We start from the raw sequence: 71,833 nt of genomic DNA, 5'->3' as shown, positions 1-71,833 counted from the left end.
ATATGCCTTTGAATTGAAGAGGACAGTCCATATGCCTTTGAATTGAAGAGGACAGTCCATATGCCTTTGAATTGAAGAGGACAGTCCATATGCCTTTGAATTGAAGAGGACAGTCCATATGCCTTTGAATTGAAGAGGACAGTCCATATGCCTTTGAATTGAAGAGGACAGTCCATATGCCTTTGAATTGAAGAGGACAGTCCATATGCCTTTGAATTGAAGAGGACAGTCCATATGCCTTTGAATTGAAGAGGACAGTCCATATGCCTTTGAATTGAAGAGGACAGTCCATATGCCTTTGAATTGAAGAGGACAGTCCATATGCCTTTGAATTGAAGAGGACAGTCCATATGCCTTTGAATTGAAGAGGACAGTCCATATGCCTTTGAATTGAAGAGGACAGTCCATATGCCTTTGAATTGAAGAGAGACAGTCCATATGCCTTTGAATTGAAGAGGACAGTCCATATGCCTTTGAATTGAAGAGGACAGTCCATATGCCTTTGAATTGAAGAGGACAGTCCATATGCCTTTGAATTGAAGAGGACAGTCCATATGCCTTTGAATTGAAGAGGACAGTCCATATGCCTTTGAATTGAAGAGGACAGTCCATATGCCTTTGAATTGAAGAGGACAGTCCATATGCCTTTGAATTGAAGAGGACAGTCCATATGCCTTTGAATTGAAGAGGACAGTCCATATGCCTTTGAATTGAAGAGGACAGTCCATATGCCCATTTTTGAATTGAAGAGGACAGTCCATATGCCTTTGAATTGAAGAGGACAGTCCATATGCCTTTGAATTGAAGAGGACAGTCCATATGCCTTTGAATTGAAGAGGACAGTCCATATGCCTTTGAATTGAAGAGGACAGTCCATATGCCTTTGAATTGAAGAGGACAGTCCATATGCCTTTGAATTGAAGAGGACAGTCCATATGCCTTTGAATTGAAGAGGACAGTCCATATGCCTTTGAATTGAAGAGGACAGTCCATATGCCTTTGAATTGAAGAGGACAGTCCATATGCCTTTGAATTGAAGAGGACAGTCCATATGCCTTTGAATTGAAGAGGACAGTCCATATGCCTTTGAATTGAAGAGGACAGTCCATATGCCTTTGAATTGAAGAGGACAGTCCATATGCCTTTGAATTGAAGAGGACAGTCCATATGCCTTTGAATTGAAGAGGACAGTCCATATGCCTTTGAATTGAAGAGGACAGTCCATATGCCTTTGAATTGAAGAGGACAGTCCATATGCCTTTGAATTGAAGAGGACAGTCCATATGCCTTTGAATTGAAGAGGACAGTCCATATGCCTTTGAATTGAAGAGGACAGTCCATATGCCTTTGAATTGAAGAGGACAGTCCATATGCCTTTGAATTGAAGAGGACAGTCCATATGCCTTTGAATTGAAGAGGACAGTCCATATGCCTTTGAATTGAAGAGGACAGTCCATATGCCTTTGAATTGAAGAGGACAGTCCATATGCCTTTGAATTGAAGAGGACAGTCCATATGCCTTTGAATTGAAGAGGACAGTCCATATGCCTTTGAATTGAAGAGGACCGTCCAAATGCCTTTGAATTGAAGAGGACAGTCCATATGCCTTTGAATTGAAGAGGACAGTCCATATGCCTTTGAATTGAAGAGGACAGTCCATATGCCTTTGAATTGAAGAGGACAGTCCAAATGCACAGACAAAGGATATCAGGGATCTGAAAGGGTTCTGACTGGAGGACTGGTCTAAGATCTCTCCCAATGTGTTCTCCAACTCAGAAAACAGTGTTGTTATCCTCGCATAGTGAAGGAAAAAACAGGGGTGTCAATAATTTTGACCCCTACCTTTTTGAGAAGAAAACTATTACTATTAAACATAATATATTTCTCTGAGCAATTGTATTAGTACAAAATAACACAATTTCAGTCCTTTTTGCTATTCTTTGTCAGGGGTGTCAATAATTTCAGACTGTGTGACGGTGTATGTTATCCACCCAAGGTGTAAGATATCAAATCAAATTAAATAGCGTAAGCAGTACGCTATCCAGTGTGTGTGTGTGTGTGTGTGTGTGTAGTGATGCTGTATATGTGTGTGTAGTGATGCTGTATATGTGTGTAGTGATGCTGTATGTGTGTGTGTATTGATGCTGTATATGTGTGTGTAGTGATGCTGTATATGTTTGTGTAGTGATGCTGTATATGTGTGTGTAGTGATGCTGTATATGTGTGTGTAGTGATGCTGTATATGTGTGTGTAGTGATGCTGTATATGTGTGTGTAGTGATGCTGTATGTGTGTGTGTAGTGATGCTGTATATGTGTGTGTAGTGATGCTGTATATGTGTGTGTAGTGATGCTGTATATGTGTGTGTAGTGATGCTGTATATATGTGTGTAGTGATGCTGTATATATGTGTGTAGTGATGCTGTATATGTGTGTAGTGATGCTGTATGTGTGTGTGTATTGATGCTGTATATGTGTGTGTAGTGATGCTGTATATGTGTGTGTAGTGATGCTGTATATGTGTGTGTAGTGATGCTGTATATGTGTGTGTAGTGATGCTGTATGTGTGTGTGTAGTGATGCTGTATGTGTGTGTGTAGTGATGCTGTATATGTGTGTGTAGTGATGCTGTATATGTGTGTGTAGTGATGCTGTATATGTGTGTGTAGTGATGCTGTATATGTGTGTGTAGTGATGCTGTATATGTGTGTGTAGGGATGCTGTATATGTGTGTGTAGTGATGCTGTATATGTGTGTGTAGTGATGCTGTATATGTGTGTGTAGTGATGCTGTATATGTGTGTGTAGTGATGCTGTATATGTGTGTATAGTGATGCTGTATATGTGTGTGTAGTGATGCTGTATATGTGTGTGTAGTGATGCTGTATATGTGTGTGTAGTGATGCTGTATGTGTGTGTGTAGTGATGCTGTATGTGTGTGTGTAGTGATGCTGTATGTGTGTGTGTAGTGATGCTGTATATGTGTGTGTAGTGATGCTGTATATGTGTGTGTAGTGATGCTGTATATGTGTGTGTAGTGATGCTGTATATGTGTGTGTAGTGATGCTGTATATGTGTGTGTAGTGATGCTGTATATGTGTGTGTAGTGATGCTGTATATGTGTGTGTAGTGATGCTGTATGTGTGTGTGTAGTTATGCTGTATGTGTGTGTGTAGTGATGCTGTATGTGTGTGTGTAGTGATGCTGTATATGTGTGTGTAGTGATGCTGTATATGTGTGTGTAGTGATGCTGTATATGTGTGTGTAGTGATGCTGTATATGTGTGTGTAGTGATGCTGTATATATGTGTGTAGTGATGCTGTATATGTGTGTGTAGTGATGCTGTCCTGTATGTGTGTGTAGTGATGCTGTATATGTGTGTGTAGTGATGCTGTATATGTGTGTGTAGTGATGCTGTATATGTGTGTGTAGTGATGCTGTATGTGTGTGTGTAGTGATGCTGTATGTGTGTGTGTAGTGATGCTGTATATGTGTGTGTAGTGATGCTGTATATGTGTGTGTAGTGATGCTGTATATGTGTGTGTAGTGATGCTGTATATGTGTGTGTAGTGATGCTGTATATGTGTGTGTAGTGATGCTGTATATGTGTGTGTAGTGATGCTGTATATGTGTGTGTAGTGATGCTGTATATGTGTGTGTAGTGATGCTGTATATGTGTGTGTGATGACGTGTGTGTTCCTCCCCCAGGTACACGAACGTAAATGCGGCTCGGTGCGCGAGCAGTACGGTATCCAGCGTGTTGAGGCCATGCTGCACACTCTAGACCGTATCAACGCTGACCCCCATATCCTCCCCAACATCAGCCTGGGCTGTGAGATAAGAGACTCCTGCTGGCACTCTGCTGTGGCCCTGGAGCAGAGCATTGAGTTCATACGAGACTCCCTGGTGTCCTCCGACGAGGCCGAGGTGGGGGGAGGCAGTGTGTGGGGGGGAGGCGGGGGAGGAGCCGACGGGAGGGGAGGGCCGAGGTGTGCGGACCATGCTGCAACCCCCATGCGGGGGAAGAAGCCCATCGTCGGGCTGATAGGACCAGGCTCCAGCTCTGTGGCCATCCAGGTCCAGAACCTCCTACAGCTCTTCAACATACCCCAGATCGCCTACTCTGCTACCAGCATGGACCTCAGTGACAAGGTAGGCACACAATTATTTTACATTTACATTTACATTTAAGTCATTTAGCAGACGCTCTTATCCAGAGCGACTTACAAATTGGTGCAAACACCAATTTGACAACCAGTGGAACAGCCACTTGCATCTAAATCTTGTTGGGGGAAAGGGGGGTGAGAAGGATTACTTACCCTTACTTACCCTATCCTAGGTATTCCTTGAAGAGGTGGGGTTTCAGGTGTCTCCGGAAGGTGGTGATTGACTCCGCTGTCCTGGCGTCGTGAGGGAGTTTGTTCCACCATTGGGGGCCAGAGCAGCGAACAGTTTTGACTGGGCTGAGCGGGAACTGTACTTCCTCAGTGGTAGGGAGGCGAGCAGGCCAGAGGTGGATGAACGCAGTGCCCTTGTTTGGGTGTAGGGCCTGATCAGAGCCTGGAGGTACTGAGGTGCCGTTCCCCTCACAGCTCCGTAGGCGAGCACCATGGTCTTGTAGCGGATGCGAGCTTCAACTGGAAGCCAGTGGAGAGAGCGGAGGAGCGGGGTGACGTGAGAGAACTTGGGAAGGTGAACACCAGACGGGCTGCGGCGTTCTGGATGAGTTGTAGGGGTTTAATGGCACAGGCAGGGAGCCCAGCCAACAGCGAGTTGCAGTAATCAAGACGGGAGATGACAAGTGCCTGGATTAGGACCTGCGCCGCTTCCTGTGTGAGGCAGGGTCGTACTCTGCGGATGTTGTAGAGCATGAACCTACAGGAACGGGACACCGCCTTGATGTTAGTTGAGAACGTCAGGGTGTTGTCCAGGATCACGCCAAGGTTCTTAGCGCTCTGGGAGGAGGACACAATGGAGTTGTCAACCGTGATGGCGAGATCATGGAACGGGCAGTCCTTCCCCGGGAGGAAGAGGAGCTCCGTCTTGCTGAGGTTCAGCTTGAGGTGGTGATCCGTCATCCACACTGATATGTCTGCCAGACATGCAGAGATGCGATTCGCCACCTGGTCATCAGAAGGGGGAAAGGAGAAGATTAATTGTGTGTCGTCTGCATAGCAATGATAGGAGAGACCATGTGAGGTTATGACAGAGCCAAGTGACTTGGTGTATAGCGAGAATAAGAGAGGGCCTAGAACAGAGCCCTGGGGGACACCAGTGGTGAGAGCGCGTGGTGAGGAGACAGATTTTCTAGTCTGTTTGACTCTATTCTATTTTCTCTGATCTACTTCATTCTAAATCTATTTTAATAGTACTTTATGAGTATCCTACTGTGTTTCTCCTCAACAGAATCTGTATAAGTACTTTATAAGTACTGTTTCTCACCAACAGAGTCTGTATAAGTACTTTATAAGTACTGTTTCTCCTCAACAGAATCTGTATAAGTACTTTATAAGTACTGTTTCTCTTCAACAGAATCTGTATAAGTACTTTATAAGTACTGTTTCTCTTCAACAGAATCTGTATAAGTACTTTATAAGTACTGTTTCTCACCAACAGAGTCTGTATAAGTACTTTATGAGGGTGGTGCCATCAGATGCTCAGCAGGCCAGAGCCATGGTGGACATTGTCAAGAGATACAACTGGAGCTACGTCTCTGCCATCCACACCGAGGGTAAGAATATACAAGCCCCCCTACAGTGGAAGGGTAAGAATATACAAGCCCCCCTCAGTGGCAGGGTTAGAATACACAAGCCCCCCTACAGTGGCAGGGTTAGAACACACAAGCCCCCCTACAGTGGCAGGGTTAGAATATACAAGCCCACTACAGTGGCAGGGTTAGAGTACACAAGCCCCCCTACAGTGGCAGGGTTAGAATATACAAGCCCCATACAGTGGCAGGGTTAGAATATACAAGCCCCCTACAGTGGCAGGGTTAGAGTACACAAGCCCCCCTACAGTGGCAGGGTTAGAATATACAAGCCCCCTACAGTGGCAGGGTTAGAATATACAAGCCCCCTACAGTGGCAGGGTTAGAATACACAAGCCCCCCTACAGTGGCAGGGTTAGAATATACAAGCCCCCTACAGTGGCAGGGTTAGAATATACAAGCCCCATATAGTGGCAGGGTTAGAATATACAAGCCCCCTACAGTGGCAGGGTTAGAATATACAAGCCCCCTACAGTGGCAGGGTTAGAATATACAAGCCCCCTACAGTGGCAGGGTTAGAATATACAAGCCCCCTACAGTGGCAGGGTTAGAATATACAAGCCCCCTACAGTGGCAGGGTTAGAATACACAAGCCCCCTACAGTGGCAGGGTTAGAATATACAAGCCCCATACAGTGGCAGGGTTAGAATTTTCAAGCCCCATACAGTGGCAGGGTTAGAATATACAAGCCCCCCTACAGTGGCAGGGTTAGAATACACAAGCCCCCCTACAGTGGCAGGGTTAGAATATACAAGCCCCATACAGTGGCAGGGTTAGAATTTTCAAGCCCCATACAGTGGCAGGGTTAGAATATTACAAGCCCCCCTACAGTGGCAGGGTTAGAATATACAAGCCCCCTACAGTGGCAGGGTTAGAATATACAAGCCTCATATAGTGGCAGGGTTAGAATATACAAGCCCCCTACAGTGGCAGGGTTAGAATATACAAGCCCCCCTACAGTGGCAGGGTTAGAATATACAAGCCCCATACAGTGGCAGGGTTAGAATATACAAGCCCCCTACAGTGGCAGGGTTAGAATATACAAGCCCCCTACAGTGGCAGGGTTAGAATACACAAGCCCCCTACAGTGTCAGGGTTAGAATATACAAGCCCCCTACAGTGGCAGGGTTAGAATATACAAGCCCCCCTACAGTGGCAGGGTTAGAATATACAAGCCCCATACAGTGGCAGGGTTAGAATTTTCAAGCCCCATACAGTGGCAGGGTTAGAATATACAAGCCCCCCTACAGTGGCAGGGTTAGAATATACAAGCCCCATACAGTGGCAGGGTTAGAATTTTCAAGCCCCATACAGTGGCAGGGTTAGAATATTACAAGCCCCCCTACAGTGGCAGGGTTAGAATATACAAGCCCCCTACAGTGGCAGGGTTAGAATATACAAGCCTCATATAGTGGCAGGGTTAGAATATACAAGCCCCCTACAGTGGCAGGGTTAGAATATACAAGCCCCCTACAGTGGCAGGGTTAGAATATACAAGCCCCATATAGTGGCAGGGTTAGAATATACAAGCCCCCTACAGTGGCAGGGTTAGAATATACAAGCCCCCTACAGTGGCAGGGTTAGAATACACAAGCCCCCTACAGTGTCAGGGTTAGAATATACAAGCCCCCTACAGTGGCAGGGTTAGAATATACAAGCCCCATATAGTGGCAGGGTTAGAATATACAAGCCCCCTACAGTGGCAGGGTTAGAATATACAAGCCCCCCCTACAGTGGCAGGGTTAGAATATACAAGCCCCATACAGTGGCAGGGTTAGAATATACAAGCCCCCTACAGTGGCAGGGTTAGAATATACAAGCCCCATACAGTGGCAGGGTTAGAATATTCAAGCCCCATACAGTGGCAGGGTTAGAATATACAAGCCCCCCATGGGCAGTGGCAGGGTTAGAATATACAAGCCCCATACAGTGGCAGGGTTAGAATAGCCCCCTAGTGGCAGGGTTAGAATTACAAGCCCCCTACAGTGGCAGGGTAGAATATACAAGCCCCCTACAGTGGCAGGGTTAGAATATACAAGCCCCCAGTGGCAGGGTTAGAATATACAAGCCCCCTACAGTGGCAGGGTTAGAATATACAAGCCCCCACAGTGGCAGGGTTAGAATATACAAGCCCCCTACAGTGGCAGGGTTAGAGTTACCCCCTACAGTGGCAGGGTTAGAATATACAAGCCCCCTACAGTGGCAGGGTTAGAATCTGGTTAGAATATACAAGCCCCCTACAGTGGCAGGGTTAGAATATACAAGCCCCTACAGTGGCAATATACAAGCCCCCTACAGTGGCAGGGTTAGAATATACAAGCCCCATACAGTGGCAGGGTTAGAATATACAAGCCCCACAGTGGCAGGGTTAGAATATACAAGCCCCTACAGTGGCAGGGTTAGAATATACACAGTGGCAGGGTTAGAATACAAGCCCCACAGTGGCAGGGTTAGAATATACAAGCCCCCTACAGTGGCAGGGTTAGAATATACAGTGGCAGGGTTAGAATATACAAGCCCCATACAGTGGCAGGGTTAGAATATACAAGCCCCATACAGTGGCAGGGTTAGAATATACAAGCCCCTACAGTGGCAGGGTTAGAATATACAAGCCCCCTACAGTGGCAGGGTTAGAATATACAAGCCCCCTACAGTGGCAGGGTTAGAATATACAAGCCCCTACAGTGGCAGGGTTAGAATATACAAGCCCCCTACAGTGGCAGGGTTAGAATATACAAGCCCCATACAGTGGCAGGGTTAGAATATTTCAAGCCCCATACAGTGGCAGGGTTAGAATATACAAGCCCCCACCAGGGTTAGAATACAAGCCCCAAGTGGCCCCTACAGTGGCAGGGTTAGAATATACAAGCCCCCTACAGTGGCAGGGTTAGAATATACAAGCCCCATACAGTGGCAGGGTTAGAATTTTCAAGCCCCATACAGTGGCAGGGTTAGAATATACAAGCCCCCTACAGTGGCAGGGTTAGAATATACAAGCCCCATACAGTGGCAGGGTTAGAATTTCAAGCCAGTGGCAGGGTTAGAATATACAAGCCCCCTACAGTGGCAGGGTTAGAATATACAAGCCCCCACAGTGGCAGGGTTAGAATATACAAGCCCCCTACAGTGGCAGGGTTAGAATATACAAGCCCCATACAGTGGCAGGGTTAGAATATACAAGCCCCATACAGTGGCAGGGTTAGAATATACAAGCCCCCTACAGTGGCAGGGTTAGAATATACAAGCCCCCTACAGTGGCAGGGTTAGAATATACAAGCCCCTACAGTGGCAGGGTTAGAATACACAAGCCCCCTACAGTGTCAGGGTTAGAATATACAAGCCCCCTACAGTGGCAGGGTTAGAATATACAAGCCCCATATAGTGGCAGGGTGAATATGCCCCCTACAGTGGCAGGGTTAGAATATACAAGCCCCATACAGTGGCAGGGTTAGAATTTTCAAGCCCCATACAGTGGCAGGGTTAGAATATACAAGCCCCCTACAGTGGCAGGGTTAGAATATACAAGCCCCCTACAGTGGCAGGGTTAGAATATACAAGCCCCATACAGTGGCAGGGTTAGAATTTTCAAGCCCCATACAGTGGCAGGGTTAGAATATTACAAGCCCCCTACAGTGGCAGGGTTAGAATATACAAGCCCCTACAGTGGCAGGGTTAGAATATACAAGCCTCATATAGTGGCAGGGTTAGAATATACAAGCCCCCTACAGTGGCAGGGTTAGAATATACAAGCCCCCCTACAGTGGCAGGGTTAGAATATACAAGCCCCATACAGTGGCAGGGTTAGAATATACAAGCCCCCTACAGTGGCAGGGTTAGAATATACAAGCCCCCTACAGTGGCAGGGTTAGAATACACAAGCCCCCTACAGTGTCAGGGTTAGAATATACAAGCCCCCTACAGTGGCAGGGTTAGAATATACAAGCCCCCTACAGTGGCAGGGTTAGAATATACAAGCCCCATACAGTGGCAGGGTTAGAATTTTCAAGCCCCATACAGTGGCAGGGTTAGAATATACAAGCCCCCACAGTGGCAGGGTTAGAATATACAAGCCCCATACAGTGGCAGGGTTAGAATATTCAAGCCCCATACAGTGGCAGGGTTAGAATATACAAGCCCCTACAGTGGCAGGGTTAGAATATACAAGCCCCTACAGTGGCAGGGTTAGAATATACAAGCCCCTACAGTGGCAGGGTTAGAATATACAAGCCCCCTACAGTGGCAGGGTTAGAATATACAAGCCCCTACAGTGGCAGGGTTAGAATATACAAGCCCCCTACAGTGGCAGGGTTAGAATATACAAGCCCCAGTGGCAGGGTACAGTGGCAGGGTTAGAATATACAAGCCCCTACAGTGGCAGGGTTAGAATATACAAGGGTTAGAATATACAAGCCCCTACAGTGGCAGGGTTAGAATATACAAGCCCCCTACAGTGGCAGGGTTAGAATATACAAGCCCCATACAGTGGCAGGGTTAGAATATACAAGCCCCCTACAGTGGCAGGGTTAGAATATACAAGCCCCATACAGTGGCAGGGTTAGAATATACAAGCCCCCTACAGTGGCAGGGTTAGAATATACAAGCCCCCTACAGTGGCAGGGTTAGAATATACAAGCCCCCTACAGTGGCAGGGTTAGAATATACAAGCCCCCTACAGTGGCAGGGTTAGAATATACAAGCCCCCTACAGTGGCAGGGTTAGAATATACAAGCCCCATACAGTGGCAGGGTTAGAATATACAAGCCCCCTACAGTGGCAGGGTTAGAATATACAAGCCCCCTACAGTGGCAGGGTTAGAATATTACAAGCCCCCCTACAGTGGCAGGGTTAGAATATACAAGCCCCCTACAGTGGCAGGGTTAGAATATACAAGCCCCATATAGTGGCAGGGTTAGAATATACAAGCCCCCTACAGTGGCAGGGTTAGAATATACAAGCCCCCCTACAGTGGCAGGGTTAGAATATACAAGCCCCATACAGTGGCAGGGTTAGAATATACAAGCCCCCTACAGTGGCAGGGTTAGAATATACAAGCCCCCTACAGTGGCAGGGTTAGAATATACAAGCCCCATACAGTGGCAGGGTTAGAATATACAAGCCCCCTACAGTGGCAGGGTTAGAATATACAAGCCCCCTACAGTGGCAGGGTTAGAATTAGAATATACAGGGCCCCATACAGTGGCAGGGTTAGAATATACAAGCCCCTACAGTGGCAGGGTTAGAATATACAAGCCCCCTACAGTGGCAGGGTTAGAATATACAAGCCCCCTACAGTGGCAGGGTTAGAATATACAAGCCCCCTACAGTGGCAGGGTTAGAATATACAAGCCCCATACAGTGGCAGGGTTAGAATATACAAGCCCCCTACAGTGGCAGGGTTAGAATATACAAGCCCCCTACAGTGGCAGGGTTAGAATATACAAGCCCCATACAGTGGCAGGGTTAGAATATACAAGCCCCATACAGTGGCAGGGTTAGAATATACAAGCCCCATACAGTGGCAGGGTTAGAATATACAAGCCCCATACAGTGGCAGGGTTAGAATATACAGTGGCAGGGTTAGAATATACCCCCATACAGTGGCAGGGTTAGAATATACAAGCCCCTTACAGTGGCAGGGTTAGAATATACAAGCCCCATACAGTGGCAGGGTTAGAATATACAAGCCCCATACAGTGGCAGGGTTAGAATATACAAGCCCCCTACAGTGGCAGGGTTAGAATATACAAGCCCCATACAGTGGCAGGGTTAGAATATACAAGCCCCCTACAGTGGCAGGGTAAGAATATGCTCTGTGTGTCTTTCCATCTTCTTTTTCTGCTGCTCTGTGGCCATTCACACAAACAAGCACATTTGAGAGAATGTGTTTTTGATATTGAGTTTGTGTGTTTCCCTCTTCCCACTCACATCCATTGCTTCCTCTGCTGGCCCTCCCTCCCTCTCTCTCTCTCTGGGCGCTGATGACTGGCTGTAATTAATCTGTGCTTTGGCCACAAAGGGAAGCAGGTCTTTAGCTGAACTGTCAATTAGAGTTACACCTTAACACACACACACACACACACACACACACACACACACACACACACACACACACACACACACACACACACACACACACACACACACACACACACACACACACACACACACACACACACACACACACACACACACACACACACACAGAGGGTCTGGCACAGGACTCCTCATCCCCTCCAGCATCGCCAAACTTGTATGTGTCTGTCTCTGTGTCTCTGTGTTGTGAATACGAGGCTTTCTGTCTCTGTGTTGTGAATACGAGGCTTTCTGTCTCTGTGTTGTGAATATAAGGTTTTCTCTCTCTGTGTTGTGAATATAAGGTTTTCTCTCTCTGTGTTGTGAATACGAGGTTTTCTCTCTGTGTTGTGAATATGAGGCTTCCTCTCTATGTGTTGTGAATACAAGGTTTTCTCTCTCTGTGTTGTGAATGCGAGGCTTTCTGTCTCTGTGTTGTGAATACAAGGCTTTCTGTCTGTGTTGTGAATACGAGGCTTTCTCTCTCTGTGTTGTGAATACGAGGCTTTCTGTCTCTGTGTTGTGAAAACTAGGCTTTCTGTCTCTGTGTTGTGAATACGAGGATTTAGGAGTGTTTCTGTAAGTTTGTCTCGTCTCGTCTCATTTCTCAAAGACGACTGCTCTTCCTCTTCTAGAGAGAGGGAGAAGGAGAGAGAGAGAAAAGGAGAGCGAGAAGGAGGAAGGGGACAGTGATATGATGAGAGAGAGAGATAAAGCAGAAAGGAGGATCATGGAAACAGGAAGAGAAAGAGAGAGAACAGGAGACAGTAAAAGAGAGGGAGAAAGAAAGAAAAGTACAGTATAAACACAGAGGAAGAGAGAGGTTAGAGGTTAGAGGGAACATAAACACAGAGGAAGAGAGAGGTTAGAGGGAACATAAACACAGAGGAAGAGAGAGGTTAGAGGGAACATAAACACAGAGGAAGAGAGAGGTTAGAGGGTAGAGGGAACATAAACACAGAGGAAGAGAGAGGTTAGAGGGTAGAGGGAACATAAACACAGAAGAAGAGAGAGATTAGAGGGTAGAGGGAACATAAACACAGAGGAAGAGAGAGGTTAGAGGTTAGAGGGAACATAAACACAGAGGAAGAGAGAATTAGAGGGAACATAAACACAGAGGAAGAGAGAGGTTAGAGGGAACATAAACACAGAGGAAGAGAGAGGTTAGAGGTTAGAGGGAACATAAACACAGAGGAAGAGAGAGGTTAGAGGGAACATAAACACAGAGGAAGAGAGAGGTTAGAGGGAACATAAACACAGAGGAAGAGAGAGGTTAGAGGGAACATAAACACAGAGGAAGAGAGAGGTTAGAGGGTAGAGGGAACATAAACACAGAAAGAGAGAGGTTAGAGGGAACATAAACACAGAAAGAGAGAGGTTAGAGGGAACATAAACACAGAGGAAGAGAGAGGTTAGAGGGTAGAGGGAACATAAACACAGAGGAAGAGAGAGGTTAGAGGGAACATAAACACAGAAAGAGAGAGGTTAGAGGGAACATAAACACAGAGGAAGAGAGAGGTTAGAGGGAACATAAACACAGAGGAAGAGAGAGGTTAGAGGTTAGAGGGAACATAAACACAGAGGAAGAGAGAGGTTAGAGGGTAGAGGGAACATAAACACAGAGGAAGAGAGAGGTTAGAGGTTAGAGGGAACATAAACACAGAGGAAGAGAGAGGTTAGAGGGTAGAGGGAACATAAACACAGAGGAAGAGAGAGGTTAGAGGGAACATAAACACAGAGGAAGAGAGAGGTTAGAGGGAACATAAACACAGAGGAAGAGAGAGGTTAGAGGGTAGAGGGAACATAAACACAGAGGAAGAGAGAGGTTAGAGGGAACATAAACACAGAGGAAGAGAGAGGTTAGAGGTTAGAGGGAACATAAACACAGAGGAAGAGAGAGGTTAGAGGGAACATAAACACAGAGGAAGAGAGAGGTTAGAGGGAACATAAACACAGAGGAAGAGAGAGGTTAGAGGGAACATAAACACAGAGGAAGAGAGAGGTTAGAGGGAACATAAACACAGAGGAAGAGAGAGATTAGAGGGTAGAGGGAACATAAACACAGAGGAAGAGAGAGGTTAGAGGGTAGAGGGAACATAAACACAGAGGAAGAGAGAGGTTAGAGGTTAGAGGGAACATAAACACAGAGGAAGAGAGAGGTTAGAGGTTAGAGGGAACATAAACACAGAGGAAGAGAGAGGTTAGAGGGTAGAGGGAACATAAACACAGAGGAAGAGAGAGTTAGAGGGGAACATAAACACAGAGGAAGAGAGAGGTTAGAGGGAACATAAACACAGAGGAAGAGAGAGGTTAGAGGGAACATAAACACAGAGGAAGAGAGAGGTTAGAGGGAACATAGAAACACAGAGGAAGAGAGAGGTTAGAGGGAACATAAACACAGAGGAAGAGAGAGGTTAGAGGGAACATAAACACAGAGGAAGAGAGAGGTTAGAGGGAACATAAACACAGAGGAAGAGAGGTTAGAGGTTAGAGGGAACATAAACACAGAGGAAGAGAGAGGTTAGAGGGAACATAAACACAGAGGAAGAGAGAGGTTAGAGGGTAGAGGGAACATAAACACAGAGGAAGAGAGAGGTTAGAGGGAACATAAACACAGAGGAAGAGAGAGGTTAGAGGTTAGAGGGAACATAAACACAGAGGAAGAGAGAGGTTAGAGGGAACATAAACACAGAGGAAGAGAGAGGTTAGAGGGAACATAAACACAGAGGAAGAGAGAGGTTAGAGGGAACATAAACACAGAGGAAGAGAGAGGTTAGAGGGAACATAAACACAGAGGAAGAGAGAGGTTAGAGGGAACATAAACACAGAGGAAGAGAGAGGTTAGAGGGAACATAAACACAGAGGAAGAGAGAGGTTAGAGGGAACATAAACACAGAGGAAGAGAGAGGTTAGAGGGAACATAAACACAGAGGAAGAGAGAGGTTAGGTTAGGGAACATAAACACAGAGGAAGAGAGAGGTTAGAGGGAACATAAACACAGAGGAAGAGAGAGGTTAGAGGGAACATAAACACAGAGGAAGAGAGAGGTTAGAGGTTAGAGGGAACATAAACACAGAGGAAGAGAGAGGTTAGAGGGAACATAAACAAAGAGGAAGAGAGAGGTTAGAGGGTAGAGGGAACATAAACACAGAGGAAGAGAGAGGTTAGAGGGAACATAAACACAGAGGAAGAGAGAGGTTAGAGGTTAGAGGGAACATAAACACAGAGGAAGAGAGAGGTTAGAGGGAACATAAACACAGAGGAAGAGAGAGGTTAGAGGGAACATAAACACAGAGGAAGAGAGAGAGGGAACATAGAGGGTAGAGGGAACATAAACACAGAGGAAGAGAGAGGTTAGAGGGAACATAAACACAGAGGAAGAGAGAGGTTAGGGTAGAGGGAACATAAACACAGAGGAAGAGAGAGGTTAGAGGGAACATAAACACAGAGGAAGAGAGAGGTTAGAGGGAACATAAACACAGAGGAAGAGAGAGGTTAGAGGTTAGAGGGAACATAAACACAGAGGAAGAGAGAGGTTAGAGGGAACATAAACACAGAGGAAGAGAGAGGTTAGAGGGTAGAAGGAACATAAACACAGAGGAAGAGAGAGGTTAGAGGGAACATAAACACAGAGGAAGAGAGAGGTTAGAGGTTAGAGGGAACATAAACACAGAGGAAGAGAGAGGTTAGAGGGAACATAAACACAGAGGAAGAGAGAGGTTAGAGGGTAGAGGGAACATAAACACAGAGGAAGAGAGAGGTTAGAGGGAACATAAACACAGAGGAAGAGAGAGGTTAGAGGGAACATAAACACAGAGGAAGAGAGAGGTTAGAGGGAACATAAACACAGAGGAAGAGAGAGGTTAGAGGGAACATAAACACAGAGGAAGAGAGAGGTTAGAGGGTAGAGGGAACATAAACACAGAGGAAGAGAGAGGTTAGAGGGAACATAAACACAGAGGAAGAGAGAGGTTAGAGGGTAGAGGGAACATAAACACAGAGGAAGAGAGAGGTTAGAGGGAACATAAACACAGAGGAAGAGAGAGGTTAGAGGGAACATAAACACAGAGGAAGAGAGAGGTTAGAGGGTAGAGGGAACATAAACACAGAGGAAGAGAGAGGTTAGAGGGAACATAAACACAGAGGAAGAGAGAGGTTAGAGGGAACATAAACACAGAGGAAGAGAGAGGTTAGAGGGAACATAAACACAGAGGAAGAGAGAGGTTAGAGGGTAGAGGGAACATAAACACAGAGGAAGAGAGAGGTTAGAGGGAACATAAACACAGAGGAAGAGAGAGGTTAGAGGGTAGAGGGAACATAAACACAGAGGAAGAGAGAGGTTAGAGGGAACATAAACACAGAGGAAGAGAGAGGTTAGAGGGAACATAAACACAGAGGAAGAGAGAGGTTAGAGGGAACATAAACACAGAGGAAGAGAGAGGTTAGAGGGAACATAAACACAGAGGAAGAGAGAGGTTAGAGGGAACATAAACACAGAGGAAGAGAGAGGTTAGAGGGAACATAAACACAGAGGAAGAGAGAGGTTAGAGGGTAGAGGGAACATAAACACAGAGGAAGAGAGAGGTTAGAGGGAACATAAACACAGAGGAAGAGAGAGGTTAGAGGGAACATAAACACAGAGGAAGAGAGAGGTTAGAGGTTAGAGGGAACATAAACACAGAGGAAGAGAGAGGTTAGAGGGAACATAAACACAGAGGAAGAGAGAGGTTAGAGGGAACATAAACACAGAGGAAGAGAGAGGTTAGAGGGTAAGGGAACATAAACACAGAGGAAGAGAGAGGTTAGAGGGAACATAAACACAGAGGAAGAGAGAGGTTAGAGGGTAGAGGGAACATAAACACAGAGGAAGAGAGAGGTTAGAGGGAACATAAACACAGAGGAAGAGAGAGGTTAGAGGGAACATAAACACAGAGGAAGAGAGAGGTTAGAGGGAACATAAACACAGAGGAAGAGAGAGGTTAGAGGGTAGAGGGAACATAAACACAGAGGAAGAGAGAGGTTAGAGGGAACATAAACACAGAGGAAGAGAGAGGTTAGAGGGAACATAAACACAGAGGAAGAGAGAGGTTAGAGGGAACATAAACACAGAGGAAGAGAGAGGTCAGAGGGTAGAGGGAACATTAACACAGAGGAAGAGAGAGGTTAGAGGGAACATAAACACAGAGGAAGAGAGAGATTAGAGGGTAGAGGGAACATAAACACAGAGGAAGAGAGAGGTTAGAGGGAACATAAACACAGAGGAAGAGAGAGGTTAGAGGGAACATAAACACAGAGGAAGAGAGAGGTTAGAGGGAACATAAACACAGAGGAAGAGAGAGGTTAGAGGGAACATAAACACAGAGGAAGAGAGAGGTTAGAGGGAACATAAACACAGAGGAAGAGAGAGGTTAGAGGGAACATAAACACAGAGGAAGAGAGAGGTTAGAGGGTAGAGGGAACATAAACACAGAGGAAGAGAGAGGTTAGAGGGTAGAGGGAACATAAACACAGAGGAAGAGAGAGGTTAGAGGTTAGAGGGAACATAAACACAGAGGAAGAGAGAGGTTAGAGGGAACATAAACACAGAGGAAGAGAGAGGTTAGAGGGAACATAAACACAGAGGAAGAGAGAGGTTAGAGGGTAGAGGGAACATAAACACAGAGGAAGAGAGAGGTTAGAGGGAACATAAACACAGAGGAAGAGAGAGGTTAGAGGGAACATAAACAGAGGAAGAGAGAGGTTAGAGGGAACATAAACACAGAGGAAGAGAGAGGTTAGAGGGTAGAGGGAACATAAACACAGAGGAAGAGAGAGGTTAGAGGGTAGAGGGAACATAAACACAGAGGAAGAGAGAGGTTAGAGGGAACATAAACACAGAGGAAGAGAGAGGTTAGAGGGAACATAAACACAGAGGAAGAGAGAGGTTAGAGGTTAGAGGGAACATAAACACAGAGGAAGAGAGAGGTTAGAGGGAACATAAACACAGAGGAAGAGAGAGGTTAGAGGGAACATAAACACAGAGGAAGAGAGAGGTTAGAGGGTAGAGGGAACATAAACACAGAGGAAGAGAGAGGTTAGAGGGAACATAAACACAGAGGAAGAGAGAGGTTAGAGGGTAGAGGGAACATAAACACAGAGGAAGAGAGAGGTTAGAGGGAACATAAACACAGAGGAAGAGAGAGGTTAGAGGGTAGAGGGAACATAAACACAGAGGAAGAGAGAGGTTAGAGGGAACATAAACACAGAGGAAGAGAGAGGTTAGAGGGAACATAAACACAGAGGAAGAGAGAGGTTAGAGGGTAGAGGGAACATAAACACAGAGGAAGAGAGAGGTTAGAGGGAACATAAACACAGAGGAAGAGAGAGGTTAGAGGGTAGAGGGAACATAAACACAGAGGAAGAGAGAGATTAGAGGGAACATAAACACAGAGGAAGAGAGAGATTAGAGGGAACATAAACACAGAGGAAGAGAGAGGTTAGAGGGTAGAGGGAACATAAACACAGAGGAAGAGAGAGGTTAGAGGTTAGAGGGAACATAAACACAGAGGAAGAGAGAGGTTAGAGGTTAGAGGGAACATAAACACAGAGGAAGAGAGAGGTTAGAGGGTAGAGGGAACATAAACACAGAGGAAGAGAGAGGTTAGAGGGAACATAAACACAGAGGAAGAGAGAGGTTAGAGGGAACATAAACACAGAGGAAGAGAGAGGTTAGAGGGAACATAAACACAGAGGAAGAGAGAGGTTAGAGGGAACATAAACACAGAGGAAGAGAGAGGTTAGAGGGAACATAAACACAGAGGAAGAGAGAGGTTAGAGGGAACATAAACACAGAGGAAGAGAGAGGTTAGAGGTTAGAGGGAACATAAACACAGAGGAAGAGAGAGGTTAGAGGGAACATAAACAAAGAGGAAGAGAGAGGTTAGAGGGAACATAAACACAGAGGAAGAGAGAGGTTAGAGGTTAGAGGGAACATAAACACAGAGGAAGAGAGAGGTTAGAGGGAACATAAACACAGAGGAAGAGAGAGAGGTTAGAGGGTAGAGGGAACATAAACACAGAGGAAGAGAGAGGTTAGAGGGAACATAAACACAGAGGAAGAGAGAGAGGGTTAGAGGGAACATAAACACAGAGGAAGAGAGAGGTTAGAGGGTAGAGGGAACATAAACACAGAGGAAGAGAGAGGTTAGAGGGAACATAAACACAGAGGAAGAGAGAGGTTAGAGGGAACATAAACACAGAGGAAGAGAGAGGTTAGAGGAACATAAACACAGAGGAAGAGAGAGGTTAGAGGGTAGAGGAACATAAACACAGAGGAAGAGAGAGGTTAGAGGGAACATAAACACAGAGGAAGAGAGAGGTTAGAGGTTAGAGGGAACATAAACACAGAGGAAGAGAGAGGTTAGAGGGAACATAAACACAGAGGAAGAGAGAGGTTAGAGGGAACATAAACACAGAGGAAGAGAGAGGTTAGAGGGTAGAGGGAACATAAACACAGAGGAAGAGAGAGGTTAGAGGGAACATAAACACAGAGGAAGAGAGAGGTTAGAGGGTAGAGGGAACATAAACACAGAGGAAGAGAGAGGTTAGAGGGAACATAAACACAGAGGAAGAGAGAGGTTAGAGGGAACATAAACACAGAGGAAGAGAGAGGTTAGAGGGAACATAAACACAGAGGAAGAGAGAGGTTAGAGGGAACATAAACACAGAGGAAGAGAGAGGTTAGAGGGAACATAAACACAGAGGAAGAGAGAGGTTAGAGGTTAGAGGGAACATAAACACAGAGGAAGAGAGAGGTTAGAGGGAACATAAACACAGAGGAAGAGAGAGGTTAGAGGGTAGAGGGAACATAAACACAGAGGAAGAGAGAGGTTAGAGGGAACATAAACACAGAGGAAGAGAGAGGTTAGAGGTTAGAGGGAACATAAACACAGAGGAAGAGAGAGGTTAGAGGGAACATAAACACAGAGGAAGAGAGAGGTTAGAGGGTAGAGGGAACATAAACACAGAGGAAGAGAGAGGTTAGAGGGAACATAAACACAGAGGAAGAGAGAGGTTAGAGGGAACATAAACACAGAGGAAGAGAGAGGTTAGAGGGAACATAAACACAGAGGAAGAGAGAGGTTAGAGGTTAGAGGGAACATAAACACAGAGGAAGAGAGAGGTTAGAGGGAACATAAACACAGAGGAAGAGAGAGGTTAGAGGGTAGAGGGAACATAAACACAGAGGAAGAGAGAGGTTAGAGGGAACATAAACACAGAGGAAGAGAGAGGTTAGAGGTTAGAGGGAACATAAACACAGAGGAAGAGAGAGGTTAGAGGGAACATAAACACAGAGGAAGAGAGAGGTTAGAGGGAACATAAACACAGAGGAAGAGAGAGGTTAGAGGGTAGAGGGAACATAAACACAGAGGAAGATAGAGGTTAGAGGGAACATAAACACAGAGGAAGAGAGAGGTTAGAGGGTAGAGGGAACATAAACACAGAGGAAGAGAGAGGTTAGAGGGAACATAAACACAGAGGAAGAGAGAGGTTAGAGGGAACATAAACACAGAGGAAGAACATAAACACAGAGGAAGAGAGAGGTTAGAGGGAACATAAACACAGAGGAAGAGAGAGGTTAGAGGGAACATAAACACAGAGGAAGAGAGAGGTTAGAGGGAACATAAACACAGAGGAAGAGAGAGGTTAGAGGTTAGAGGGAACATAAACACAGAGGAAGAGAGAGGTTAGAGGGAACATAAACACAGAGGAAGAGAGAGGTTAGAGGGTAGAGGGAACATAAACACAGAGGAAGAGAGAGGTTAGAGGGAACATAAACACAGAGGAAGAGAGAGGTTAGAGGTTAGAGGGAACATAAACACAGAGGAAGAGAGAGGTTAGAGGGAACATAAACACAGAGGAAGAGAGAGGTTAGAGGGTAGAGGAACATAAACACAGAGGAAGAGAGAGGTTAGAGGGAACATAAACACAGAGGAAGAGAGAGGTTAGAGGGAACATAAACACAGAGGAAGAGAGAGGTTAGAGGGAACATAAACACAGAGGAAGAGAGAGGTTAGAGGTTAGAGGGAACATAAACACAGAGGAAGAGAGAGGTTAGAGGGAACATAAACACAGAGGAAGAGAGAGGTTAGAGGGTAGAGGGAACATAAACACAGAGGAAGAGAGAGGTTAGAGGGAACATAAACACAGAGGAAGAGAGAGGTTAGAGGGTAGAGGGAACATAAACACAGAGGAAGAGAGAGGTTAGAGGGAACATAAACACAGAGGAAGAGAGAGGTTAGAGGGTAGAGGGAACATAAACACAGAGGAAGAGAGAGGTTAGAGGGAACATAAACACAGAGGAAGAGAGAGGTTAGAGGGAACATAAACACAGAGGAAGAGAGAGGTTAGAGGGTAGAGGGAACATAAACACAGAGGAAGAGAGAGGTTAGAGGGAACATAAACACAGAGGAAGAGAGAGGTTAGAGGGAAGGGAACATAAACACAGAGGAAGAGAGAGGTTAGAGGGAACATAAACACAGAGGAAGAGAGAGGTTAGAGGGTAGAGGGAACATAAACACAGAGGAAGAGAGAGGTTAGAGGGAACATAAACACAGAGGAAGAGAGAGGTTAGAGGGAACATAAACACAGAGGAAGAGAGAGGTTAGAGGGAACATAAACACAGAGGAAGAGAGAGGTTAGAGGGAACATAAACACAGAGGAAGAGAGAGGTTAGAGGGAACATAAACACAGAGGAAGAGAGAGGTTAGAGGGTAGAGGGAACATAAACACAGAGGAAGAGAGAGGTTAGAGGGAACATAAACACAGAGGAAGAGAGAGGTTAGAGGGAACATAAACACAGAGGAAGAGAGAGGTTAGAGGGAACATAAACACAGAGGAAGAGAGAGGTTAGAGGGAACATAAACACAGAGGAAGAGAGAGGTTAGAGGGAACATAAACACAGAGGAAGAGAGAGGTTAGAGGGAACATAAACACAGAGGAAGAGAGAGGTTAGAGGGAACATAAACACAGAGGAAGAGAGAGGTTAGAGGGAACATAAACACAGAGGAAGAGAGAGGTTAGAGGGAACATAAACACAGAGGAAGAGAGAGGTTAGAGGGTAGAGGGAACATAAACACAGAGGAAGAGAGAGGTTAGAGGGAACATAAACACAGAGGAAGAGAGAGGTTAGAGGGAACATAAACACAGAGGAAGAGAGAGGTTAGAGGGTAGAGGGAACATAAACACAGAGGAAGAGAGAGGTTAGAGGGAACATAAACACAGAGGAAGAGAGAGGTTAGAGGGTAGAGGGAACATAAACACAGAGGAAGAGAGAGGTTAGAGGGAACATAAACACAGAGGAAGAGAGAGGTTAGAGGTTAGAGGGAACATAAACACAGAGGAAGAGAGAGGTTAGAGGGAACATAAACACAGAGGAAGAGAGAGGTTAGAGGGTAGAGGGAACATAAACACAGAGGAAGAGAGAGGTTAGAGGGAACATAAACACAGAGGAAGAGAGAGGTTAGAGGGAACATAAACACAGAGGAAGAGAGAGGTTAGAGGGAACATAAACACAGAGGAAGAGAGAGGTTAGAGGGAACATAAACACAGAGGAAGAGAGAGGTTAGAGGGAACATAAACACAGAGGAAGAGAGAGGTTAGAGGGAACATAAACACAGAGGAAGAGAGAGGTTAGAGGGAACATAAACACAGAGGAAGAGAGAGGTTAGAGGGTAAGGGAACATAAACACAGAGGAAGAGAGAGGTTAGAGGGAAGGGAACATAAACACAGAGGAAGAGAGAGGTTAGAGGTTAGAGGGAACATAAACACAGAGGAAGAAGAGAGAGGTTAGAGGGAACATAAACACAGAGGAAGAGAGAGGTTAGAGGGTAGAGGGAACATAAACACAGAGGAAGAGAGAGGTTAGAGGGAACATAAACACAGAGGAAGAGAGAGGTTAGAGGGAACATAAACACAGAGGAAGAGAGAGGTTAGAGGGAACATAAACACAGAGGAAGAGAGAGGTTAGAGGGAACATAAACACAGAGGAAGAGAGAGGTTAGAGGGAACATAAACACAGAGGAAGAGAGAGGTTAGAGGGAACATAAACACAGAGGAAGAGAGAGGTTAGAGGGAACATAAACACAGAGGAAGAGAGAGGTTAGAGGGAACATAAACACAGAGGAAGAGAGAGGTTAGAGGGAACATAAACACAGAGGAAGAGAGAGGTTAGAGGGAACATAAACACAGAGGAAGAGAGAGGTTAGAGGTTAGAGGGAACATAAACACAGAGGAAGAGAGAGGTTAGAGGGAACATAAACACAGAGGAAGAGAGAGGTTAGAGGAACATAAACACAGAGGAAGAGAGAGGGTTAGAGGTGGAACATAAACACAGAGGAAGAGAGAGGTTAGAGGGAACATAAACACAGAGGAAGAGAGAGGTTAGAGGGAACATAAACACAGAGGAAGAGAGAGGTTAGAGGGAACATAAACACAGAGGAAGAGAGAGGTTAGAGGGAACATAAACACAGAGGAAGAGAGAGGTTAGAGGGAACATAAACACAGAGGAAGAGAGAGGTTAGAGGGTAGAGGGAACATAAACACAGAGGAAGAGAGAGGTTAGAGGGAACATAAACACAGAGGAAGAGAGAGGTTAGAGGGTAGAGGGAACATAAACACAGAGGAAGAGAGAGGTTAGAGGGAACATAAACACAGAGGAAGAGAGAGGTTAGAGGTTAGAGGGAACATAAACACAGAGGAAGAGAGAGGTTAGAGGGAACATAAACACAGAGGAAGAGAGAGGTTAGAGGGTAGAGGGAACATAAACACAGAGGAAGAGAGAGGTTAGAGGGAACATAAACACAGAGGAAGAGAGAGGTTAGAGGGAACATAAACACAGAGGAAGAGAGAGGTTAGAGGGAACATAAACACAGAGGAAGAAGAGGTTAGAGGTTAGAGGGAACATAAACACAGAGGAAGAGAGAGGTTAGAGGGAACATAAACACAGAGGAAGAGAGAGGTTAGAGGGAACATAAACACAGAGGGAACATAAACACAGAGGAAGAGAGAGGTTAGAGGGAACATAAACACAGAGGAAGAGAGAGGTTAGAGGGTAGAGGGAACATAAACACAGAGGAAGAGAGAGGTTAGAGGGAACATAAACACAGAGGAAGAGAGAGGTTAGAGGGTAGAGGGAACATAAACACAGAGGAAGAGAGAGGTTAGAGGGAACATAAACACAGAGGAAGAGAGAGGTTAGAGGGAACATAAACACAGAGGAAGAGAGAGGTTAGAGGGAAGAGGGAACATAAACACAGAGGAAGAGAGAGGGTAGAGGGAACATAAACACAGAGGAAGAGAGAGGTTAGAGGGAACATGAACACAGAGGAAGAGAGAGGTTAGAGGGAACATAAACACAGAGGAAGAGAGAGGTTAGAGGGTAGAGGGAACATAAACACAGAGGAAGAGAGAGGTTAGAGGGAACATAAACACAGAGGAAGAGAGAGGTTAGAGGGTAGAGGGAACATAAACACAGAGGAAGAGAGAGGTTAGAGGGAACATAAACACAGAGGAAGAGAGAGGTTAGAGGGAACATAAAACACAGAGGAAGAGAGAGGTTAGAGGGAACATAAACACAGAGGAAGAGAGAGGTTAGAGGGAACATAAACACAGAGGAAGAGAGAGGTTAGAGGGAACATAAACACAGAGGAAGAGAGAGGTTAGAGGGTAGAGGGAACATAAACACAGAGGAAGAGAGAGGTTAGAGGGAACATAAACACAGAGGAAGAGAGAGGTTAGAGGGTAGAGGGAACATAAACACAGAGGAAGAGAGAGGTTAGAGGGAACATAAACACAGAGGAAGAGAGAGGTTAGAGGGAACATAAACACAGAGGAAGAGAGAGGTTAGAGGGAACATAAACACAGAGGAAGAGAGAGGTTAGAGGGAACATAAACACAGAGGAAGAGAGAGGTTAGAGGGAACATAAACACAGAGGAAGAGAGAGATTAGAGGGAACATAAACACAGAGGAAGAGAGAGGTTAGAGGGTAGAGGGAACATAAACACAGAGGAAGAGAGAGATTAGAGGGTAGAGGGAACATAAACACAGAGGAAGAGAGAGGTTAGAGGGTAGAGGGAACATAAACACAGAGGAAGAGAGAGGTTAGAGGTTAGAGGGAACATAAACACAGAGGAAGAGAGAGGTTAGAGGTTAGAGGGAACATAAACACAGAGGAAGAGAGAGGTTAGAGGGTAGAGGGAACATAAACACAGAGGAAGAGAGAGGTTAGAGGGAACATAAACACAGAGGAAGAGAGAGGTTAGAGGGAACATAAACACAGAGGAAGAGAGAGGTTAGAGGGAACATAAACACAGAGGAAGAGAGAGGTTAGAGGGAACATAAACACAGAGGAAGAGAGAGGTTAGAGGGAACATAAACACAGAGGAAGAGAGAGGTTAGAGGGAACATAAACACAGAGGAAGAGAGAGGTTAGAGGGAACATAAACACAGAGGAAGAGAGAGGTTAGAGGGAACATAAACACAGAGGAAGAGAGAGGTTAGAGGGAACATAAACACAGAGGAAGAGAGAGGTTAGAGGGAACATAAACACAGAGGAAGAGAGAGGTTAGAGGTTAGAGGGAACATAAACACAGAGGAAGAGAGAGGTTAGAGGGAACATAAACAAAGAGGAAGAGAGAGGTTAGAGGGTAGAGGGAACATAAACACAGAGGAAGAGAGAGGTTAGAGGGAACATAAACACAGAGGAAGAGAGAGGTTAGAGGTTAGAGGGAACATAAACACAGAGGAAGAGAGAGGTTAGAGGGAACATAAACACAGAGGAAGAGAGAGGTTAGAGGGAACATAAACACAGAGGAAGAGAGAGGTTAGAGGGAACATAAACACAGAGGAAGAGAGAGGTTAGAGGTTAGAGGGAACATAAACACAGAGGAAGAGAGAGGGTAGAGGGAACATAAACACAGAGGAAGAGAGAGGTTAGAGGTTAGAGGGAACATAAACACAGAGGAAGAGAGAGGGTAGAGGGAACATAAACACAGAGGAAGAGAGAGGTTAGAGGTTAGAGGGAACATAAACACAGAGGAAGAGAGAGGTTAGAGGGAACATAAACACAGAGGAAGAGAGAGGTTAGAGGGAACATAAACACAGAGGAAGAGAGAGGTTAGAGGGTAGAGGGAACATAAACACAGAGGAAGAGAGAGGTTAGAGGGAACATAAACACAGAGGAAGAGAGAGGTTAGAGGGAACATAAACACAGAGGAAGAGAGAGGTTAGAGGGAACATAAACACAGAGGAAGAGAGAGGTTAGAGGGAACATAAACACAGAGGAAGAGAGAGGTTAGAGGGAACATAAACACAGAGGAAGAGAGAGGTTAGAGGTTAGAGGGAACATAAACACAGAGGAAGAGAGAGGTTAGAGGGAACATAAACACAGAGGAAGAGAGAGGTTAGAGGGTAGAGGGAACATAAACACAGAGGAAGAGAGAGGTTAGAGGGAACATAAACACAGAGGAAGAGAGAGGTTAGAGGGTAGAGGGAACATAAACACAGAGGAAGAGAGAGGTTAGAGGGAACATAAACACAGAGGAAGAGAGAGGTTAGAGGGTTAGAGGGAACATAAACACAGAGGAAGAGAGAGGTTAGAGGGAACATAAACACAGAGGAAGAGAGAGGTTAGAGGGAAAACATAAACACAGAGGAAGAGAGAGGTTAGAGGGAACATAAACACAGAGGAAGAGAGAGATGTTAGAGGTTAGAGGGAACATAAACACAGAGGAAGAGAGAGGTTAGAGGGAACATAAACACAGAGGAAGAGAGAGGTTAGAGGGTAGAGGGAACATAAACACAGAGGAAGAGAGAGGTTAGAGGGAACATAAACACAGAGGAAGAGAGAGGTTAGAGGGTAGAGGGAACATAAACACAGAGGAAGAGAGAGGTTAGAGGGAACATAAACACAGAGGAAGAGAGAGGTTAGAGGGTAGAGGGAACATAAACACAGAGGAAGAGAGAGGTTAGAGGGAACATAAACACAGAGGAAGAGAGAGGTTAGAGGTTAGAGGGAACATAAACACAGAGGAAGAGAGAGGTTAGAGGGAACATAAACACAGAGGAAGAGAGAGGTTAGAGGGAACATAAACACAGAGGAAGAGAGAGGTTAGAGGGTAGAGGGAACATAAACACAGAGGAAGAGAGAGGTTAGAGGGAACATAAACACAGAGGAAGAGAGAGGTTAGAGGGTAGAGGGAACATAAACACAGAGGAAGAGAGAGGTTAGAGGGAACATAAACACAGAGGAAGAGAGAGGTTAGAGGGAACATAAACACAGAGGAAGAGAGAGGTTAGAGGGAACATAAACACAGAGGAAGAGAGAGGTTAGAGGGAACATAAACACAGAGGAAGAGAGAGGTTAGAGGGAGGGAACATAAACACAGAGGAAGAGAGAGGTTAGAGGGAACATAAACACAGAGGAAGAGAGAGGTTAGAGGGTAGAGGGAACATAAACACAGAGGAAGAGAGAGGTTAGAGGGAACATAAACACAGAGGAAGAGAGAGGTTAGAGGGAACATAAACACAGAGGAAGAGAGAGGTTAGAGGGTAGAGGAACATAAACACAGAGGAAGAGAGAGGGTTAGAGGGAACATAAACACAGAGGAAGAGAGAGATTAGAGGGTAGAGGGAACATAAACACAGAGGAAGAGAGAGGTTAGAGGGAACATAAACACAGAGGAAGAGAGAGGTTAGAGGAACATAAACACAGAGGAAGAGAGAGGTTAGAGGGAACATAAACACAGAGGAAGAGAGAGGTTAGAGGGTAGAGGAACATAAACACAGAGGAAGAGAGAGGTTAGAGGGAACATAAACACAGAGGAAGAGAGAGGTTAGAGGGTAGGGAACATAAACACAGAGGAAGAGAGAGGTTAGAGGGAACATAAACACAGAGGAAGAGAGAGGTTAGAGGGTAGAGGGAACATAAACACAGAGGAAGAGAGAGGTTAGAGGGAACATAAACACAGAGGAAGAGAGAGGTTAGAGGGTAGAGGAAACATAAACACAGAGGAAGAGAGAGGTTAGAGGGAACATAAACACAGAGGAAGAGAGAGGTTAGAGGGTAGAGGGAACATAAACACAGAGGAAGAGAGAGGTTAGAGGTTAGAGGGAACATAAACACAGAGGAAGAGAGAGGTTAGAGGTTAGAGGGAACATAAACACAGAGGAAGAGAGAGGTTAGAGGGAACATAAACACAGAGGAAGAGAGAGGTTAGAGGGAACATAAACACAGAGGAAGAGAGAGGTTAGAGGTTAGAGGGAACATAAACACAGAGGAAGAGAGAGGTTAGAGGGAACATAAACACAGAGGAAGAGAGAGGTTAGAGGGTAGAGGGAACATAAACACAGAGGAAGAGAGAGGTTAGAGGGAACATAAACACAGAGGAAGAGAGAGGTTAGAGGGTAGAGGGAACATAAACACAGAGGAAGAGAGAGGTTAGAGGGAACATAAACACAGAGGAAGAGAGAGGTTAGAGGGTAGAGGGAACATAAACACAGAGGAAGAGAGAGGTTAGAGGGAACATAAACACAGAGGAAGAGAGAGGTTAGAGGGAACATAAACACAGAGGAAGAGAGAGGTTAGAGGGTAGAGGGAACATAAACACAGAGGAAGAGAGAGGTTAGAGGGAACATAAACACAGAGGAAGAGAGAGGTTAGAGGGAACATAAACACAGAGGAAGAGAGAGGTTAGAGGGAACATAAACACAGAGGAAGAGAGAGGTTAGAGGGTAGAGGGAACATAAACACAGAGGAAGAGAGAGGTTAGAGGGAACATAAACACAGAGGAAGAGAGAGGTTAGAGGGTAGAGGGAACATAAACACAGAGGAAGAGAGAGAGGTTAGAGGGAACATAAACACAGAGGAAGAGAGAGGTTAGAGGGAACATAAACACAGAGGAAGAGAGAGGTTAGAGGGAACATAAACACAGAGGAAGAGAGAGGTTAGAGGGAACATAAACACAGAGGAAGAGAGAGGTTAGAGGGAACATAAACACAGAGGAAGAGAGAGGTTAGAGGGAACATAAACACAGAGGAAGAGAGAGGTTAGAGGGTAGAGGGAACATAAACACAGAGGAAGAGAGAGGTTAGAGGGAACATAAACACAGAGGAAGAGAGAGGTTAGAGGGAACATAAACACAGAGGAAGAGAGAGGTTAGAGGGTAGAGGGAACATAAACACAGAGGAAGAGAGAGGTTAGAGGGAACATAAACACAGAGGAAGAGAGAGGTTAGAGGTTAGAGGGAACATAAACACAGAGGAAGAGAGAGGTTAGAGGGTAGAGGGAACATAAACACAGAGGAAGAGAGAGGTTAGAGGGAACATAAACACAGAGGAAGAGAGAGGTTAGAGGGAACATAAACACAGAGGAAGAGAGAGGTTAGAGGGAACATAAACACAGAGGAAGAGAGAGGTTAGAGGAACATAAACACAGAGGAAGAGAGAGATTAGAGGGAACATAAACACAGAGGAAGAGAGAGGTTAGAGGGAACATAAACACAGAGGAAGAGAGAGGTTAGAGGGAACATAAACACAGAGGAAGAGAGAGGTTAGAGGGAAACATAAACACAGAGGAAGAGAGAGGTTAGAGGGAACATAAACACAGAGGAAGAGAGAGGTTAGAGGGTAGAGGGAACATAAACACAGAGGAAGAGAGAGGTTAGAGGGAACATAAACACAGAGGAAGAGAGAGGTTAGAGGGAACATAAACACAGAGGAAGAGAGAGGTTAGAGGTTAGAGGGAACATAAACACAGAGGAAGAGAGAGGTTAGAGGGAACATAAACAAAGAGGAAGAGAGAGGTTAGAGGGAACATAAACACAGAGGAAGAGAGAGGTTAGAGGGTAGAGGGAACATAAACACAGAGGAAGAGAGAGGTTAGAGGGAACATAAACACAGAGGAAGAGAGAGGTTAGAGGGTTAGAGGGAACATAAACACAGAGGAAGAGAGAGGTTAGAGGGTAGAGGGAACATAAACACAGAGGAAGAGAGAGGTTAGAGGAACATAAACACAGAGGAAGAGAGAGGTTAGGGTAGGGAACATAAACACAGAGGAAGAGAGAGGTTAGAGGGAACATAAACACAGAGGAAGAGAGAGGTTAGAGGTTAGAGGAAACATAAACACAGAGGAAGAGAGAGGTTAGAGGGTAGAGGGAACATAAACACAGAGGAAGAGAGAGGTTAGAGGGAACATAAACACAGAGGAAGAGAGAGGTTAGAGGGTAGAGGGAACATAAACACAGAGGAAGAGAGAGGTTAGAGGGAACATAAACACAGAGGAAGAGAGAGGTTAGAGGGAACATAAACACAGAGGAAGAGAGAGGTTAGAGGGAACATAAACACAGAGGAAGAGAGAGGTTAGAGGGAACATAAACACAGAGGAAGAGAGAGGTTAGAGGGAACATAAACACAGAGGAAGAGAGAGGTTAGAGGGAACATAAACACAGAGGAAGAGAGAGGTTAGAGGGTAGAGGGAACATAAACACAGAGGAAGAGAGAGGTTAGAGGGAACATAAACACAGAGGAAGAGAGAGGTTAGAGGGAACATAAACACAGAGGAAGAGAGAGGTTAGAGGGTAGAGGGAACATTAACACAGAGGAAGAGAGAGGTTAGAGGGAACATAAACACAGAGGAAGAGAGAGGTTAGAGGGTAGAGGGAACATAAACACAGAGGAAGAGAGAGGTTAGAGGGTAGAGGGAACATAAACACAGAGGAAGAGAGAGGTTAGAGGGAACATAAACACAGAGGAAGAGAGAGGTTAGAGGGAACATAAACACAGAGGAAGAGAGAGGTTAGAGGGAACATAAACACAGAGGAAGAGAGAGGGTTAGAGGGAACATAAACACAGAGGAAGAGAGAGGTTAGAGGGAACATAAACACAGAGGAAGAGAGATTAGAGGGTAGAGGGAACATAAACACAGAGGAAGAGAGAGGTTAGAGGGAACATAAACACAGAGGAAGAGAGAGGTTAGAGGTTAGAGGGAACATAAACACAGAGGAAGAGAGAGGTTAGAGGGAACATAAACACAGAGGAAGAGAGAGGTTAGAGGGTAGAGGGAACATAAACACAGAGGAAGAGAGAGGTTAGAGGGAACATAAACACAGAGGAAGAGAGAGGTTAGAGGAACATAAACACAGAGGAAGAGAGAGGTTAGAGGTTAGAGGGAACATAAACACAGAGGAAGAGAGAGAGGTTAGAGGGAACATAAACACAGAGGAAGAGAGAGGTTAGAGGGAACATAAACACAGAGGAAGAGAGAGGTTAGAGGGTAGAGGGAACATAAACACAGAGGAAGAGAGAGGTTAGAGGGAACATAAACACAGAGGAAGAGAGAGGTTAGAGGGGAACATAAACACAGAGGAAGAGAGAGGTTAGAGGGTAGAGGGAACATAAACACAGAGGAAGAGAGAGGTTAGAGGGAACATAAACACAGAGGAAGAGAGAGGTTAGAGGGAACATAAACACAGAGGAAGAGAGAGGTTAGAGGGAACATAAACACAGAGGAAGAGAGAGGTTAGAGGTTAGAGGGAACATAAACACAGAGGAAGAGAGAGGTTAGAGGGGAGAGGGAACATAAACACAGAGGAAGAGAGAGGTTAGAGGGAACATAAAAACAGAGGAAGAGAGAGGTTAGAGGGTAGAGGGAAAATAAACACAGAGGAAGAGAGAGGTTAGAGGGAACATAAACACAGAGGAAGAGAGAGGTTAGAGGGAACATAAACACAGAGGAAGAGAGAGGTTAGAGGGAACATAAACACAGAGGAAGAGAGAGGTTAGAGGGAACATAAACACAGAGGAAGAGAGAGGTTAGAGGGAACATAAACACAGAGGAAGAGAGAGGTTAGAGGGAACATAAACACAGAGGAAGAGAGAGGTTAGAGGGCAGAGGAACATAAACACAGAGGAAGAGAGAGGTTAGAGGGAACATAAACACAGAGGAAGAGAGAGAGTTAGAGGGAACATAAACACAGAGGAAGAGAGAGGTTAGAGGGAACATAAACACAGAGGAAGAGAGAGGTTAGAGGGTAGAGGGAACATAAACACAGAGGAAGAGAGAGGTTAGAGGGAACATAAACACAGAGGAAGAGAGAGAGAGGGTAGAGGGAACATAAACACAGAGGAAGAGAGAGGTTAGAGGGAACATAAACACAGAGGAAGAGAGAGGTTAGAGGGAACATAAACACAGAGGAAGAGAGAGGTTAGAGGGAAACATAAACACAGAGGAAGAGAGAGGTTAGAGGGAACATAAACACAGAGGAAGAGAGAGGTTAGAGGGTAGAGGGAACATAAACACAGAGGAAGAGAGAGGTTAGAGGGAACATAAACACAGAGGAAGAGAGAGGTTAGAGGGAACATAAACACAGAGGAAGAGAGAGGTTAGAGGGAACATAAACACAGAGGAAGAGAGAGGTTAGAGGGAACATAAACACAGAGGAAGAGAGAGATTAGAGGGAACATAAACACAGAGGAAGAGAGAGATTAGAGGGTAGAGGGAACATAAACACAGAGGAAGAGAGAGGTTAGAGGGTAGAGGGAACATAAACACAGAGGAAGAGAGAGGTTAGAGGTTAGAGGGAACATAAACACAGAGGAAGAGAGGTTAGAGGTTAGAGGGAACATAAACACAGAGGAAGAGAGAGGTTAGAGGGTAGAGGGAACATAAACACAGAGGAAGAGAGAGGTTAGAGGGAACATAAACACAGAGGAAGAGAGAGGTTAGAGGGAACATAAACACAGAGGAAGAGAGAGGTTAGAGGTTAGAGGGAACATAAACACAGAGGAAGAGAGAGGTTAGAGGGAACATAAACACAGAGGAAGAGAGAGGTTAGAGGGAACATAAACACAGAGGAAGAGAGAGGTTAGAGGGAACATAAACACAGAGGAAGAGAGAGGTTAGAGGTTAGAGGGAACATAAACACAGAGGAAGAGAGAGGTTAGAGGGAACATAAACACAGAGGAAGAGAGAGGTTAGAGGGAACATAAACACAGAGGAAGAGAGAGGTTAGAGGGTAGAGGGAACATAAACACAGAGGAAGAGAGAGGTTAGAGGGAACATAAACACAGAGGAAGAGAGAGGTTAGAGGGAACATAAACACAGAGGAAGAGAGAGGTTAGAGGGAACATAAACACAGAGGAAGAGAGAGGTTAGAGGGAACATAAACACAGAGGAAGAGAGAGGTTAGAGGGAACATAAACACAGAGGAAGAGAGAGGTTAGAGGTAAGAGGGAACATAAACACAGAGGAAGAGAGAGGTTAGAGGGAACATAAACACAGAGGAAGAGAGAGGTTAGAGGGAACATAAACACAGAGGAAGAGAGAGGTTAGAGGGAACATAAACACAGAGGAAGAGAGAGGTTAGAGGGAACATAAACACAGAGGAAGAGAGAGGTTAGAGGGAACATAAACACAGAGGAAGAGAGAGGTTAGAGGGAACATAAACACAGAGGAAGAGAGAGGTTAGAGGTTAGAGGGAACATAAACACAGAGGAAGAGAGAGGTTAGAGGGAAACATAAACACAGAGGAAGAGAGAGGTTAGAGGGTAGAGGGAACATAAACACAGAGGAAGAGAGAGGTTAGAGGGAACATAAACACAGAGGAAGAGAGAGGTTAGAGGGAACATAAACACAGAGGAAGAGAGAGGTTAGAGGGAGGGAACATAAACACAGAGGAAGAGAGAGGTTAGAGGGAACATAAACACAGAGGAAGAGAGAGGTTAGAGGGCAGAGGAACATAAACACAGAGGAAGAGAGAGGTTAGAGGGAACATAAACACAGAGGAAGAGAGAGGTTAGAGGGCAGAGGAACATAAACACAGAGGAAGAGAGAGGTTAGAGGGTAGAGGGAACATAAACACAGAGGAAGAGAGAGGTTAGAGGGAACATAAACACAGAGGAAGAGAGAGGTTAGAGGGAACATAAACACAGAGGAAGAGAGAGGGTTAGAGGGAACATAAACACAGAGGAAGAGAGAGGGTTAGAGGGTAGAGGGAACATAAACACAGAGGAAGAGAGAGGTTAGAGGGAAACATAAACACAGAGGAAGAGAGAGGTTAGAGGTTAGAGGGAACATAAACACAGAGGAAGAGAGAGGTTAGAGGTTAGAGGGAACATAAACACAGAGGAAGAGAGAGGTTAGAGGGAAACATAAACACAGAGGAAGAGAGAGAGGTTAGAGGGAACATAAACACAGAGGAAGAGAGAGGTTAGAGGTTAGAGGAACATAAACACAGAGGAAGAGAGAGGTTAGAGGGAACATAAACACAGAGGAAGAGAGAGGTTAGAGGGTAGAGGGAACATAAACACAGAGGAAGAGAGAGGTTAGAGGGAACATAAACACAGAGGAAGAGAGAGGTTAGAGGGAACATAAACACAGAGGAAGAGAGAGGTTAGAGGGAACATAAACACAGAGGAAGAGAGAGGTTAGAGGGAACATAAACAAAGAGGAAGAGAGAGGTTAGAGGGTAGAGGGAACATAAACACAGAGGAAGAGAGAGGTTAGAGGGAACATAAACACAGAGGAAGAGAGAGGTTAGAGGTTAGAGGGAACATAAACACAGAGGAAGAGAGAGGTTAGAGGGAACATAAACACAGGAAGAGAGAGAGGTTAGAGGGAACATAAACACAGAGGAAGAGAGAGGGTAGAGGGAACATAAACACAGAGGAAGAGAGAGGTTAGAGGGAACATAAACACAGAGGAAGAGAGAGGTTAGAGGGTAGAGGGAACATAAACACAGAGGAAGAGAGAGGTTAGAGGGAACATAAACACAGAGGAAGAGAGAGGTTAGAGGGAACATAAACACAGAGGAAGAGAGAGGTTAGAGGGAACATAAACACAGAGGAAGAGAGAGGTTAGAGGGAACATAAACACAGAGGAAGAGAGAGGTTAGAGGTTAGAGGGAACATAAACACAGAGGAAGAGAGAGGTTAGAGGGAACATAAACACAGAGGAAGAGAGAGGTTAGAGGGTAGAGGGAACATAAACACAGAGGAAGAGAGAGGTTAGAGGGAACATAAACACAGAGGAAGAGAGAGGTTAGAGGGAACATAAACACAGAGGAAGAGAGAGGTTAGAGGGTAGAGGGAACATAAACACAGAGGAAGAGAGAGGTTAGAGGGAACATAAACACAGAGGAAGAGAGAGGTTAGAGGGTAGAGGGAACATAAACACAGAGGAAGAGAGAGGTTAGAGGGAACATAAACACAGAGGAAGAGAGAGGTTAGAGGGAACATAAACACAGAGGAAGAGAGAGGTTAGAGGGAACATAAACACAGAGGAAGAGAGAGGTTAGAGGGTAGAGGGAACATAAACACAGAGGAAGAGAGAGGTTAGAGGGAACATAAACACAGAGGAAGAGAGAGGTTAGAGGGAACATAAACACAGAGGAAGAGAGAGGTTAGAGGGAACATAAACACAGAGGAAGAGAGAGGTTAGAGGGTAGAGGGAACATAAACACAGAGGAAGAGAGAGGTTAGAGGGAACATAAACACAGAGGAAGAGAGAGGTTAGAGGGTAGAGGGAACATAAACACAGAGGAAGAGAGAGGTTAGAGGGAACATAAACACAGAGGAAGAGAGAGGTTAGAGGGAACATAAACACAGAGGAAGAGAGAGGTTAGAGGGAACATAAACACAGAGGAAGAGAGAGGTTAGAGGGAACATAAACACAGAGGAAGAGAGAGGTTAGAGGGGAACATAAACACAGAGGAAGAGAGAGGTTAGAGGGAACATAAACACAGAGGAAGAGAGAGGTTAGAGGGAACATAAACACAGAGGAAGAGAGAGGTTAGAGGGAACATAAACACAGAGGAAGAGAGAGGTTAGAGGGAACATAAACACAGAGGAAGAGAGAGGTTAGAGGGTAGAGGGAACATAAACACAGAGGAAGAGAGAGGTTAGAGGGAACATAAACACAGAGGAAGAGAGAGGTTAGAGGGAACATAAACACAGAGGAAGAGAGAGGTTAGAGGGAACATAAACACAGAGGAAGAGAGAGGTTAGAGGGTAGAGGGAACATTAACACAGAGGAAGAGAGAGGTTAGAGGGAACATAAACACAGAGGAAGAGAGAGGTTAGAGGGTGGAAACATAAACACAGAGGAAGAGAGAGGTTAGAGGGAACATAAACACAGAGGAAGAGAGAGGTTAGAGGGAACATAAACACAGAGGAAGAGAGAGGTTAGAGGGAACATAAACACAGAGGAAGAGAGAGGTTAGAGGGAACATAAACACAGAGGAAGAGAGAGATTAGAGGGAACATAAACACAGAGGAAGAGAGAGGTTAGAGGGTAGAGGGAACATAAACACAGAGGAAGAGAGAGGGTAGAGGGAACATAAACACAGAGGAAGAGAGAGGTTAGAGGTTAGAGGGAACATAAACACAGAGGAAGAGAGAGGGTTAGAGGGAACATAAACACAGAGGAAGAGAGAGGTTAGAGGGTAGAGGGAACATAAACACAGAGGAAGAGAGAGGTTAGAGGGAACATAAACACAGAGGAAGAGAGAGGTTAGAGGGAACATAAACACAGAGGAAGAGAGAGGTTAGAGGTTAGAGGGAACATAAACACAGAGGAAGAAAGAGGTTAGAGGGAACATAAACACAGAGGAAGAGAGAGGTTAGAGGGGGAACATAAACACAGAGGAAGAGAGAGGTTAGAGGGAACATAAACACAGAGGAAGAGAGAGGTTAGAGGTTAGAGGGAACATAAACACAGAGGAAGAGAGAGGTTAGAGGGAACATAAACACAGAGGAAGAGAGAGGTTAGAGGGAAGGAACATAAACACAGAGGAAGAGAGAGGTTAGAGGGAACATAAACACAGAGGAAGAGAGAGGTTAGAGGGTAGAGGGAACATAAACACAGAGGAAGAGAGAGGTTAGAGGGAACATAAACACAGAGGAAGAGAGAGGTTAGAGGGAACATAAACACAGAGGAAGAGAGAGGTTAGAGGGTAGAGGGAACATAAACACAGAGGAAGAGAGAGGTTAGAGGGAACATAAACACAGAGGAAGAGAGAGGTTAGAGGGTAGAGGGAACATAAACACAGAGGAAGAGAGAGGTTAGAGGGAACATAAACACAGAGGAAGAGAGAGGTTAGAGGGAACATAAACACAGAGGAAGAGAGAGGTTAGAGGGAACATAAACACAGAGGAAGAGAGAGGTTAGAGGGAACATAAACACAGAGGAAGAGAGAGGTTAGAGGGAACATAAACACAGAGGAAGAGAGAGATTAGAGGGAACATAAACACAGAGGAAGAGAGAGGTTAGAGGGTAGAGGGAACATAAACACAGAGGAAGAGAGAGGTTAGAGGGAACATAAACACAGAGGAAGAGAGAGGTTAGAGGGGAACATAAACACAGAGGAAGAGAGAGATTAGAGGGTAGAGGGAACATAAACACAGAGGAAGAGAGAGGTTAGAGGGAACATAAACACAGAGGAAGAGAGAGGTTAGAGGGGTAGAGGAACATAAACACAGAGGAAGAGAGAGGTTAGAGGGAAACATAAACACAGAGGAAGAGAGAGGTTAGAGGGAGGGAACATAAACACAGAGGAAGAGAGAGGTTAGAGGGAACATAAACACAGAGGAAGAGAGAGGTTAGAGGGAACATAAACACAGAGGAAGAGAGAGGTTAGAGGGTAGAGGAACATAAACACAGAGGAAGAGAGAGGTTAGAGGGAACATAAACACAGAGGAAGAGAGAGGTTAGAGGGTAGAGGGAACATAAACACAGAGGAAGAGAGAGGTTAGAGGGAACATAAACACAGAGGAAGAGAGAGGTTAGAGGGAACATAAACACAGAGGAAGAGAGAGGTTAGAGGGAACATAAACACAGAGGAAGAGAGAGGTTAGAGGGAAACATAAACACAGAGGAAGAGAGAGGTTAGAGGGAACATAAACACAGAGGAAGAGAGAGGTTAGAGGGTAGAGGGAACATAAACACAGAGGAAGAGAGAGGTTAGAGGGTAGAGGAACATAAACACAGAGGAAGAGAGAGGTTAGAGGTTAGAGGAACATAAACACAGAGGAAGAGAGAGAGGTTAGAGGGAACATAAACACAGAGGAAGAGAGAGGTTAGAGGGAAGGAACATAAACACAGAGGAAGAGAGAGGTTAGAGGGAACATAAACACAGAGGAAGAGAGAGGTTAGAGGGAACATAAACACAGAGGAAGAGAGAGGTTAGAGGGTAGAGGGAACATAAACACAGAGGAAGAGAGAGGTTAGAGGGAACATAAACAAAGAGGAAGAGAGAGGTTAGAGGGAACATAAACACAGAGGAAGAGAGAGGTTAGAGGGTAGAGGGAACATAAACACAGAGGAAGAGAGAGGTTAGAGGGAACATAAACACAGAGGAAGAGAGAGGTTAGAGGTTAGAGGGAACATAAACACAGAGGAAGAGAGAGGTTAGAGGGAACATAAACACAGAGGAAGAGAGGGTTAGAGGGAACATAAACACAGAGGAAGAGAGAGGTTAGAGGGAACATAAACACAGAGGAAGAGAGAGGTTAGAGGGAAACATAAACACAGAGGAAGAGAGAGGTTAGAGGAACATAAACACAGAGGAAGAGAGAGGTTAGAGGTTAGAGGGAACATAAACACAGAGGAAGAGAGAGGTTAGAGGGAACATAAACACAGAGGAAGAGAGAGGTTAGAGGGAACATAAACACAGAGGAAGAGAGAGGTTAGAGGGTAGAGGGAACATAAACACAGAGGAAGAGAGAGGTTAGAGGGAACATAAACACAGAGGAAGAGAGAGGTTAGAGGGTAGAGGGAACATAAACACAGAGGAAGAGAGAGGTTAGAGAGGGAACATAAACACAGAGGAAGAGAGAGGTTAGAGGTTAGAGGAACATAAACACAGAGGAAGAGAGAGGTTAGAGGGAACATAAACACAGAGGAAGAGAGAGGTTAGAGGGTAGAGGGAACATAAACACAGAGGAAGAGAGAGGGTAGAGGGAACATAAACACAGAGGAAGAGAGAGGTTAGAGGGAACATAAACACAGAGGAAGAGAGAGGTTAGAGGGTAGAGGGAACATAAACACAGAGGAAGAGAGAGGTTAGAGGGAACATAAACACAGAGGAAGAGAGAGGTAGAGGGTAGAGGGAACATAAACACAGAGGAAGAGAGTGGTTAGAGGGAACATAAACACAGAGGAAGAGAGAGGTTAGAGGGAACATAAACACAGAGGAAGAGAGAGGTTAGAGGGAACATAAACACAGAGGAAGAGAGAGGTTAGAGGGAACATAAACACAGAGGAAGAGAGAGGTTAGAGGGAACATAAACACAGAGGAAGAGAGAGGTTAGAGGGAACATAAACACAGAGGAAGAGAGAGGTTAGAGGGTAGAGGGAACATTAACACAGAGGAAGAGAGAGGTTAGAGGGAACATAAACACAGAGGAAGAGAGAGATTAGAGGGTAGAGGGAACATAAACACAGAGGAAGAGAGTGGTTAGAGGGAACATAAACACAGAGGAAGAGAGAGGTTAGAGGGAACATAAACACAGAGGAAGAGAGAGGTTAGAGGGAACATAAACACAGAGGAAGAGAGAGGTTAGAGGGAACATAAACACAGAGGAAGAGAGAGGTTAGAGGGTAGAGGGAACATTAACACAGAGGAAGAGAGAGGTTAGAGGGAACATAAACACAGAGGAAGAGAGAGGTTAGAGGGTAGAGGGAACATAAACACAGAGGAAGAGAGAGGTTAGAGGGAACATAAACACAGAGGAAGAGAGAGGTTAGAGGGAACATAAACACAGAGGAAGAGAGAGGGTAGAGGGAACATAAACACAGAGGAAGAGAGTGGTTAGAGGGAACATAAACACAGAGGAAGAGAGAGGTTAGAGGGAACATAAACACAGAGGAAGAGAGAGGTTAGAGGGAACATAAACACAGAGGAAGAGAGAGGTTAGAGGGAACATGAACACAGAGGAAGAGAGAGGTTAGAGGGAACATAAACACAGAGGAAGAGAGAGGTTAGAGGGAACATAAACACAGAGGAAGAGAGAGGTTAGAGGGAACATAAACACAGAGGAAGAGAGAGGTTAGAGGGAACATAAACACAGAGGAAGAGAGAGGTTAGAGGGAACATAAACACAGAGGAAGAGAGAGGTTAGAGGGAACATAAACACAGAGGAAGAGAGAGGTTAGAGGGAACATAAACACAGAGGAAGAGAGAGGTTAGAGGGAACATAAACACAGAGGAAGAGAGAGATTAGAGGGTAGAGGGAACATAAACACAGAGGAAGAGAGAGGTTAGAGGGTAGAGGGAACATAAACACAGAGGAAGAGAGAGGTTAGAGGGTAGAGGGAACATAAACACAGAGGAAGAGAGAGGTTAGAGGGAACATAAACACAGAGGAAGAGAGAGGTTAGAGGGAACATAAACACAGAGGAAGAGAGAGGTTAGAGGGTAGAGGGAACATAAACACAGAGGAAGAGAGAGGTTAGAGGGAACATAAACACAGAGGAAGAGAGAGGTTAGAGGGTAGAGGGAACATAAACACAGAGGAAGAGAGAGGTTAGAGGGAACATAAACACAGAGGAAGAGAGAGGTTAGAGGGAAGAGGAACATAAACACAGAGGAAGAGAGAGGTTAGAGGGAACATAAACACAGAGGAAGAGAGAGGTTAGAGGGTAGAGGGAACATAAACACAGAGGAAGAGAGAGGTTAGAGGGAACATAAACACAGAGGAAGAGAGAGATTAGAGGGAACATAAACACAGAGGAAGAGAGAGGTTAGAGGGTAGAGGGAACATAAACACAGAGGAAGAGAGAGGTTAGAGGGAACATAAACACAGAGGAAGAGAGAGGTTAGAGGGTTAGAGGGAACATAAACACAGAGGAAGAGAGAGGTTAGAGGGAACATAAACACAGAGGAAGAGAGAGGTTAGAGGAACATAAACACAGAGGAAGAGAGAGGTTAGAGGGAACATAAACACAGAGGAAGAGAGAGGTTAGAGGGAACATAAACACAGAGGAAGAGAGAGGTTAGAGGGAACATAAACACAGAGGAAGAGAGAGGTTAGAGGGAACATAAACACAGAGGAAGAGAGAGGTTAGAGGGTAGAGGGAACATAAACACAGAGGAAGAGAGAGGTTAGAGGGAACATAAACACAGAGGAAGAGAGAGGTTAGAGGTTAGAGGGAACATAAACACAGAGGAAGAGAGAGGTTAGAGGGAACATAAACACAGAGGAAGAGAGAGGTTAGAGGGAACATAAACACAGAGGAAGAGAGAGGTTAGAGGGAACATAAACACAGAGGAAGAGAGAGGTTAGAGGGAACATAAACACAGAGGAAGAGAGAGGTTAGAGGGTAGAGGGAACATAAACACAGAGGAAGAGAGAGGGCAGAGGGAACATAAACACAGAGGAAGAGAGAGAGTTAGAGGGAACATAAACACAGAGGAAGAGAGAGGTTAGAGGTTAGAGGGAACATAAACACAGAGGAAGAGAGAGGTTAGAGGGAACATAAACACAGAGGAAGAGAGAGGTTAGAGGGAACATAAACACAGAGGAAGAGAGAGGGTTAGAGGGAACATAAACACAGAGGAAGAGAGAGGTTAGAGGGAACATAAACACAGAGGAAGAGAGAGGTTAGAGGGAAACATAAACACAGAGGAAGAGAGAGGTTAGAGGGAACATAAACACAGAGGAAGAGAGAGGTTAGAGGGAACATAAACACAGAGGAAGAGAGAGGTTAGAGGGAACATAAACACAGAGGAAGAGAGAGGTTAGAGGAGGGAACATAAACACAGAGGAAGAGAGAGGTTAGAGGGAACATAAACACAGAGGAAGAGAGAGGTTAGAGGGAACATAAACACAGAGGAAGAGAGAGGTTAGAGGGAACATAAACACAGAGGAAGAGAGAGGTTAGAGGGAACATAAACACAGAGGAAGAGAGAGGTTAGAGGGAACATAAACACAGAGGAAGAGAGAGATTAGAGGGTAGGGGAACATAAACACAGAGGAAGAGAGAGGTTAGGTTAGAGGGAACATAAACACAGAGGAAGAGAGAGGTTAGAGGTTAGAGGGAACATAAACACAGAGGAAGAGAGGTTAGGGTTAGAGGGAACATAAACACAGAGGAAGAGAGAGGTTAGAGGGTAGAGGGAACATAAACACAGAGGAAGAGAGAGGTTAGAGGGAACATAAACACAGAGGAAGAGAGAGGTTAGAGGGAACATAAACACAGAGGAAGAGAGAGGTTAGAGGTTAGAGGGAACATAAACACAGAGGAAGAGAGAGGTTAGAGGGAACATAAACAAAGAGGAAGAGAGAGGAGGGTAGAGGGAACATAAACACAGAGGAAGAGAGAGGCAGAGGGAACATAAACACAGAGGAAGAGAGAGGTTAGAGGTTGAGGAACATAAACACAGAGGAAGAGAGAGGTTAGAGGGAACATAAACACAGAGGAAGAGAGAGGTTAGAGGGAACATAAACACAGAGGAAGAGAGAGGTTAGAGAGGGAACATAAACACAGAGGAAGAGAGAGGTTAGAGGGAACATAAACACAGAGGAAGAGAGAGAGGGTAGAGGGAACATAAACACAGAGGAAGAGAGAGGTTAGAGGGAACATAAACACAGAGGAAGAGAGAGGTTAGAGGGAACATAAACACAGAGGAAGAGAGAGGTTAGAGGGAACATAAACACAGAGGAAGAGAGAGGGTTAGAGGGAACATAAACACAGAGGAAGAGAGAGTTAGAGGGTAGAGGGAACATAAACACAGAGGAAGAGAGAGGTTAGAGGGAAACATAAACACAGAGGAAGAGAGAGGTTAGAGGTTAGAGGAACATAAACACAGAGGAAGAGAGAGGTTAGAGGTTAGAGGGAACATAAACACAGAGGAAGAGAGAGGTTAGAGGGAACATAAACACAGAGGAAGAGAGAGGTTAGAGGGTAGAGGGAACATAAACACAGAGGAAGAGAGAGGTTAGAGGGAACATAAACACAGAGGAAGAGAGAGGTTAGAGGGAACATAAACACAGAGGAAGAGAGAGGTTAGAGGAGAGGGAACATAAACACAGAGGAAGAGAGAGGTTAGAGGGAACATAAACACAGAGGAAGAGAGAGATTAGAGGGAAACATAAACACAGAGGAAGAGAGAGGTTAGAGGGAACATAAACACAGAGGAAGAGAGAGGTTAGAGGGTTAGAGGGAACATAAACACAGAGGAAGAGAGAGGTTAGAGGGAACATAAACACAGAGGAAGAGAGAGGTTAGAGGGTAGAGGGAACATAAACACAGAGGAAGAGAGAGGTTAGAGGGAACATAAACACAGAGGAAGAGAGAGATTAGAGGGTAGAGGGAACATAAACACAGAGGAAGAGAGAGGTTAGAGGGAACATAAACACAGAGGAAGAGAGAGATTAGAGGGTAGAGGGAACATAAACACAGAGGAAGAGAGAGGTTAGAGGGAACATAAACACAGAGGAAGAGAGAGGTTAGAGGGAACATAAACACAGAGGAAGAGAGAGGTTAGAGGGAACATAAACACAGAGGAAGAGAGAGGTTAGAGGGAACATAAACACAGAGGAAGAGAGAGGTTAGAGGGAACATAAACACAGAGGAAGAGAGAGATTAGAGGGAACATAAACACAGAGGAAGAGAGAGGTTAGAGGGTAGAGGGAACATAAACACAGAGGAAGAGAGAGGTTAGAGGGTAGAGGGAACATAAACACAGAGGAAGAGAGAGGTTAGAGGGAACATAAACACAGAGGAAGAGAGAGGTTAGAGGGAACATAAACACAGAGGAAGAGAGAGGTTAGAGGGTAGAGGGAACATAAACACAGAGGAAGAGAGAGGTTAGAGGTTAGAGGGAACATAAACACAGAGGAAGAGAGAGGTTAGAGGGAACATAAACACAGAGGAAGAGAGAGGTTAGAGGGTAGAGGGAACATAAACACAGAGGAAGAGAGAGGTTAGAGGGAACATAAACACAGAGGAAGAGAGAGGTTAGAGGGAACATAAACACAGAGGAAGAGAGAGGTTAGAGGGTAGAGGGAACATAAACACAGAGGAAGAGAGAGGTTAGAGGGTAGAGGGAACATAAACACAGAGGAAGAGAGAGGTTAGAGGGAACATAAACACAGAGGAAGAGAGAGGTTAGAGGTTAGAGGGAACATAAACACAGAGGAAGAGAGAGGTTAGAGGGTAGAGGGAACATAAACACAGAGGAAGAGAGAGGTTAGAGGGAACATAAACACAGAGGAAGAGAGAGGTTAGAGGGAACATAAACACAGAGGAAGAGAGAGGTTAGAGGGAACATAAACACAGAGGAAGAGAGAGGTTAGAGGTTAGAGGGAACATAAACACAGAGGAAGAGAGAGGTTAGAGGGAACATAAACACAGAGGAAGAGAGAGGTTAGAGGGAACATAAACACAGAGGAAGAAAGAGGTTAGAGGGAACATAAACAAAGAGGAAGAGAGAGGTTAGAGGGTAGAGGGAACATAAACACAGAGGAAGAGAGAGGTTAGAGAGGAACATAAACACAGAGGAAGAGAGAGGTTAGAGGGAACATAAACACAGAGGAAGAGAGAGGTTAGAGGGAACATAAACACAGAGGAAGAGAGATTAGAGGGAACATAAACACAGAGGAAGAGAGAGGTTAGAGGGAACATAAACACAGAGGAAGAGAGAGGTTAGAGGGAACATAAACACAGAGGAAGAGAGAGGTTAGAGGGTAGAGGGAACATAAACACAGAGGAAGAGAGAGGTTAGAGGGAACATAAACACAGAGGAAGAGAGAGGTTAGAGGGTAGAGGGAACATAAACACAGAGGAAGAGAGAGGTTAGAGGGAACATAAACACAGAGGAAGAGAGAGGTTAGAGGGAACATAAACACAGAGGAAGAGAGAGTTTAGAGGGAACATAAACACAGAGGAAAAGAGAGGTTAGAGGGAACATAAACACAGAGGAAGAGAGAGGTTAGAGGGAACATAAACACAGAGGAAGAGAGAGGTTAGAGGGAACATAAACACAGAGGAAGAGAGAGGTTAGAGGGAAACATAAACACAGAGGAAGAGAGAGGTTAGAGGGAACATAAACACAGAGGAAAAGAGAGGTTAGAGGGAACATAAACACAGAGGAAGAGAGAGGTTAGAGGGAACATAAACACAGAGGAAGAGAGAGGTTAGAGGTTAGAGGAACATAAACACAGAGGAAGAGAGAGGTTAGAGGAACATAAACACAGAGGAAGAGAGAGGTTAGAGGGAACATAAACACAGAGGAAGAGAGAGGTTAGAGGTTAGAGGGAACATAAACACAGAGGAAGAGAGAGGTTAGAGGGAACATAAACACAGAGGAAGAGAGAGGTTAGAGGGAACATAAACACAGAGGAAGAGAGAGGTTAGAGGGTAGAGGGAACATAAACACAGAGGAAGAGAGAGGTTAGAGGGAACATAAACACAGAGGAAGAGAGAGGTTAGAGGGAACATAAACACAGAAAGAGAGAGATTAGAGGGTGACGAAAAACAGGAGGGAAAAGGAGACGGAGAGGAAGAGAGATTCAAAGAAAGAGAGACACCGGGTGAGATAGAACAATGGAAAGGGAGACATGTTAAGTGTGGGTTTTTAAATGAGAGTGTGAATATACTGGATGTCTCTGTCAGCATCCTTTATAGATATGGTCGGTGGTAAACTCTGGGCTGAGGAGGAGGAGTCAGAATGATGAGTAAATCACCTGAATGAGAGATGCTTGGTCATATCTCATGCTCTCTGTCTGTCCTACAGTGACAGGGGGTGTTTATGTGTGTTGCAGCGTGTGTTTAGGAAGTATGTGTGTGTGTGTAGTGGTGACAGTGATGAACCTAGGAACTGAGTAAGGGCCTCAGAACTTCCTATCGTTTACTATGTGTGGTAGAGATGTTATTTCCTTCTATAGTTCTCTTGGGAGAGACATTTGGATTGATTTAACCTTTATTTTACCAGGTAAGTTGACTGAACACATTCTCATTTACAGCAACGACCTGGGGAATAGTTACAGGGGAGAGGAGGGGGACGAATGAGCCAATTGTCATGTCAGAGTGTCAACTCGAGGTACAGCTCTGTCCCTTGTGTATGGCCATATATGTGTTGTGTGTGACTGAGTGTATGTGTGTGTGGCTGTGTGTTTGTGTGTGTGGCTGTGTGGTTGTCTACCTCTTATAGGGAGGGATAGGTAGAGTAGCGAGAGAGGGGGGTAGGAGTATGGGGAGGAGGGGACGGAGAGGTAGGGGAGAGATGGAGGATGGGGAAGAGGGAAAGGTAGGGGGAGAGATGGAGGATGAGGAGGAGGGATAGGGGAGAGATGGAGGATGAGGTGGAGGATGAGGAGGAGGGAAAGGTAGGGAAATGCAGGGATAGGGAGGAGGATGGGTAGGGGGAGAGACGGAGGATAGGGAGCAGGATAGGCAGGGAGAGACGGAGGATGGATAGGTAGGGGGAGATATGGAGGATAGATGGAATGATAGGTAGGAGACGGAAGATGGAATGATAGGACAGGCAGGGATAGGACGGAGGACGATGGAGGATGAGGGAGGGGGACATGATATGGAGGGGATGATGGGGAGGTAGGAGAGACGATGATAGGATGATGGACAGGCAGGGGAGAGATGGATGACGATGATGACACGTAGGGGGAGAGATGGAGGATGGGGAGGGATGATGGGCAGGGAGAGATGGAGGATGAGGAGATGATGGATAGGTAGGAGAGATGGAGGATGAGGAGGAGGGATAGGTAGGGAGAGATGGAGGATGAGGATGGAGGGATAGGTAGGGGAGAGATGGAGGATAGGGAGGAGGGATAGGTAGGGGAGAGATGGAGGATGATGAGGAGGATAGGTAGGGGAGAGAGGATGATGAGGAGGGATAGTAGGGAGAGACGGAGGACGAGAAGGATGGGATAGGTAGGAGAGACGGATGGACGATGATGATGGAGGACAGGTAGGGGGAGACGGATGATTGGGATGAGGGATAGGCAGGGAGAGATGGATGATTGGGATGATGGGATAGGTAGGGGAGAGATGGAGGATAGGGAGGATGGACAGGCAGGGGAGAGACGGATGATAGGATGATGGACAGGTAGGGGAGAGACGGAGGACGATGATGAGGATAGGCAGGGGAGAGACGGAGGATAGGGAGGAGGATAGGCAGGGAGAGACGGAGGATAGGAGGAGGGATAGGTAGGGAGAGATGGAGGATAGGGAGAGGGATAGGCAGGGGAGAGATGGAGGATAGGGAGGAGGGATAGGCAGGGGAGAGATGGAGGATGAGGACAGGAGGGATAGGTAGGGATGAGATGGAGGATGAGGAGGAGGATAGATGTAGGGGGAGAGATGAGGATGAGGATGATGGATAGGTAGGGGAGAGATGGAGGATGAGGAGGAGGGATAGGTAGGGGGAGAGATGGAGGATAGGAGGAGGGATAGGTAGGGAGAGACGGATGACGAGGATGATGGATAGGTAGGGAGACGATGGAGGATGAGGAGGATGGATAGGTAGGGGAGATGGGAGGATAGGAGGAGGGATAGGTAGGGGAGAGATGGAGGAGGAGGGAAAGGAGGGGAGAGATGGAGGATGAGGAGGAGGGATAGGTAGGGGAGAGATGGAGGATAGGGAGGAGGGATAGGTAGGGGAGAGATGGAAGATAGGGAGGAGGGATAGGTAGGGGGAGAGATGGTGGAGGGATAGGTAGGGGGAGAGATGGAGGATAGGGAGGAGGGATAGGTAGGGGAGAGATGGAGGATAGGGAGGAGGGATAGGTAGGGGAGAGATGGAGGATCGGGAGGAGGGATAGGTAGGGGAGAGATGGAGGATCGGGAGGAGGGATAGGTAGGGGAGAGATGGAGGATCGGGAGGAGGGATAGGTAGGGGAGAGATGGAGGATCGGGAGGAGGGATAGGTAGGGGAGAGATGGAGGATAGGGAGGAGGGATAGGTAGGGGAGAGATGGAGGATAGGGAGGAGGGATAGGTAGGGGGGAGATGGAGGATAGGGAGGAGGGATAGGTAGGGGAGAGATGGAGGATAGGGAGGAGGGATATGTAGGGGAGAGATGGAGGATAGGGAGGAGGGATAGGTAGGGAGAGAGGTGGAGGATGGGGAGGAGGGATAGGGAGGGAAGAGATGGAGGATGAGGGATAGGTAGGGGAGAGATGGAGGGATAGGGAGGGGAGAGATGGAGGATGAGGGATAGGTAGGGGGAGAGATGGAGGATGGGGAGGAGGGATAGGTAGGGGAGAGATGGAGGATGGGGAGGATGGATAGGTAGGGGGAGATATGGAGGAGGGATAGGTAGGGGAGAGATGGAGGATGGGGAGGAGGGATAGGTAGGGGAGAGGTAGAGGATAGGGAGGAGGGATAGGTAGGGGAGAGATGGAGGATGGGGAGGAGGGATAGGTAGGGGAGAGATGGAGGATGGGGAGGAGGGATAGGTAGGGGAGAGATGGAGGATGGGGAGGAGGGATAGGTAGGGGAGAGATGGAGGATGGGAGGAGGGATAGGTAGGGGAGAGATGGAGGATGGGGAGGAGGGATAGGTAGGGGAGAGATGGAGGATGGGGAGGAGGGATAGGTAGGGGAGAGATGGAGGATGGGGAGGAGGGATAGGTAGGGGAGAGGTAGAGGATAGGGAGGAGGGATAGGTAGGGGAGAGATGGAGGATGGATAGGTAGGGGGAGATGGAGGATAGGGAGGAGGGATAGGTAGGGGAGAGATGGAGGATAGGGAGGAGGGATAGGTAGGGGAGGATGGAGGATGGGGATGAGGATAGGTAGGGGAGAGATGATGGGATGAGGATAGGATCGAGAGAGATGGAGGATGGGGAGGAGGGATAGGTAGGGGAGAGATGGAGGATGGGGAGGAGGGATAGGTAGGGGAGAGATGGAGGATGGGGAGGATGGATAAGGGGGGAGAGATGGAGGGATGGGGAGGATATAGGTAGGGGAGAGATGGGAGGATGGGGATGAGGGATAGGTAGGGGAGAGGTAGGGGGAGGAGGGATAGGTAGGGGAGAGATGGAGGATGGGGAGGAGGATAGGCAGGGAGATGGAGGATGGGGAGGATGGATAGGTAGGGGGAGATATGGAGGATAGGTAGGGGAAGATGGAGGATGGGGAGGAGGATAGGTAGGGGAGAGGTAGATGATAGGAGGAGGGATAGGTAGGGAGAGATGGAGGATGGGGAGGAGGAGGATAGGTAGGGGGAGAGATGGAGGATGGGGGGAGGATGGTAGGGGAGATATGGAGGAGGGATAGGGTAGGGGGAGATGGAGGATAGGAGGAGGATAGGTAGATGAGGATGGAGGATAGGGAGGAGGGATGAGAGATGGAGGATAGGGAGGAGGGATAGGTAGGGGGAGATGGAGGATGGAGGAGGGATAGGTAGGGGGGAGATGGAGGATAGGGAAGAGGGATAGGTAGGGGGGAGATGGAGGATAGGGAAGAGGGATAGGTAGGGGGGAGATGGAGGATAGGGAGGAGGGATAGGGAGGGGAGAGATGGAGGATGAGGGAGGAGGGATAGGGAGGGGAGAGATGGAGGATAGGGAGGAGGGATAGGTAGGGAGAGATGGAGGATGGGGAGGAGGGATAGGGAGGGGAGAGATGGAGGATGAGGGATAGGTAGGTGAGAGATGGAGGATAGGGAGGAGGGATAGGTAGGGGAGAGATGGAGGATAGGGAGGAGGGATAGGTAGGGGAGATGGAGGATAGGGAAGGCAGGATAGGTAGGGGAGAGATGGAGGGATAGGTAGGGGAGATGGAGGATAGAGGAGGGATAGGTAGGGGGGATGGAGGATAGAGATGGTAGGGAGAGATGGAGATAGGAGGAGGGATAGGTAGGGGGAGAGATGGAGGATAGAGGAGGGATAGGGAGGGGAGGATGGAGAATGAGGAGGAGGGATAGGTAGGGGAGGAGATGGAGGGATAGGTAGGGGGAGAGATGGAGGATAGGGAGGAGGGATAGGTAGGGGAGAGATGGAGATAGGGAGGAGGGATGAGGAGAGATGGAGGATAGATAGGGATAGGTAGGGGAGAGATGGAGGATAGGGAGGAGGGATAGGTAGGGGAGATGGAGGATAGGGAGGAGGATAGGTAGGAGAGATGGAGGATAGGGAGGGGGAGATGGAGGATAGGATAGGGATAGGTAGGGGGAGATGGAGGATAGGGAGGAGGATAGGGGGGAGAGATGGAGGATAGGTAGGGGGAGATGGAGGATAAAGGGGAGGAGGATAGGTAGGGGGGAGATGGAGGATAGGGGAGGAGGGATAGGTAGGGAGAGATGGAGGATCGGGAGGAGGGATAGGTAGGGAGAGATGGAGGATAAGGAGGAGGGGATAGGTAGGGGGGAGATGGAGGATAGGGAGGAGGGATAGGTAGGGGGAGATGGAGGATAGGGAGGGATAGGTAGGGGGAGATGGAGGATAGGGAGGAGGGACAGGTAGGGGAGATGGAGGATGGAGGGATAGGTAGGGGAGAGATGGAGGATAGGGAGGAGGGATAGTAGGGAGAGATGGAGGATAGGGAGGAGGGATAGAGGAGAGATGGAGGATGAGGAGGAGGGATAGGGAGGAGAGATGGAGGATAGGGAGGAGGGATAGGTAGGGAGAGATGGAGGATAGGGAGGAGGTATAGGTAGGGAGATGGAGGATAGGGAGGAGGGATAGGGAGGGGAGAGAGATGGAGGATAGGGAGGAGGGATAGGTAGGGAGAGATGGAGGATAGGGAGGAGGGATAGGTAGGGGAGAGATGGAGGATGAGGAGGAGGGATAGGTAGGGGGAGAGATGGAGGATAGGGAGGAGGGATAGGTAGGGAGAGATGGAGGATAGGGAGGAGGGATAGGTAGGGGAGAGATGGAGGATAGGGAGGAGGGATAGGTAGGGAGATGGAGGATAGGGAGGAGGGATAGGAGGGAGAGATGGAGGATAGGAGGAGGGATAGGTAGGGGAGAGAGATGGAGGATAGGGAGGAGGGATAGGTAGGGGAGAGATGGAGGAGGGATAGGTAGGGGAGAGATGGAGGATGAGAGGAGGGATAGGTAGGGGAGAGATGGAGGAGGGATAGGTAGGGGAGAGATGGAGGAGGGATAGGTAGGGGAGAGATGGGGATGAGGAGGAGGGATAGGTAGGAGAGATGGAGGATAGGGGAGGGAGACAGGTAGGGGGAGAGATGGAGATGGAGGAGGGATAGGGAGGAGAGATGATGGATAGGAGGAGGGATAGGAGGAGATGGAAGATATGGAGGAGGGATAGATGGGGGGAGATGGAGGATGAGGATGAGGATAGGTAGGGGAGAGATGGAGGATAGGAGGAGGGATAGGTAGGGGAGAGATGGAGGATAGGGAGGAGGATAAGGGGGAGAGATGGAGGATCGGGAGGAGGGATAGGTAGTCGAGAGATGGAGGATAGGGAGGAGGGATAGGTAGGGAGAGATGGAGGATAGGTAGGGAGAGATGGAGGATCGGGAGGAGGATAGGTAGGGGGAGAGATGGAGGATCGGGAGGATATAGGGGGGAGAGGCAGAGGATAGGGAGGGAGGGATAGGTAGGAGAGATGGAGGATAGGGAGGAGGGATAGGTAGGGGAGAGATGGAGGATAGGGAAGAGGATAGGTAGGGGAGAGGTGGGAGGATGGAGGAGGGATAGGGAGGGGAGATGAGGAGGATAGGTAGGGGAGAGATGGAGGATGGGGAGGAGGGATAGGGAGGGGAGAGATGGAGGATGGGGAGGAGGGATTGTTAGGGGAGAGATGGAGGATGGGGAGGATGGATAGGTAGGGGGAGATATGGAGGAGGGATAGGTAGGGGGGAGATGGAGGATAGGGAGGAGGGATAGGGAGGGGAGAGATGGAGGATGAGGGAGGATGGATAGGGAGGGGAGAGATGGAGGATAGGGAGGAGGGATAGGTAGGGGAGAGATGGAGGATGGGGAGGAGGGATAGGGAGGGGAGAGATGGAGGATGAGGGATAGGTAGGGGAGAGATGGAGGATAGGGAGGAGGGATAGGTAGGGGGAGATGGAGGATAGGGAGGAGGGATAGGTAGGGGAGAGATGGAGGATAGGGAGGAGGGATAGGTAGGGGAGAGATGGAGGATAGGGAGGAGGGATAGGGAGGGGAGAGATGGAAGATGCGGAGGAGGGATAGGTAGGGGGAGAGATGAGGAGGAGGATGAGGGATAGGGTAGGAGAGATGGAGGATAGGGAGGAGGATAGGTAGGGAGAGATGGAGGATAGGGAGGAGGGATAGGTAGGGGAGAGATGAGAGGAGGAGGGATAGGTAGTCGAGAGATGGAGGATAGGGAGGAGGGGATAGGTAGGGAGAGGGAGGGATAGGTAGGGGGAGAGATGGAGGATGGAGGAGGGATAGGTAGGGGAGAGATGGAGGATCGGGAGGGGGATAGGTAGGGGAGAGGTAGAGGATAGAGGAGGGATAGGTAGGGAGAGATGGATAGGGAGAGGGATAGGTAGGGGAGAGATGGAGGATAGAGAGGGGATAGGTAGGGGAGAGGTGGAGGATGGGGAGGAGGATATAGGGAGGGGAGAGATTGAGGATGAGGGATAGGTAGGGGAGAGATGGAGGATGGGGAGGAGGGATAGGGAGGGGGAGATATGGAGGAGGGATAGGTAGGGGGAGATGGAGGATAGGGAGGAGGGATAGGGAGGGGAGAGATGGAGGATGGATAGGGAGAGATGGAGGATAGGGAGGAGGGATGGGAGGAGAGATGGGGGTGGGGAGGAGGGATAGGGAGGGGAGGATGAGGATGAGGGATAGGTAGGGGAGAGATGGAGGATAGGGGAGGAGATAGGTAGGGAGAGATGGAGGATAGGGAGGAGGGATAGGTAGGGGGAGATGGATAGGAAGAGGATAGGTAGGGGGAGATGGAGGATAGGGAAGAGGGATAGGTAGGGTAGAGATGGAGGGATAGGTAGGGGGGATGGAGGATAGGGGAGGATAGGTAGGGGGAGATGGAGGATAGGAGGAGGGATAGGGGGAGAGATGGAGGATAGGAGGAGGGATAGGGAGGGAGAGATGGAGGATAGGGGAGGGATAGGTAGGGGAGAGATGGAGGATAGGAGGAGGATAGGTAGGGAGATATGGAGGATGAGGAGGAGGGATAGGTAGGGGAGAGATGGAGGATAGGATGAGGGATAGGTAGGGAGAGATGGAGGATAGGGAGGAGGGATAGGTAGGGGAGAGATGGAGGATAGGAGGAGGGATAGGTAGGGGAGAGATGGAGGATAGGGAGGAGGGATAGGGAGGGGAGAGATGGAGGATAGGGAGGATGGATAGGTAGGGGAGAGATGGAGGATAGGGAGGAGGGATAGGTAGGGGAGAGATGGAGGAGGGATAGGTAGGGGGAGAGATGGAGGATGAGGAGGAGGGATAGGTAGGGGAGAGATGGAGGAGGGATAGGTAGGGGTAGAGATGGAGGATGAGGAGGAGGGATAGGTAGGGGAGAGATGGAGGAGGGATAGGTAGGGGAGAGATGGAGGATAGAGAGGAAGGATAGGTAGGGGAGATATGGAGGATGAGGAGGAGGGATAGGTAGGGGAGAGGTAGAGGATAGGGAGGAGTGATAGGTAGGGGGAGAGATGGAGGATAGGGAGGAGGATAGGTAGGGAGAGATGGATGATAGGGAGGAGGGATAGAGGAGAGATGGAGGATAGGGATAGGGATAGGGAGGAGAGATGGAAGATGAGGAGGAGGGATAGGTAGGGGAGAGATGGAGGATAGGGAGGAGGGATAGGTAGGGGGAGAGATGGAGGATAGGGAGGAGGGATAGGTAGGGGAGAGATGGAGGATAGGGAGGAGGGATAGGTAGGGGAGAGATGGAGGATAGGGAGGAGGGATAGGTAGGGGGAGAGATGGAGGATAGGGAGGAGGGATAGGTAGGGGGAGATGGAGGATAGGGAGGAGGGATAGGTAGGGAGAGATGGAGGATAGGGAGGAGGGATAGGTAGGGGAGAGATGGAGGATAGGGAGGAGGGATAGGTAGGGGGAGATGGAGGATAGGGAGGAGGGATAGGTAGGGGAGAGATGGAGGATAGGGAGGAGGGATAGGTAGGGGGGAGATGGAGGATAGGGAGGAGGGATAGGTAGGGGAGAGATGGAGGATAGGGAGGAGGGATAGGGAGGGGAGAGATGGAGGAGGGATAGGTAGGGGAGAGATGGAGGATAGGGAGGAGGGATAGGTAGGGGAGAGATGGAGGATGAGGAGGAGGGATAGGTAGGGGAGAGATGGAGGATAGGGAGGAGGGATAGGTAGGGGAGAGATGGAGGATAGGGAGGAGGGATAGGTAGGGGAGAGATGGAGGATAGGGAGGAGGGATAGGTAGGGGAGAGATGGAGGATAGGGAGGAGGGATAGGGAGGGGAGAGATGGAGGATAGGGAGGAGGGATAGGTAGGGGAGAAATGGAGGATAGGGAGGAGGGATAGGTAGGGGAGAGATGGAGGAGGGATAGGTAGGGGGAGAGATGGAGGACGAGGAGGAGGGATAGGTAGGGGAGAGATGGAGGAGGGATAGGTAGGGGAGAGATCGAGGAGGGATAGGTAGGGGAGAGATGGGGGATGAGGAGGAGGGATAGGTAGGGGAGAGATGGAGGATAGGGAGGAGGGATAGGTAGGGGAGAGATGGAGGAGGGATAGGTAGGGGGAGAGATGGAGGATGAGGAGGAGGGATAGGTAGGGGAGAGATGGAGGAGGGATAGGTAGGGGGAGAGATGGAGGATGAGGAGGAGGGATAGGTAGTGGGAGAGATGGAGGATAGAGAGGAAGGATAGGTAGGGGAGATATGGAGGATGAGGAGGAGGGATAGGTAGGGGAGAGGTAGAGGATAGGGAGGAGTGATAGGTAGGGGGTGAGATGGAGGATAGGGAGGAGGGATAGGTAGGGGAGAGATGGAGGATAGGGAGGAGGGATAGGGAGGGGAGAGATGGAGGATAGGGAGGAGGGATAGGGAGGGGAGAGATGGAAGATGAGCAGGAGGGATAGGTAGGGGAGAGATGGAGGTTAGGGAGGAGGGATAGGTAGGGGGAGAGATGGAGGATAGGGAGGAGGGATAGGTAGGGGAGAGATGGAGGATAGGGAGAAGGGATAGGTAGGGGAGAGATGGAGGATAGGGAGGAGGGATAGGTAGGGGAGAGATGGAGGATAGGGGAGAGAGGGATAGGTATAGGGAGAGATGGAGGATAGGAGGAGGGATAGGTAGGGGGAGATGGAGGATAGGGAGGAGGGATAGGTAGGGAGAGATGGAGGATAGGGAGGAGGGATAGGTAGGGGAGAGATGGAGGGATAGGGAGGAGGGATAGGTAGGGGGAGATGGAGGATAGGGAGGAGAGATAGGTAGGGGGAGATGGAGGATAGGGAGGAGGGATAGGAGGAGAGATGGAGGATGAGGAGGAGGGATAGGTAGGGAGAGATGGAGGGATAGGTAGGGGAGAGATGGAGGGTAGGGAGGAGGGATAGTTAGGGAGAGATGGAGGATAGGAGGAGGATAGGTAGGGAGAGGTGGAGGATAGGGAGGAGGGATAGGTAGGGGGAGATGGAGGGATAGGGAGGAGGGATAGGTAGGGGGAGATGGAGGATAGGGAGGAGGGATAGGTAGGGGAGAGATGGAGGATAGGGAGGAGGGATAGGTAGGGGAGAGATGGAGGATAGGGAGGAGGGATAGGTAGGGGGGAGATGGAGGATAGGGAGGAGGGATAGGTAGGGGAGAGATGGAGGATAGGGAGGAGGGATAGGGAGGGGAGAGATGGAGGATAGGGAGGAGGGATAGGTAGGGGGAGATGGAGGATAGGGAGGAGGGATAGGTAGGGGGAGAGATGGAGGATAGGGAGGAGGGATAGGTAGGGGGGAGATGGAGGATAGGGAGGAGGGATAGGTAGGGGAGATGGAGGATAGGGAGAAGGGATAGGTAGGGGAGAGATGGAGGATAGGGAGGAGGGATAGGTAGGGGAGAGATGGAGGATAGGGAGGAGGGATAGGTATAGGGAGAGATGGAGGATAGGGAGGAGGGATAGGTAGGGGGGAGATGGAGGATAGGGAGGAGGGATAGGTAGGGGAGAGATGGAGGATAGGGAGGAGGGATAGGTAGGGGGAGAGATGGAGGATAGGGAGGAGGGATAGGTAGGGGGGAGATGGAGGATAGGGAGGAGAGATAGGTAGGGGGGAGATGGAGGATAGGGAGGAGGGATAGGGAGGGGATAGATGGAGGATGAGGAGGAGGGATAGGTAGGGGAGAGATGGAGGGATAGGTAGGGGGAGAGATGGAGGGTAGGGAGGAGGGATAGTTAGGGGAGAGATGGAGGATAGGGAGGAGGGATAGGTAGGGGAGAGGTGGAGGATAGGGAGGAGGGATAGGTAGGGGGGAGATGGAGGATAGGGAGGAGGGATAGGTAGGGGGGAGATGGAGGATAGGGAGGAGGGATAGGTAGGGGAGAGATGGAGGATAGGGAGGAGGGATAGGTAGGGGAGAGATGGAGGATAGGGAGGAGGGATATGTAGGGGGGAGATGGAGGATAGGGAGGAGGGATAGGTAGGGCAGAGATGGAGGATAGGGAGGAGGGATAGGGAGGGGAGAGATGGAGGATAGGAGGAGGGATAGGTAGGGGGAGATGGAGGATAGGTAGGAGGATAGGTAGGGGAGAGATGGAGGATAGGGAGGAGGATAGGTAGGGGAGATGGAGGATAGGGAGGAGGGATAGTTAGGGAGAGATGGAGGATAGGGAGGGGGATAGGTAGGGGGAGATGGAGGATAGGAAGGAGGGATAGGTAGGGGGAGATGGAGGATAGGGAGGAGGGATAGGTAGGGGAGAGATGGAGGATAGGGAGGAGGATAGGTAGGGGGAGATGGAGGATCGGAGGAGGGATAGGTAGGGAGAGATGGAGGATAGGGAGGAGGGATAGGTAGGGGAGGTGGAGGATAGGAGGAGGATAGGTAGGGGGGAGATGGAGGATAGGGAGGAGGGATAGGTAGGAGAGAGATGGAGGATAGGGAGGAGGGATAGGGGGAGAGATGGAGGATAGGGAGGAGGGATAGGTAGGGGAGAGATGGAGGATAGGAGGAGGGATAGGTAGGGGAGATGGAGGATAGGGAGGAGGATAGGTAGGGGAGGTGGAGGATAAGGAGGAGGGATAGGTAGGGGGAGATGGAGGATAGGGAGGAGGGATAGGTAGGAGAGAGATGGAGGATAGGGAGGAGGGATAGGAGGGAGAGATGGAGGATAGGGAGGAGGGATAGGTAGGGAGAGATGGAGGATAGGAGGAGGGATAGGTAGGGGGAGATGGAGGATAGGGAGGGGGATAGTTAGGGGAGAGATGGATGATAGGGAGGAGGGATAGGTAGGGGGAGATGGAGGATAGGGAGGAGGGATAGGTAGGGGGAGAGATGGAGGATAGGGGAGGGATAGGTAGGGGAGATGGAGGATAGGGGAGGAGGGATAGTTAGGGAGAGATGGAGGATAGGGAGGAGGGATAGGTAGGGGGGAGATGGAGGATAGGAAGGAGGGATAGGTAGGGGGAGATGGAGGATAGGGAGGAGGGATAGGTAGGGGAGAGATGGAGGATAGGGAGGAGGGATAGGTAGGGGGGAGATGGAGGATCGGGAGGAGGGATAGGTAGGGGAGAGATGGAGGATAGGGAGGAGGGATAGGTAGGGGGGAGGTGGAGGATAGGGAGGAGGGATAGGTAGGGGGGAGGTGGAGGATAGGGAGGAGGGATAGGTAGGGGGGAGATGGAGGATAGGAAGGAGGGATAGGTAGGAGAGAGATGGAGGATAGGGAGGAGGGATAGGGAGGGGAGAGATGGAGGATAGGGAGGAGGGATAGGTAGGGGAGAGATGGAGGATAGGGAGGAGGGATAGGTAGGGGGAGATGGAGGATCGGGAGGAGGGATAGGTAGGGGAGAGATGGAGGATAGGGAGGAGGGATAGGTAGGGGGGAGATGGAGGATAGGGAGGAGGGATAGTTAGGGGAGAGATGGATGATAGGGAGGAGGGATAGGTAGGGGGAGATGGAGGATAGGGAGGAGGGATAGGTAGGGGGGAGATGGAGGATAGGGAGGAGGGATAGGTAGGGGGAGATGGAGGATAGGGAGGAGGGATAGGTAGGGAGAGATGGAGGATAGGGAGGAGGGATAGGTAGGGGGGAGATGGAGGATCGGGAGGAGGGATAGGTAGGGCAGAGATGGAGGATAGGGAGGAGGGATAGGGAGGGGAGAGATGGAGGATAGGGAGGAGGGATAGGTAGGGGGGAGATGGAGGACAGGGAGGAGGGATAGGTAGGGGGAGAGATGGAGGATAGGGAGGAGGTATAGTTAGGGGAGAGATGGAGGATAGGGAGGAGGGATAGGTAGGGGGGAGATGGAGGATAGGGAGGAGGGATAGGTAGGGGGGAGATGGAGGATAGGGAGGAGGGATAGGTAGGGGAGAGATGGAGGATAGGGAGGAGGGATAGGTAGGGGAGATGGAGGATCGGGAGGAGGGATAGGTAGGGGAGAGATGGAGGATAGGGAGGAGGGATAGGTAGGGGAGAGATGGAGGATAGGGAGGAGGGATAGGTAGGGTAGAGATGGAGGATAGGGAGGAGGGATAGGTAGGGGGAGATGGAGGATAGGGAGGAGGGATAGGTAGGGGAGAGATGGAGGATAGGGAGGAGGGATAGGGAGGGGAGAGATGGAGGATGAGGATGAGGGATAGGTAGGGGAGAGATGGAGGATAGGGAGGAGGGATAGGTAGGGGGAGATGGAGGATAGGGAGGAGGGATAGGTAGGGGAGAGATGGAGGAGGGATAGGTAGGGGAGAGATGGAGGATAGGGAGGAGGGATAGGGAGGGGAGAGATGGAGGATGAGGAGGAGGGATAGGGAGGGGAGAGATGGAGGATGAGGAGGAGGGATAGGTAGGGGAGAGATGGAGGATAGGGAGGAGGGATAGGGAGGGGAGAGATGGAGGATGAGGAGGAGGGATAGGTAGGGGAGAGATGGAGGATGAGGAGGAGGGATAGGGAGGGGAGAGATGGAGGATGAGGAGGAGGGATAGGTAGGGGAGAGATGGAGGATAGGGAGGAGGGATAGGGAGGGGAGAGATGGAGGATGAGGAGGAGGGATAGGTAGGGGGGAGATGGAGGATAGGGAGGAGGGATAGGTAAGGGGAGAGATGGAGGATAGGGAGGAGGGACAGGTAGGGGGGAGATGGAGGATAGGGAGGAGGGATAGGTAAGGGGAGAGATGGAGGATAGGGAGGAGGGATAGGTAGGGGGGAGATGGAGGATGAGGAGGAGGGATAGGTAGGGGAGAGATGGAGGATAGGGAGGAGGGATAGGTAGGGGGAGATGGAGGATAGGGAGGAGTGATAGGTAGGGGGGAGATGGAGGATAGGGAGGAGGGATAGGTAGGGGAGAGATGGAGGATAGGGAGGAGGGATAGGTAAGGGGAGAGATTTTTGTATATTTATTTTATTTCACCTTTATTTAACCAGGTAGGCAAGTTGAGAACAAGTTCTCATTTACAATTGCGACCTGGCCAAGATAAAGCAAAGCAGTTTGACAGATACAACGACACAGAGTTACACATGGAGTAAAACTAACATACAGTCAGTCAATAATACAGTATAAACAAGTCTATATACAATGTGAGCAAATGAAGTGAGAAGGGAGGTAAAGGCAAAAAAGGCCTTGGTGGCAAAGTAAATACAATATAGCAAGTAAAACAGTGGAATGGAGGATAGGGAGGAGGAGCAGCCAGGGATAACCGATTAAATAGGCATTCTGTAGTCTGTGGTTGTAAATCTGTAGTCTAAAGTCCATAGTCATAAGTCCATTTTCACATCATTGCTTCAATTCAAATCCATTTCCTGAAATGATATTGAGGAAGGCTGAGCTTTGTGCGTCATACATACTGACACATTCTGACAAACACTCACTTCCAAGTCTCTCTCTCTCTCTCTCTCTCTCTCTCTCTCTCTCTCTCTCTCTCTCTCTCTCTCTCTCTCTCTCTCTCTCTCTCTCTCTCTCTCTCTCTCTCTCTCTCTCTCTCTCTCTACCCCTCTCCCCCTCTCCCCAAAGTACTGAGTGACAGAGTTGTCTCTCTGTTCTCCTGAGAGGGAACATTAAATGGACGGTGCTTATTTGGGCAGAGATGATACCTCTCAGGGGATTAAAACTGTTGAATTGGAGTGTGTAGGAGAGAGAGATAGAAAGAGTGTGTGTGGATGTGTGTGAGAGGTAGTGAAGAGGTCATTCACTGAGATTAATGGGATGTGCCTGGGTTGTTGCCATGGTAAACAGGGTCAAAAGTGTCTTGTTGGAGTTTGTGTGTGTGTTACATATCCTCACCAGACACTAACTTGTGTGTATGTGCTTGCATGTATTGAGTGTGTATTAGAGAGTATTGGCCTATATTGCCACCTTTGAAGTGTACACTGAGTTGTTGTGTTTAACTGTCTCTGAAACATGATTTACACTGACTGCAATTCACTCTATCCTATGTATTTATATGTACCCTAGGCATTTCTATGTACCCTAGGCATTTCTATGTACCCTAGGCATTTCTATGTACCCTAGGCATTTCTATGTACCCTAGGCATTTCTATGGACCCTAGGCATTTCTATGTACCCTGGGCATTTATATGTACCCTATGTATTTATATGTACCCTATGTATTTCTATGTACCCTATGTATTTCTATGTACCCTAGGTATTTCTATGTACCCTAGGTATTTCTATATACCCTGGGTATTTATATGTACCCTATGTATATGTCTATGTACCCTAGGTATTTCTATATACCCCGGGCATTTATATGTACCCTATGTATTTATATGTACCCTATGTATTTATATGTACCCTATGTATTTATATGTACCCTATGTATTTATATGTACCCTATGTATTTCTATGTACCCCAGGCATTTCTATGTACCCTATGTATTTCTATGTACCCTAGGCATTTCTATGTACCCTATGTATATGTCTATGTACCCTAGGTATTTCTATATACCCCGGGCATTTATATGTACCCTATGTATTTATATGTACCCTATGTATTTATATGTACCCTATGTATTTATATGTACCCTATGTATTTCTATGTACCCTAGGCATTTCTATGTACCCTATGTATTTCTATGTACCCTGGGTATTTCTATATACCCTATGTATTTATATGTACCCTATGTATTCTTCTATACCTTATGCATTTCTATGTACCCTATGTATTTCTATGTACCCCAGGCATTTCTATGTACCCTATGCATTTCTATGTACCCTATGTATGTCTATGTACCCTAGGTATTTCTATATACCCTGGGCATTTATATGTACCCTATGTATTTCTATGTACCCTGGGTATTTCTATATACCCTATGTATTTCTATGTACCCTATGTATTTCTATGTACCCTGTGTATTTCTATGTACCCTATGTATTTATATGTACCCTATGTATTTATATGTACCCTATGTGTTTCTATGTACCCTATGTATTTCTATGTACCCTATGTATTTATATGTACCCTATGTATTTCTATGTACCCTAGGTATTTATATGTACCCTATGTATGTATATGTACCCTATGTGTTTCTATGTACCCTATGTATTTATATGTACCCTATGTATTTATATGTACCCTATGTATTTATATGTACCCTGTGTATTTCTATGTACCCTATGTGTTTCTATGTACCCTATGTATTTCTATGTACCCTATGTATTTCTATGTACCCTAGGTATTTATATGTACCCTATGTATTTCTATGTACCCTAGGTATTTCTAAGCAGAACGGGATTAAAGTGAAAGAGGAGGGATAGAGGTAATGAAAGAGAGAGAGATGGAGAGATGAGAGGCCATTTCACTCAGAGTTAATTGATGTCTAGTCCGGTCAGAGTGGTTGTGTCATTACAGTGATACACAATGGTTCTTATTACTGAGCCCTAACACACTGTCTGTCTCTAGCTTCCACATAGCAGTAGTTATAGTTACTGAGCCCTAACACACTGTCTGTCTCTAGCTTCCACATAGCAGTAGTTATAGTTACTGAGCCCTAACACACTGTCTGTCTCCAGCTTCCACATAGCAGTAGTTATAGTTACTGAGCCCTAACACACTGTCTGTCTCTAGCTTCCACATAGCAGTAGTTATAGTTACTGAGCCCTAACACACTGTCTGTCTCTAGCTTCCACATAGCAGTAGTTATAGTTACTGAGCCCTAACACACTGTCTGTCTCTAGCTTCCACATAGCAGTAGTTATAGTTACTGAGCCCTAACACACTGTCTGTCTCTAGCTTCCACATAGCAGTAGTTATAGTTACTGAGCCCTAACACACTGTCTGTCTCTAGCTTCCACATAGCAGTAGTTATAGTTACTGAGCCCTAACACACTGTCTGTCTCTAGCTTCCACATAGCAGTAGTTATAGTTACTGAGCCCTAACACACTGTCTGTCTTTAGCTTCCACATAGCAGTAGTTATAGTTACTGAGCCCTAACACACTGTCTGTCTCTAGCTTCCACATAGCAGTAGTTATAGTTACTGAGCCCTAACACACTGTCTGTCTCTAGCTTCCACATAGCAGTAGTTATAGTTACTGAGCCCTAACACACTGTCTGTCTCTAGCTTCCACATACACAGAAACATGGTTGCCATGTTCTCAGAACATAGTAATGTTTCAGACACGTTTCATGGTAACGTTGCAGGAACATTCAAGTGTCCAGATTTTTGTGGGCCAGGAGAATATTCCAGCACACCTACAGTATATACACAGAACATGGTTGCCAAGTTCATAGAACATAAGATATGAATGTTCTAGACCTGCTTCATGGGAACGTTGCAGGAACCATTCTGTCTAATAGTTGTCAGGACATCTCAGGACATCTCCTGATGGACAGTTAAAACAGTTATCCCCCCAAAAACTATTTCATTACACGCCAGGTCTTGTTCATTTCACCAAGTCAATCAAGGCCCTTATTGGTGAACCACTGATCCATTCATAGCTCTTTGTCTGTTGCCAAGGATACCTGCACAATCTCTCGGCTTTTAACATAGTGTTTTCAATTAACATATTTGCATGTTAATTGATACAGTAATTATGTCCTCACCTGAGGATTAGAACCTCTTGGTTCACGGTACTCCTATTTTCCTGCTGAGATTAGAACCTCTTGGTTCACGGTACTCCTATGGTACTCCTATTTTCCTGCTGAGATTAGAACCTCTTGGTTCACGGTACTTTCATCTTCCAGCTGAGATTAGAACATCTCTTGGTGGACAGTTAAAACGGTTATCCCAAAAACATTTTCCTGCTGAGATTAGAATCTCTTGTCTCATGGTACTCCCATTTTCTTTGTCTGCTGAGATTAGAACCTCTTGGTTCACGGTACTCACATCTTCCTGCTGAGATTAGAATCTCTTGTCTCATGGTACTCACATCTTCCTGTTGAGATTAGAATCTCTTGTCTCATGGTACTCACATCTTCCTGCTGAGATTAGAATCTCTTGTCTCACGGTACTCACATCTTCCTGCTGAGATTAGAATCTCTTGTCTCATGGTACTCCCATTTTCCAGCTGAGATTAGAACCTCTTGGTTCACGGTACTCCCATTTTCCTGCTGAGATTAGAACCTCTTGGTTCACAGTACTCACATCTTCCTGCTGAGATTAGAATCTCTTGTCTCATGGTACTCACATCTTCCTGCTGAGATTAGAATCTCTTGTCTCATGGTACTCACATCTTCCTGCTGAGATTAGAATCTCTTGTCTCATGGTACTCACATCTTCCTGCTGAGATTAGAACCTCTTGGTTCACGGTACTCACATCTTCCTGCTGAAATTAGAATCTCTTGTCTCATGGTACTCACATCTTCCTCCTGAGATTAGAATCTCTTGTCTCACATTTTCCAGCTGAGATTAGAACCTCTTGGTTCACGGTACTCACATCTTCCTGCTGAAATTAGAATCTCTTGTCTCATGGTACTCACATCTTCCTCCTGAGATTAGAATCTCTTGTCTCACATCTTCCTGCTGAGATTAGAATCTCTTGTCTCACGGTACTCACATCTTCCTGCTGAGATTAGAATCTCTTGTCTCATGGTACTCACATCTTCCTGCTGAGATTAGAATCTCTTGTCTCACGGTACTCACATCTTCCTGCTGAGATTAGAATCTCTTGTCTCACATTTTCCAGCTGAGATTAGAACCTCTTGGTTCACGGTACTCACATCTTCCTGCTGAGATTAGAATCTCTTGTCTCATGGTACTCACATCTTCCTGCTGAGATTAGAATCTCTTGTCTCACATCTTCCTGCTGAGATTAGAATCTCTTGTCTCACGGTACTCACATCTTCCTGCTGAGATTAGAATCTCTTGTCTCATGGTACTCACATCTTCCTGCTGAGATTAGAACCTCTTGGTTCACGGTACTCACATCTTCCTGCTGAGATTAGAATCTCTTGTATCATGGTACTCCCATCTTCCTGCTGAGATTAGAACCTCTTGGTTCACGGTACTCCTATGGTACTCCTATTTTCCTGCTGAGATTAGAACCTCTTGGTTCACGGTACTTTCATCTTCCAGCTGAGATTAGAACCTCTTGGTTCACGGTACTCACATTTTCCTGCTGAGATTAGAATCTCTTGTCTCATGGTACTCCCATTTTCCTGCTGAGATTAGAACCTCTTGGTTCACGGTACTCACATCTTCCTGCTGAGATTAGAATCTCTTGTCTCATGGTACTCCCATCTTCCTGCTGAGATTAGAACCTCTTGGTTCACGGTACTCACATCTTCCTGCTGAGATTAGAATCTCTTGTCTCATGGTACTCACATCTTCCTGTTGAGATTAGAATCTCTTGTCTCATGGTACTCACATCTTCCTGCTGAGATTAGAATCTCTTGTCTCACGGTACTCACATCTTCCTGCTGAGATTAGAATCTCTTGTCTCATGGTACTCCCATTTTCCAGCTGAGATTAGAACCTCTTGGTTCACGGTACTCCCATTTTTCTGCTGAGATTAGAACCTCTTGGTTCACAGTACTCACATCTTCCTGCTGAGATTAGAATCTCTTGTCTCATGGTACTCACATCTTCCTGCTGAGATTAGAATCTCTTGTCTCATGGTACTCACATCTTCCTGCTGAGATTAGAACCTCTTGGTTCACGGTACTCACATCTTCCTGCTGAAATAAGAATCTCTTGTCTCATGGTACTCACATCTTCCTCCTGAGATTAAAATCTCTTGTCTCACATTTTCCAGCTGAGATTAGAACCTCTTGGTTCACGGTACTCACATCTTCCTGCTGAGATTAGAACCTCTTGTTTCACGGTACTCACATCTTCCTGCTGAGATTAGAATCTCTTGTCTCACGGTACTCACATCTTCCTGCTGAGATTAGAATCTCTTGTCTCATGGTACTCACATCTTCCTGCTGAGATTAGAACCTCTTGTCTCACGGTACTCACATCTTCCTGCTGAGATTAGAATCTCTTGTCTCATGGTACTCACATCTTCCTGCTGAGATTAGAACCTCTTGTCTCACGGTACTCACATCTTCCTGCTGAGATTAGAATCTCTTGTCTCATGGTACTCCCATCTTCCTGCTGAGATTAGAATCTCTTGTCTCACGGTACTCACATCTTCCTGCTGAGATTAGAATCTCTTGTCTCATGGTACTCACATCTTCCTGCTGAGATTAGAACCTCTTGGTTCACGGTACTCACATCTTCCTGCTGAAATTAGAATCTCTTGTCTCATGGTACTCACATCTTCCTGCTGAGATTAGAATCTCTTGTCTCACGGTACTCACATCTTCCTGCTGAGATTAGAATCTCTTGTCTCACGGTACTCACATCTTCCTGCTGAGATTAGAATCTCTTGTCTCATGGTATTCACATCTTCCTGCTGAGATTAGAACCTCTTGGTTCACGGTACTCACATCTTCCTGCTGAGATTAGAATCTCTTGTCTCATGGTACTCCCATCTTCCTGCTGAGATTAGAATCTCTTGTCTCACGGTACTCACATCTTCCTGCTGAGATTAGAATCTCTTGTCTCACGGTACTCACATCTTCCTGCTGAGATTAGAATCTCTTGTCTCATGGTACTCACATCTTCCTGCTGAGATTAGAATCTCTTGTTTCACGGTACTCACATCTTCCTGCTGAGATTAGAATCTCTTGTCTCTCACATCTTCCTGGAGATTACTCATGGTACTCATCTTCCTGCTGAGATTAGAATCTCTTGTCTCACGGTACTCACATCTTCCTGCTGAGATTAGAATCTCTTGTCTCATGGTACTCACATCTTCCTGCTGAGATTAGAATCTCTTGTCTCACGGTACTCACATCTTCCTGCTGAGATTAGAATCTCTTGTCTCACGGTACTCACATCTTCCTGCTGAGATTAGAATCTCTTGTCTCACGGTACTCACATCCTCCTGCTGAGATTAGAATCTCTTGTCTCACGGTACTCACATCTTCCTGCTGAGATTAGAATCTCTTGTCTCATGGTACTCCCATCTTCCTGCTTCACAAACACGTCTGTGTCAGGTATCGATTAATTTGACTATTTTCATCATTGATTTGAATGATTTATTCCAGTAATTTAAGGGCTTTCTGTCTAGTTGTCTAATGTTGGTGGGGCAACATAATGTTACTCCTGAATCACTATGATCAAGAAAATAGTTTGTCTTGAGTGTATTTTTAACAGAGCTGAGATTTACTTCAAAGTACATTCACCCTATTGTTTAATCAAATTGTTTCATTTACAAAAATGCCTAGGGAGGAGGGGTTAGGGCTTCTTCTGGACAGGGCTTAACTATACTGGCCCTAAAAGCACATGTCCTAGATGATTGGGGCATTGGGGCATTGGGGCATTGGTTAGGGAGCCAATCACCCTGCTCTCACCTTCTTCTATATACAGTATGTTAATGTACTTATTGGCAATAGTTACAACACACTTATCTGATCTAATTAAAATGAGCTCATCAATGACACGTTTGTTCTACATTGTATATGTGGTATAGAGTTCTCTTTGAGATGCTCAGCTGTTTAGATTTAATGTGGTCTGAATTCATGCTCATCTTTCAATGACCAGGTTTCCATCCAACGTTTTTATGGGAGAGTAAAGTATATGTTGGATAAAAGATGTAATGAAATTAAATATTTGTCGCTAAACATTCCAAATATTGAGAAAACAAAATACGCTAGACAAGGTGGGATCTTTTTGTGTCAAATATTGATATAACCATCATATCGAAAGTAAACTTGGGAGTCACGCAATGATATGTTGTGTGGTCCTCCCACTACGACTCGGGAAACCATGCAGTTTATTAGGCTACAGATGAAATAACTTATGATGAACTTCACAGGGAGGTGAGCGTTCTGATAAACTTCACAGGGAGGTGAAAGTTCTAATGAACTTCACAGGGAGGATAAAGTTCTGATGAACTTCACAGGGAGGATAAAGTTCTGATGACCTTCACAGGGAGGATAAAGTTCTGATGACCTTCACAGGGAGGATAAAGTTCTGATGACCTTCACAGGGAGGATAAAGTTCTGATGACCTTCACAGGGAGGATAAAGTTCTGATGACCTTCACAGGGAGGATAAAGTTCTGATGACCTTCACAGGGAGGATAAAGTTCTGATGACCTTCACAGGGAGGTGAACGTTCTGATGAACTTCACAGGGAGGAGAAAGTTCTGATGACCTTCACAGGGAGGAGAAAGGTCTGATGAACTTCACAGTAAGGTGAAAGTGCAGTGATCTTGATACTCCTTTCAAATAAATATCCAGGGATCTGATTCTGGTGACATGATGATCGACACTTGACTGCCTTTTTGACAAATACAAGTAATCTCGCTCATATCCTTAATAATCTCAGCATGTAGACCAACCTACCGACACAGCCTACACACACTGTATCTGCAAGCTGTTGGCTATAGCGCACGTGCCAAGACCAGAGTAGACACATTGGCTATTTAACACAACAGTTTTTGTGAGAAAGCTATCGGTAGAGTTGAAATGTAATGTAAACACATACACCCACTGATTTCTATCAGCAACAAATCCATTTGGTGGAAACACACCACTGGTGGGAAAATGCGCATATTTTCATTATGCATATTTTCTAATATTCACATGAAAATCTGTTGCCAATTGGATGGAAGCAAATTAAATTAGAGCAGACAGATGACATTAAAATATTTGACTAAGAATGTTAGAGTAGGGAGATTCACATAGCGTGTCTAAAACACAGGCCAACAACACCAATGACGAACACCCTAGCCACTGTCCCAATAAGGGATATATCTAGATCATGTGCTTATTGGGCCAGTATAGTTAGGCCATGTCCAGAAGAAGCCCTAACCCCTCCTTCCTAGGCAGTAGTGTAGATCAGAAACAACTTGATAGGTAAGCAATGGGGTATATTCATATCTCAGCTCTGTTAAAAATACATGCAAGACACATTTGTATTGATCATAGTGATTCAGGAGGATCATTTTAACAGGTTAACAAGGCCCACCAACAAAAGACAATGACAGTGAAATCGCTTAAATAGCTGAAATAAGTCAATCACATCACAAACGATAGTAGTCAGAATAACTGATACATGACACAGCCATTGTGACGTAGAAGGAAGATTGGTGTATCGTGTCCCAAGAGGTTGGTAGTTCAAATCCCAGGTGAGGACTGCTGAATAATAATTACTTGAGAGATCAACATTCAAAATGTAATCACGTGTGTCAAATATGTAAGTTGAAAAAATGGAATATTAAAATCAATGTGTGTGAGTATCCTTGACAATGAGCTATGGATGGATCAGTGGTTTACCAATCAGGGCCTTAATTGGCTTGGCAACAGTAACAAGTCGTAAAAAAAAAAAATGGAATAATCTTGCAACGTTCTCGTGAAACGTGTCGAGAACAATAATATTGTATATTCTGAGAACATGGTGACCACGTTTGGTGAGACGTGGAAGGAATATTGTCCCAACCGTCAGGAAACTGGATACATGAATGTTCCTGCAACGTTCTCATAAAACGTGTCTAGAACAATAATATTGTGTAGTCTTTGAACGTGGTCACCACGTTCTGAATATGTTCTGTTTGACGTTAAGGGAGTGATCTAACGCTAACATAAAAACATGCTAAAAACAGTATCATAAGGTTTTTACTAACATAGATAGAATGTTCTCCTAACTAACGGAAAACTAGACACACAAACAGAATGGGAACATCATAAAAACATTCTCTCTCCCCACTTTTTTGTTGGGGGGTGGGGGGGTTGTATTTATTGAAATAGGACAGTGAAGCCGAGACAGGAGAGATTGTGAGTCAGAAGGATGTGGGTCAGATTGGGACCCATGGCGACTGGTGTGCTGAGGTCTGTGGGACGAACCACTGGACCACACAGGTGGACGTTATTTATTGTTAGGCAACTACAGCATGTTATGCCTCACCCATGACTTCAAATGAATACTACAGATGATGGGGAGGAGAGACCAGAGAGGACATACAAGGGGAAGAAAAGACACATGGAGAGAGATCTGAGTCTGAGCTGCACTTAAAGAAACTTCTAGACGTTAGAAGATAAGAGGTGAAGGGGGCTGAGATAAGAGGTGAAGGGGGCTGAGATAAGAGGTGAAGGGGGCTGAGATAAGAGGTGAAGGGGGCTGAGATAAGAGGTGAAGGGGGCTGAGATAAGAGGTGAAGGGGGCTGAGATAAGAGGTGAAGGGGGCTGAGATAAGAGGTGAAGGGGGCTGAGATAAGAGGTGAAGGGGGCTGAGATAAGAGGTGAAGGGGGCTGAGATAAGAGGTGAAGGGGGCTGAGATAAGAGGTGAAGGGGGCTGAGATAAGAGGTGAAGGGGGCTGAGATAAGAGGTGAAGGGGGCTGAGATAAGAGGTGAAGGGGGCAGGTGTTTCTGGTGTGAGCCAGAGTCCTGGTGAGAATTGGTTTGTCCTGAGCAGATAATTGCCATTGTGATGGGAACGGCCGTGACAGCTGAGGCTGAATGGAGAGCACATTATGCGTTGTTGGCTGCTGTTCTGATCTGCTCACTTCTGTGTCTCGAAAGATATTAGATTTTGTATAGAGATATATTTTTCTCCACTCTCTATTTTCCTCTATCCCACCAGGAAGCCGGCTCTCCATCAGTCTCCCACTGTGTGTGTTTGTGTGTAGCTGTGTGTGCTTCACAAATTATTCCCAGTTTGACTGAGTGAAGGTGGTTACGTGGTTGTTAAGGGCTGGAGTGTGTGTGTGTGTGTGTGTGCGTATGTGTGTTTAACCACATGAAAAAATATAATAGTATACTATGGTATGAATACTGTAGTATTACCATGTTTAAATACTATTATATTCACTGTAGTGTTTTTGCATTACTGTAGTATACTGTAGTATTTACGCTAGTGTTTTTGCATTACTGTAGTATACTGTAGTATTTACGCTAGTGTTTTTGCTAACATGACTGTAGTATACTGTAGTATTTACTGTAGTGTTTTTTACAGACAATACTGTAATATTTACTGTAGAGTTTTTGTTTTATTATCTTTGACATAGAAGTGGGGCTTTCTCCTTGAGGAAATGTATTAGAGAACTACTAAATAGCCTAGTGGTTAGAGCGTTGGACTTGTAACCGAAAGGTTGCTGGATCGAATCCCTGAATTGACGAGGTAAAAATCTGTCATTCTGCCCCTGAACAAGGCAGTTAACCCACTGTTTCCTGGGTGCTGAACACCTCTCTGATTCAGTGAGGTTGGGTTAAATGCAGAAGACACATTTCAGTTGTACAACTGACTAGGTATCACTCCTTTTCCCTAAAAGAGTACATTTTCCATAACCCGCAATTAAGTAGAGAGTCTGAACAGAGAGTTCAGAGCTTCTACTCTTTTCTTTACCCTGTAGGGAACACAACATATACTCTATACATGGCATGTAGGTTTTTTACTCATTGTTGGGGGGAGGGTAGTGGGTGGGATATATGCAAATGAATACTGTAGTATTACTATATTGCTTGTCAAGTTGTCTAGGTGTTATAATTATTTCAGCTCTGCCCAAACTTGAAAACGTCTTCCTCAACACGTGAAGAATGCAAAGGGACTCCTTTTTAGTGTTTAATGGTTTTGATGCCATTTGTTGAATATGTTGAAACAGTTGATTTGTTGAATAGAGTAGTTGAATGACAGAGGAATAAGGAATAAGGAATATGTTGAAACAGTTGATTTGTTGAATAGCGTAGTTGAATGACAGAGGAATAAGGAATAAGGAATATGTTGAAACAGTTGATTTGTTGAATAGAGTAGTTGAATGACAGAGGAATAAGGAATAAGGAATAGGTTGAAACAGTTGATTTGTTGAATAGAGTAGTTGAATGACAGAGGAATAAGGAATAGGTTGAAACAGTTGATTTGTTGAATGACAGAGGAATAAGGAATGAATGACAGTTGAATAGGAATAAGACAGAGGAATAAGGAATAAGGAATAGGTTGAAACAGTTGATTTGTTGAATAGAGTAGTTGAATGACAGAGGAATAAGGAATAGGTTGAAACAGTTGATTTGTTGAATAGAGTAGTTGAATGACAGAGGAATAAGGAATAGATTGATAAACAGTTGATTTGTTGAATAGAGTAGTTGAATGACAGAGGAATAAGGAATAGGTTGATAACCAGTTGTGTCTTTAGGGTTGAACAATGAGCTGTTTGTATGTTGAGGACCCAAGCAAAGCTAAGTCCAAACATTTTATACCCATGCTTATCTGCCAGGTGCGCATGTCAAAGTAGTCCCTCCAGAAATCCTGGCTCAATTTTTTAGTTCCACCTGTGTTTTTGGGTTATCTGCCCTCTTGAGGCCTGGAGTTCTTTAAAGGAAGAGCTGCCATTGTGCTCATGTTTTGAGTGTTCTGTTTATTTGACGCAACATTGCTAGATTACTACCGATTGTTTTTGCAGACACTGTAGTGTTTTGCGGACATTACTGTAGTATTTATTACAGTGTTTTCTT

At 46.6% G+C, this 71,833-nt stretch overlaps 2 protein-coding genes and 2 long non-coding RNA genes across 8 annotated transcripts in view; all 4 read left to right on the top strand.

Annotated features, from left to right (window-relative positions):
- Positions 1 to 12,418, top strand: part of LOC127909035 (metabotropic glutamate receptor 5-like) — a 23,151-nt gene extending 10,733 nt beyond the window's left edge. The window contains exons 3-5 of the mRNA XM_052468891.1: positions 3,705 to 4,148; positions 5,613 to 5,727; positions 12,369 to 12,418. Coding sequence (XP_052324851.1) covers positions 3,705 to 4,148; positions 5,613 to 5,727; positions 12,369 to 12,418 — 609 coding nt within the window. The remainder of the gene's footprint in view (positions 1 to 3,704; positions 4,149 to 5,612; positions 5,728 to 12,368) is intronic.
- Positions 12,419 to 16,613: 4,195 nt separating this feature from the next.
- Positions 16,614 to 45,696, top strand: LOC127908773 (uncharacterized). 5 transcript variants are annotated; one of them, XR_008068377.1, is made up of 6 exons: positions 16,614 to 17,072; positions 17,318 to 17,616; positions 19,133 to 19,996; positions 34,298 to 34,447; positions 43,721 to 44,347; positions 45,081 to 45,696. It is a non-coding gene; the product is annotated as an uncharacterized LOC127908773 (long non-coding RNA). The 5 variants fall into 5 exon arrangements; XR_008068378.1 differs by having other exon boundaries at positions 16,614 to 17,608; positions 19,520 to 19,996; XR_008068376.1 differs by having other exon boundaries at positions 16,614 to 17,616.
- On the top strand, positions 35,570 to 40,435 carry LOC127908774 (uncharacterized). The gene is made up of 3 exons (XR_008068381.1): positions 35,570 to 35,912; positions 38,971 to 39,535; positions 40,087 to 40,435. It is a non-coding gene; the product is annotated as an uncharacterized LOC127908774 (long non-coding RNA).
- Positions 45,697 to 68,780: 23,084 nt separating the features above from the next.
- Positions 68,781 to 71,833, top strand: part of LOC118381834 (metabotropic glutamate receptor 5-like) — a 137,664-nt gene continuing 134,611 nt past the window's right edge. Inside the window, exon 1 of the mRNA XM_052468890.1 lies at positions 68,781 to 68,796. Coding sequence (XP_052324850.1) covers positions 68,781 to 68,796 — 16 coding nt within the window. The remainder of the gene's footprint in view (positions 68,797 to 71,833) is intronic.

The sequence above is a fragment of the Oncorhynchus keta genome, chromosome 18, assembly GCF_023373465.1.
Source record: "Oncorhynchus keta strain PuntledgeMale-10-30-2019 chromosome 18, Oket_V2, whole genome shotgun sequence".
NCBI classification, from domain to species: Eukaryota; Metazoa; Chordata; class Actinopteri; order Salmoniformes; family Salmonidae; genus Oncorhynchus; species Oncorhynchus keta.
The sequence above is the reverse complement of the archived record's forward strand: the minus strand, read 5'-3'. Positions and strand labels throughout refer to the sequence as shown.